Source organism: Osmerus mordax, chromosome 21, assembly GCF_038355195.1.
Source record: "Osmerus mordax isolate fOsmMor3 chromosome 21, fOsmMor3.pri, whole genome shotgun sequence".
Taxonomy (NCBI): domain Eukaryota; kingdom Metazoa; phylum Chordata; class Actinopteri; order Osmeriformes; family Osmeridae; genus Osmerus; species Osmerus mordax.
In genome coordinates, this window is record NC_090070.1 from 6,626,419 (window position 1) to 6,698,093 (window position 71,675).

At 45.4% G+C, this 71,675-nt stretch overlaps 3 protein-coding genes across 3 annotated transcripts; all 3 read right to left on the reverse strand.

The window, feature by feature from the left end:
- Positions 1 to 440: 440 nt before the first annotated feature.
- Positions 441 to 11,221, reverse strand: rgl3a (ral guanine nucleotide dissociation stimulator-like 3a). Its single transcript, XM_067259242.1, has 18 exons — positions 10,897 to 11,221; positions 9,511 to 9,669; positions 9,219 to 9,367; positions 8,057 to 8,101; positions 7,548 to 7,717; positions 6,894 to 7,039; positions 6,320 to 6,628; positions 6,006 to 6,109; positions 5,619 to 5,703; positions 4,691 to 4,759; positions 4,080 to 4,166; positions 3,901 to 3,933; positions 3,612 to 3,733; positions 3,203 to 3,298; positions 2,780 to 2,918; positions 2,094 to 2,390; positions 1,652 to 1,766; positions 441 to 1,376 (listed from the first exon to the last, which is right to left on the reverse strand). The coding sequence occupies exons 1-18, from the start codon at positions 10,918 to 10,920 to the stop codon at positions 1,213 to 1,215; spliced, it is 2,313 nt and encodes a 770-aa protein (XP_067115343.1). The 5' UTR covers positions 10,921 to 11,221; the 3' UTR covers positions 441 to 1,212.
- A 6,856-nt stretch (positions 11,222 to 18,077) lies between these two features.
- On the reverse strand, positions 18,078 to 24,743 carry odad3 (outer dynein arm docking complex subunit 3). Its single transcript, XM_067259290.1, has 13 exons — positions 24,665 to 24,743; positions 24,152 to 24,273; positions 23,932 to 24,009; positions 23,558 to 23,740; positions 23,119 to 23,220; positions 22,785 to 22,910; positions 22,286 to 22,408; positions 21,472 to 21,618; positions 21,004 to 21,164; positions 20,117 to 20,283; positions 19,461 to 19,600; positions 18,378 to 18,462; positions 18,078 to 18,248 (listed from the first exon to the last, which is right to left on the reverse strand). Exons 1-13 carry the CDS (start codon positions 24,741 to 24,743, stop codon positions 18,118 to 18,120), a joined length of 1,644 nt encoding a protein of 547 aa, XP_067115391.1. The 3' UTR covers positions 18,078 to 18,117.
- Positions 24,744 to 25,302: 559 nt separating this feature from the next.
- Positions 25,303 to 29,627, reverse strand: LOC136965228 (sulfotransferase 6B1-like). Its single transcript, XM_067259291.1, has 7 exons — positions 29,263 to 29,627; positions 29,022 to 29,134; positions 28,727 to 28,816; positions 28,471 to 28,597; positions 28,186 to 28,280; positions 26,858 to 27,014; positions 25,303 to 26,225 (listed from the first exon to the last, which is right to left on the reverse strand). Exons 1-7 carry the CDS (start codon positions 29,453 to 29,455, stop codon positions 26,098 to 26,100), a joined length of 903 nt encoding a protein of 300 aa, XP_067115392.1. The 5' UTR covers positions 29,456 to 29,627; the 3' UTR covers positions 25,303 to 26,097.
- Positions 29,628 to 71,675: the final 42,048 nt, after the last annotated feature.

A 71,675-nucleotide genomic window follows, 5' to 3' on the forward strand; every position in this document is an offset into this window, starting at 1 on the left:
GGCCACAGACACGGTATTACAATGGAGACGATCACATTGACACAACTGAAGACCATAAATACGACAACATGCACAGCTAGAAGGCAGAACTGAGGCGAAGCCCTACCAGTAAGTTAACATGCTTTACATAAGCTCTGCGTTAAATAAAAACAAAAAGAAATGAAACTTCTCCTCAAAGCCGAACACTGAAACGTGCTAGCTAGCGAGCTATTTCTTTAGAAACCTGGCTAGTACAATCTAATACACACATTAAATACATTACAGATATCGTTAGAGCTATGGTTATCGTTCCTAGGGGTTCGTTCTAGCCTTCCAGCGGTGGCAGGGACGCAGGGTTGAGTATCCAGGGAATGCTGCTTCTCCTGCAGGGGGAATCCCAAACATCCACTCATGTCTTTACATGTCACCCTGGTCACCCTGGTCACCCCCCCCCCCCACATCCTCTCCGTCAAGGGCCGAGAGCTCATTCAGAGCTGACATTGGCGTAGGTGTACAGCAAAGATGGTGTTATCTTCCAAAGATTGTGATAGGATTGACGGCGTTGCTCGTGTGGTAGTCCTCATGAGGGCCTTAGCTTATTTTTGCTAACATTAGCTGGTGTTAGTGTGTTACGAAAAAGTCATGGGTTCATATGGAATCTGTGGTTCGTTTTTCACTTCCTGGTTGAAGTCTATTGTTTGAAAGCGTTGAGTCGTAGAGTCTCCTTGCCATTGGTGTGATATACAGAGAGTTTTTATATTTTTTTAATCCTGGTGAATCTCACCTCAGCCTGCTAATACTTTAAAAACATCCACACACGATCACCTTCTCATTTCCACTCTCTTAAAATGGATTCTGTTTTCCCCGTCACCGTACTGTGGGTGCAAGCGTGCTAGCTGTCCATCCGAGCTCCTTCATTCCGGATGCTTCCACATATCCATATGTGGACATCGATTTCAGCGCCACCCTTTCCGTCCAGCGAATCAATTCGGGTGCCTCCATGGCACCTGTCCTCAGGTTACGATATCGATCCGATCCCAATGCAGATAGCGTACATCTTACAGAGTGTGTTACATGTAATCGTTAAATCACAAAAGCGGATACGCACGACGGAACAGTCTAAACAGCTACACTCCTGGACAGGTTCGGTAACCTCTCGCGGGGCTGGGTTGGCCGCAAGCTGTGAGTCTAGATGTGGTTCTCCCTCCGGGGGCCACAGGGGGCGACGTTGGGCTACTTGCCGTGGCGTGCCCTGGCCAGAGCCCCGGGGCTGGAGGAGGGGGAGGAGGTGAAGGGGTGACGGCTGTGGCTCCTCCAGCGCTGGCGCAGGACAAAGTCGTAGTTGGCCTGGGTGCACATGGCGTAGAACACGTTGGCCTTGTCTGGAATCTGGAGTTCTGAAGAGAGTGGGGCGGACGACAATATAAACAGTGTGCCAGAAAAACAAAACATGAAGAAAAAAAACGAACTAACAACTAAAAAACAACTAATTTGAAGCACAAAGAAATGCTGTGCGAGATCAAATACAGAGATAAACACAAAACATACATGTCTATCCATATGTATTACACCAACCAGTTAACCCCTTGACTTTTAGGAGAAGCTCGCCTGGTCCCCCCCCCCAGCCCCGGGGGCTGGTTCGTGGACAGGGTGGGCAGGGTTCTGGGCTCACCTTTGTCGGGGGACAGCAGCTGGCTGAGGCTGAAGTCGTGGCAGCTGACGCCCTGCAGGTTGTGCTTCTCCAGGGCCCGCTGGATCACCTGGGGAGTGTGGTCCTGGCTGGTCAGCTGGGGAGCAGGAGAGGAAAGGGGGGGGGGGGGGGGGGGGTGTGAATGACGACACACAGGTCAAAATGGTTTTGCATGAAATCCCCCCAAGTGTCCCGATATCCATTGTAAGTATCTCTTTCAAGTATCCCTGAAAGTATCCCATTATAGTATCCCTGCTATCTTATCTGTAAGCGTGTTTAGACTCGGTCACTAGCAAACGCCCAGCTCCCCTAGACCTGTTCCGACAGATTCAGAGCCGGTCGACATCCTGGAGGTGTGAACCAGCTCGCTACTCTCCCCACAGGCCCCTCGGGCACCTGCCTGCTCCCGTAACAGGTGACCCACCAGGATGCTCTTGTAGACGTTGCAGTCGTTACTGAACTCCACGCTGACCCGGACGATGCAGGAGTCGGCCACCTGCCTGTTGTAGACGGGCAGGGAGGGTTGGGGGGAGGAGGAGGTGGAGGGCTCTGGACTCAGCGCCATGGAGGAGGAGAAGGTGGAGGAGCTGAGGTCAGCCTGCGAGGAGCTGAAGGAGGAGGTGGAGGGCGTCGGGGAGGAGGACGTGGACGAGGAGGAGGAGGACGAGGAGGAGGAGGAGGAGAAGTCCTCGGCCACGTCATGGAGGGAGCCTGACAGGGACTGGAGAGGACAAGGAAGAGAACGACAACAGAGGGTGAGAACACTTCCAATACAAATGAACACTCGTCGATTTATTATTATTCATCGTCTTAGTTCGTTTTTTTATTATGTATTCTTTTATCACTTTAATCCAAAGTGACGTAAGAAGTACAGGGGGAATTTGTACCTGCGACCTCTTGGTCTGCATTCAAGTGCTCTAACCACTGAGCAACACCCTTCCCAGGTGCCATGTTTGCAAAGGGCTGACTGGACTTTTCCCCTATATGTCCCATCGCAAAAATGAAAGCTTTCCTTTCCTTTGTGAATAAATATCTGACATCCCTCCAGCAGGTGGAGCCATTGCAGCGGCGGTGGGGAGTCTGATATGAGCGTGCCTGGAGGAGCCTTACCTGGAGTTTGAGCCTGAGAGGGGAGGGCTGGGGGGTGGAGGAAAGGTCCTCCATCTCTGAGCTGCTGGAGCCCGAGGACGACACACTGATCTGGTCGGCGTGCGTCTTCCTGCTGGAGCTGTCGTTGACGGAGAGCAACCTGCATACACACACACACGCACACAGGAAATAAGTTCTTTTGATGAAACAAGCACCAAAAACCTAGAGTTTGAGCTCTGATATGTGAATAGTGTGAGAGTTCAGCTGTGTGTGAGCTCTGTGTTAGACGTGAGCTCTGTCTAGATGTGATCTGTGTCTAGACGTGAGCTCTGTCTAGACGTGAGCTCTGTCTAGACGTGAGCTCTGTCTAGACGTGATCTGTGTCTAGACGTGAGCTCTGTCTAGACGTGAGCTCTGTGTAGACGCGGCTGGTGGGAGACTCACGAGGTGAGCTTCTTGTTGAGCAGGCGGTGGCTCCAAGAGCAGGGGGAGCTGGGGCAGGGGTCCACCGGGGGCTCCAGGTACCGAGACAGCTCATAACTGACCCGGAGGAGAGGAGAGGTGAGGAATGTGTGAAGGGAAGGGTGAGATGACAACTGAGACGCTTCACTGCCAACAAGCAAATTGAAGTAGTGGAATGTCTCAATATTTTTGGGATTCAGGTAGGTTCTGAGATCGGGGGGGAGAAGGTCCAACACACAGGCTAGTAACAACCATTGACTGTTTTGTGTGTGTGTGTTTGGGCCGGGCTGTCTGGACACTATCTCACCTCTCCTGGTTTGAGACCAGGGTGCATGTGTGGGCTGGACCGTGTAGGTGTGTGTGTGTGTGTATGGGCTGGACTGTGCCTCACCTCTCCTGGTCGGAGAGCAGGGAGTGAGCATGTAGCCAGGAGGAGATGTGTTCACGCTGGGGCAGGCTGTACTGGGAGCAGGAGGCCTGCAGCTGGCGGATCTGGGACAGGATCTCAAACTCCTGGTTTCAGAGCGGGGGGGGGGGAAGAGGAAGAGAAAAAACAAAGAAAACACCACGGTCAGGACTATGGGTGGATTGCCATCACTAGAAGCATTTCTGTGTGGTATGCTTGGTAGCTATGTTTGAGGCTTGGTAGAGGCGTTTGTACACCAGGGGGCAGTGCTTACCCTTCTACGCTTCTCAAAGTGGACGAGGCCTCCCTGTAAAGCATTAACGCGAGAGAGAGAGAAAATATGTGAGTTTCAGTGAATTCATTTCCACCAACGTTATGAAACGTCGTCCAATAAAGATATGTAACGCAACGTCTCAAATGGGCCCTGTTGGAAGGCAGACGCGGCCGGCTCACCTCCACGGTGTCGGTGAGGGCCGTGTCCAGCATGGTGAGCACGGTCAGGTAGGTCCCCAGGTAAGGGACGATGCCACTGCTGCACGTCTGAGGAAAGGATGGGGGGGGGGGGGGGGACACTGGTTCAGGGGGCTGACCGGTACGGTGTTTATACACCACACACACACACACACACACATTCCCACATATCCGAGCGTGCATACAGGAGCAATATTCACCCGAGTATGTAAACCCGGGTGAATGCTCTCGACCACTGAATTCGACATTTGACTACAAAGAGGAAGTTGGACAGAGTGAGAGAGCCCTATATTAGGTAGATGTCGTGTGCGAGTGACAAGCCCCATGTGACTTTTAGGGAAGTAGGCCTGATGACAGGGTCCCTTCAGGAATATCTGTCTCAGCTTCTCCTGGTGGAAACGCTATTTTCGCTGAGACTAGGGGTTTTATTTAAACTTTTTTTTTCCATTCTAGTCTTTCGCTTCAGTCCCCAAATAGAGAAGTGAGAGAAGTCAGCTTTTTTTCTACAATGAAACGGCATGACTGACATGCTTAAGAAACGCCTCAGAATTCAATGAGCCAGTGCAGGAACAAGAATAGACTTGGACTCTCACCACTTGCTTGGACATGGGGCAGATTTTCGGAGTTTTGGAGGTTGTGTCCTCTGTGGCCTGGCTCCCGTCCTGGAGAAGAACAAGATAAACACTATAAACACACCCGTTCATGAAAAGCCATCTGCGGTGCATTAGATTTGCCTCACACAGTTGTTAGTTCCATTGGTGTCACGGGCGGTGGGGTAAGTCACATCAAGCGCACCCTGGTTATTTGTGATTCTGATTGCCAACGGAGGGCAGGTGTGGCTCATGAGAGTCAACACAAGTCATGCCACCCCCGGCCACTTCGGCTGTGATAGCAGAGGGTGTGGTGTCCTGATCACAACATGCCCTGGTTACGTAACCCCTCCTTTCTAAGGTGCAATACCACTTCACGTGTTGTGGGGCACGAGAGGTTCCCCCCCCTGTCACGCAATGGGTGGGATTAGATGACGGATGAGCTATTAAGTCTGGCATACGCCCTAACCACTGATTTGATACACCGTGTATCTCTTTCACCTAAACAGGTTTGTGTGTTTGTAGTGTGTGTGTGTGTGTGTGTGTCGATACTGTGTGGGCACGCGTGTTCAGTGAAAGTGACTTGACTCCGAATGTGCGCTGCCCATCGTGAGGACTTCGATCTGCAGAACGCCAATTAACGTGGCAAACAAACTTGATAAGGAACAGAGCCTGATTAACATGGATACAATATCACTCTCGTTCAACACAATGCTTCTTTCATTTCCCAGACCCACATGAACCCTGATGGGAAAACAAACCCCTATCACCATGTAAACACAAACTATCCTCCGTCTGGTGGGCGAGCAGAGCGGGTGGAACCACGCTAACCAGCCATGTGTCGTTCCCTGTGGGAGCGTGTTTCGGGCGGCGCACGTGAGGGCGACCGAGGTAGAGAGCTGTATGGGCGAGCGGGCTTGGTGGCGCTCACCTCCAGCAGGATCTCCCTGTTGGTCAGCACGCAGTTCTCATCAGGGAAGGTCTCGCACAGCAGATCAAAGGTGGCCATGGACTCCCTGGAGCCAATCAGGATGGGGAAGAACATGAGGACATTCTCCAAAGCAGTTCAAATGACATGTATAACGTATAAAGCCATTCATATTACAAAGAGTATCCAAAACCCTGTTTAAAAGACAAATGACCGTACTACAATAGAGATGTTATAGACTATAGGGTTAAAACAGACTATAGAGTTTCTGGAGACTATATTTTCGACGTTATACACAGTTTCTGGTGTTGAGCTGATGTGTTGACGTCAGCCGCGTGTCTTCGGCTACAGCAAGATGGTTGTTCCTCTAACGAGGCGTGGCCCCCTCACCTGCTGACGGCGGCCCAGGTCTTCTTGAGGCGGTACACGGCGTTGGACTGCAGCGCCGACAGGATGGCCTTCAGGGACGAGAAGTTCTTCAGCTGTCGGCACTCCTGCGATGACGGGGGGGGGGGGGGGGGGGGAAGAGACATGTAGGATGTCAACACCTGGATGTTATCCAAACATAAGCTGGTAATACAGAGATACATATCAATGTGTTTTCAGTGTGTGTGTGTGTGTGTGTGTATGCGTGCGGCACACGGTGTCATGCGCCGTGCGCGACGCACAGGGACACACAGAGAGTTCCGTCTGGCCGTGCTGACCTGCGCGACGCCGATCCATCGCTCGATGACCCGGGCCCTGTGGGCGGGGCTAGTGTGGGGGCGGCGGGGCGAGCCCGGGGAGGGGGAGGGCGGGAAGTGGGAAGAGGACGACGACGAGGGGACGGCGGAGGCGGAGGGCGGCGCGGGGGGGGAGGGGCAGAGCAGCGAGGTGATGACGCGGTTGGTGACGGCGTTGAACTGGGCGATGGTGGCGCGGACGGTGGGCGCCAGGCGGCGGTTCTCCTTCTTGTCCCGCTGGGACCAGACGCAGCCCAGGCACTGGAACGGCACCACCCTCGCAAACAGCTCCTGGAGAGGGGAGAGAGAGAGGAGGGGAGAGAGACATGAGACGTACAGCAGGAGAGGGTTGGGAGAAGGGGGTGGAAATTGAGGGGGAAAAGGGAGGGAGGGAGGGAAATTGAGATGGAGAAAGAGAGAGAACCAGAGGGAGAAAGCGTGAGACGAGAGGGAGAGGTCGATAGAGAGACAGCCTTACTCCAAGCTCCGTACTTCATGCAAAAACTCAGCCAAACTCCGCGAGGGCCCCCGCCTCACATCAACGATTCACACTTACGGCGTCGAATCTCGTCAGCTGCTCGGCCACCTCCTTCTCTGGGACGTCCATCCAGTCCTGTGGCTCCTCCTCCTTGGTGTCCGTCTCTCCGCGTCCCTCCTCCTCCGGCTGTTGACAGTCACCGGTCTCCTGACAGGTGCTGTGATCTGAAAGGAATGCAAACGGTGTCGCATAACAAACCCGTGGCACGCGCACCCTCCAACCTTTGCGTGTTCAAAGGCTTGTTTTCCCCCAGAAGGGGATGATTAACCGACACACACGACCAAGTACAAACACCTCAATTGAGATGATCTGCTCTCTTACGTCACACGTTCAACTGAAGTCTGTTCTAAATGTGTCTCTCTCTGCGCTTCGTTGTGTTAAACTGGCACAAGTACAGAAATAAGGCAGCGCAATATCCCAGGTTTACATTTATGACGTCACATTCATTCGTTGAGCAAACGTTTTAGACCAAAACACACGTTCAAAAAGTGCATATAGTGTGCGCAGCAGAGAATCAAGAACAGTTCCAGTCTCCCATCAGTAATACAGTCCCCAAGAAACGATCGGCATTCAACAAGAAACAGCGCAACAATAACGTCTCCCTCACAGTGCTGTTAGTATGGGGGAGTGGGTGTAGGTGTGTGTGTGTGTGGGGGGGGGCTGGAGGCCTACCCTCAGCCTGGAGCCTCTTGAGCAGGGTCTCTGCGGACAGGGCCAGGCGTCGGAAGCAGAGGCGGTGGCGCAGGTGGACGATGACCAGCCGCAGGGCGTGGTACTGGGGCGGCTCGCGGAAGTCCTCCCCAAACTCCTCCAGCCACAGCCGGATCACTGGCAGCAGCGTGCTGGAGGGGGGACGGGCATGTTATATCAAACGCACCTTTGACTTTTTTTGTATGGGGGGGGGTACATTGCAGCGCAGTGCTAGAAACTGCTGACGAGTTTGGATTTTGGAGTGACTGACCAACCGGGGTTTTGAAAAGAATTCGAAACTTGGGGGGAGGTGGGCGGGACTTGACGGGGGAGGAATGTTGCACCACCCACCAAAGGATGACTGACATTTGGAGATGCGTATCACATGGGGGGCTGTTGTGTTAATACTAGTTAACGCTCCCAAGGCCTTTGTAGTTTCGGGTGCTTTGAATGCCTCATCGGAGAGGCGTTTAGAGAACGCTCCTTCTCACCTCCTGGGGCAGACGCTGTTGTCCAGGTTGGCCATCGCATCATCTCTGCAGAAACACAAAGGGAGGAAAGCTTTCAGTGCCAGTCATATGTCCCTCTCTAAAGGATGATGTCATCTTTGACATGGACTTTGCCACCAGCATGGCGGATATACGAGGGTGTTCATCAAGCGATAAGTCGTCATGCGTGGCCTTCCAGTCGTAAAATAGGCCCGCCATTTGGCAGCCCTCAGTGAAATGACAATGAGCTTCCCTGGGAATATTCGACTGAATTTACAGGATAAGAGTGCACCAATAGTAATGACAAATGTTTTTTTTTTTTGTCCTTTTTGGATACACTTTGAGCGTTCTACTGTCTGTTCTACGACAGAGATATGAAAAAGTAATGAAGCTGTTAGTGAACAGCGCCATGTAGTAAGGAAAGGCAACTGGGGGGGAAAGCTCGCTGGCAGGTGAGGCGCTGCAGGTGAGACGCACACTCCCTTCTACAGTACGGCATCACTCATACAAGTATGGAGAGAATGTGTTTCAAAGGGCTGGAAATATCAGGTGACTGCGTTCCAGTGTCACGCCGCTGGCAGAAAGCAAGAAGGAAAGGGTTGGCTCCATAAATGACGCAAATCAAACACTGCCTTGGAAGGTGTGTGAGTTCATTGTTGAGTGTGATAACATACCGAGGACTAGTATCACTGAGATCTAGGCCACGGGGCTCGAGTCTTGAGGTGTTTTGGAACCGTGGCTCATAAGCCGTTTTCAAGGACAACCTTTCCAGGATCGACAAAACCACATTCATTTGCCAAATAGAACACTCTTATTCTCAACCCACTATCAACCATGAATCTAGTAAACTAATGGAACGTCAAATATCTACGCCTTAATCCGTTTCTCTGTCTACTATCCACCTCCCCTGCCTGTACTCTAGCTAATCTATGCCTGAGTCATAAATGATGACACATAACTATCTAGTTTATCCCTGACTCATAACTCCAATCCCATCTCGTCGACCTAATAAACATGCCACAGGAAGCACACCAACAGCATAAATGTCAGAATGTCTACCAATAACACAGGCCCAATCAGCCCACCCGATCAGTCCCAGGCCTCCCAACAGGAGGAGTCTCTACAGAAGTACCCCATGCTGGGTGTGCGCGTGTGGGGACCTCACCTCTGGAAGAGCAGCTCTATGAGGGTGTTGGGGCAGGTGAAGGTCCGGTAGGTGGACAGGAAGACGCGGGCGTAGTCGCCCTCCTGGTGCTCGGCGTCCAGCAGGTGGCAGACCAGACGCTCCAGGGTGGCAGCCTTGAGCCGGCGCACCTTCGCGTTCCAAACACAGAAGGGAAAGGGAAAACGGGAGGAAAAAATCTAAATGATAATACGATGAATTGCATGTAGATATCAATGTAGGGCTTTTCCACAGGGCGGTATCGCGGACTGTTCTAGAGCAGGCGTGGCCTTGCCTTGACAGTGTGGTACTGGGCGAAGCTGAAGACGGAGGGGTGCACGTCGCCGGGAGAGGCGGAGTCTGTCTGGGCGTCCGGCGAGGTGGGCTCCCTCCGCAGGGTAATGCCGAACACGGCGCCCTCCTCGACCTCCTCGCCCCACTCCTGCACTGGGTCCTATGGAGAGTGGAGGAGAGACTATTAAAGGGGTTGTAGAGCGGGAGAACTGAGAGCTGGGCTTCAGTCTCACCAACACTTCTCTCGATGAACATTTCAAAGAAATCCAGTCATTTCTTTCTTTGGGTAGATCATCGTTGACACATTTTTTATTTGCATCGCAGCATTTTCTATCCATCATGTACTTTTTTCCCCCCACAAACAGTTTTTGACATGGTTTCCCTTCCCCTTTCAAGCATCCATGCTCTGAGCCGTTTCACCAGGGGTAAACACAACACTGTCAATAATCGTTATTCTTCAGATGCTGTGATGCATGAAAATTCGACCTTCATTCTGTTTGACATTCTACAAGATTGCTGACATTACAAGTTTGGTGGCAGCTCTCGAGATTCCTCGCCACATGCTTAATGTGACACGTGACGTGAGACACATGAAACAGATGAATTTCCAAGCTTCAATTTGTAGACGCGTCTTTTACAATACAATATCTCAACCTTGAGGATGTCAATCCAACCATTTAAGTAAAAAGCACAGAAAATACCTGATCACTTAACATTTGGAAGACAAAATTATTATTTGCTTATTATGAGATGAGAAAGCCATAAATATTGCTGCCGATTCACATACGGCATGAAATATGACCATCACGCATAACAACATTTATTACCCAACAGTGGAAACTTATCTATATGCATGGTCTGTCATAAAAACCCACACAGGCACCAGTGTGGTGCTGGCCCGTTATTGTTGCATTATAGCCCCCAGTGAAAGAACAAGCCAGTATTGACCATGTCCTCCATTCTGGTACAGACACGCAAGGCTGTTGATACAGCCCCATGGATCACTGAACTAGCCCATTACCTCGATGTTCTGTCCTGGCAAACGGACACTCGTGGTGTCTGTACACACACAAATATTTTAAGAGCAACAATTTAAATGACGGTGACAGTAAGATACAAGTGAGAACGTAATTACTTTTTTAAAGTTTGAAAAACACAAAAGGATTTTTTTAAAGTCATGAGAGACATCCTAAATGTTATTATTACAAAAGCTACGTTTCGTTTTGTTTATGGTGGTGCCTCAACTATAGGCTATTATATAACATTGTTTTTAAACATTTTGTCCATGTTTCTAAATACAGCCTACGTTAAGAGATGTTTATTCATCTCTGACTTACACATGAATCGAGCAAAACAAATGAGCATAATAACATTTTGAATAGCCTACCATTGTTAGGTTCCATTTCCCCATTATTTTCCAGACGTTTTAGAAGCAGAAATAATCAAATATCTTGTACTTTAGGGAGCCATGTCTTCAACGCATCCAATGTGGAAATGAATAGTCAGTCCAAGGTTGTATTCCACAACAATACGAGGGGCAGTAGACTAATAGTTCCTCAAATGTCAGGGATGTCGAGGCGTTATGCAGACGATGTAAATCACGCACAAATTCGCCCCCATTATTGCTAATGTAGGCTACGAAATCTAATCGCTTTATTCGTCTATATGCAAAAAAAAAAGAAAACCAGCAGCTCTTTCGCGTGACCGGTTTCGGTGCTTGAGAAGAGTCGTTTGTCAGGTGTCACCTGCTGCATGGGCAAGTCAATAGAACAGGTGTGGGCTGGGACTATATCCGCGCGCTCGCAGTTCTTCCGTCTCACATGAGAAGCACTAATAGCAGTAGGCCAAGTTGTGACTCCTCGTCTTGCCACTGCTGTTTTTGTTCTCACCTAGAACACATTTCAGCGCTGTAGGCCTACCAACTGGGCTAATAGGACTGGTATATTTCAATCACTTGGGCCTTTCACACAAGAATTGCTTCATAGTGTTCACACAAACCGTAAAAAGGGTTTGGCTGTACAACCAACTTAAAACCAAATAAACACGTCTATTTCACATACTGTTGGTATTGTAAGGTAATTTGCACCTTTTGTAACTTATTTTTATGATGATAGAAAATGACACCTCATGACAGAGAGTTCATGACACCTACAGTATGAGAAACATGTCCCAGAAGCAAACAATGCGATGCTCAGGTGACAAATACCTTTGTGTATGCGTCTTTTCAGTGCCATGGTTCCTGTTGGGACAGTTCACAGGCTAGCTCATTAGCCATGGAGTCAAAGGCAGGGAGTGAGAAATGCCACAGAAAAGGAGTCGGTTCCCTTTCCGTTTCAAATTGGTCCTCGTAAATTCATTAAATATGGCCTAGAACTGTTAATAATGTGTTATGTATTCAATACAACTGATTATGATCTATTATATGTTCCTCAAAATAATGTATCAGTTATTCTTCAGACACATTATTCTTCAGTTCAGTTCTATCTAGGAGCAGACACAGACTTCAATTCAGATGAGGAATTCCTTGGCCTGTTCCCAACATTAGCACACAGTACAAAGCAACAGGATGGATATTTAGGTTGTGGAACCAAAAGATTAAAACAAGTGTACAAACAAAACTTGTGACTGACAGTCAGGTGGCTGAGCGGTGAGGGAGTCGGACTAGTAATCCGAAGGTTGCCAGTTTGATTCCCGGTCATGCCAACTGACGTTGTGTCCTTGGGCAAGGCACTTCACCCTACTTGCCTCGGGGGAATGTCCCTGTACTTACTGTAAGTCGCTCTGGATAAGAGCGTCTGCTAAATGTAAATGTAATGTAAAATGTAAACAAAAAGAAGTACTGTCCAACACATTTGACAAGAAATGAACCAAAAAAGCCTAAGTTAGCCCAAATTCCCACACTGGCAGTGCCGCCTGCTCTAACCCTAGCCGAGCAGATGGTCTTTGTCTGACCACAGGCTCCCCTTCCAAACCTCTCTCATTAGTCTGGGGATTGACACTGGCTACTGTAGGGGAGAATGAGCAACCTTGTTCCACTAATGAGATGTCCGTCGCCTCTTTCTGGCAATGTATAAACATCCCTCCATCCATCTCCCTCTGTCCATCCATCCATTCGTTTACAAATGAGAAGTGCAAGGGTGGCAGAGGTAAGGGGGGGATTCATAATCACTAATGAGACATACGAATAAAGGACAAGCTGGCGAATGTGTATACCACACACACACACACACACACACACACACACACACACACAAACACAGATTTCAGTACAAAGCAGACAACGTAGACTTGAAAGGAAGTTGTCCCGGAAAGAAGTTAAGGTTTCAAATCAAACAAATTGTTAAACAAGAAAGAAACAGCACTACCTCTGGTGAAAAAAGCTATTATTGCTACTGAACACAATTAGGCTACATAGAGAGACCAGGGCTGCGTTTCCCGATAACGATGGATCTTAGCTTTCTACAAGCAAAATAACAAACCATTGTTATTTCTTACGTGCGTTTCCCGAACATGCTCGTAAGGAGTCATCTACGAGCATTTCTGAGAGCCTCTTTAGCTACGATGCTTTGGGAAACGCACCCCAGTTCCAGTGACACATTAAATCAAGGGAAGATGAGAAGTTCCCTGAAGGAACTGACTTTGTCCTATAGGTATCACTTGTATTTCATATTCAATGGCACTGCAGCCACACGACCAAAAGAGACAATACCCTGAGAAACATCTCAGTTCTGACGCATAACTAGTCAAATATAGGACACCTGTTGTACTGCCTCACTGTTGAAGAGACACACGAATGACCCCACCCTTGTAAACCTGCGTAGTTTGTTGGCCCAATAATATGACTCATCCAGGGCTGCTGCTAACATCAGACCACTAATGCGTAGGGGCCCGCGAAACCAAACGCTGATTGGAGGAAGCGTGTGGGCGCAGAGGGGAATAGCGGGTGGGTTATAGATTGCATTGATTGATTTGGCTTTGAGAGCAAGGTTCATCTTAGGAAAGGTAAGCAGGCCCAAACGGACTCGGTCGAAACGTGTCATGGAGGTGTGTGAGCAGTCTGGCGGCAATAGCTTCACGGGCTTCGCCTTGGCGCACCCACCCTGACACACTCCCCCCCCCCCCCCCCCCCCGTCGGCACCCCTCACCTCGAAGTGTCCCTCGGGGTCCAGCAGCTGGAAGCTCCTCAGCCACACGCCAGGCTCCATGTCCGTCTGCACGTCCACACGGTGGACAGGCCTCAGGCACAGCAGCCTCTTCATCCTGCCCACCCGGGCCCTGAGACCCCGCTCTCCTCCTCCTCCACCACCTCCACCACACAGGGACAGGGTAGAGCGCATCTCACACAAGTCCTCAAGTCTCTCACCTCACCCAAAAGAGGGACAGGGAGAGGCCCTCGCCACTGCTCCTGTATTGTACAACCATTGAGAGAGAGACAAAATCAAAATGAAGAGAATTTGTCAAGAAAATGTCCCTCAGTGTGAGTCTTGTGAGCCAGTTGAAAGAATGAGGTCATTGAGGTGTCGTTGATCATTATAAGGTTATAGGAACCAAATGTATGGACAGTGCATTATTGTGTTACCCTGAGGAATCAATGAGCTCTTGCAAGTCTACTGACGCAAATCATGTCCCGGTTCTAAAAAGGGCACACAGTTCTCTTTCTTATACGTAACATGTCTAAAATACAAAAAGGACTCCACCTTCAAAGAGAAGGGATTCCACATTCCACATTGAATCTGACAAACCATGCTTTCTCAGCAACCAGTACATTTACATTTAGTCATTTAGCAGACGCTCTTATCCAGAGTGACTTACAGTAAGTACAGGGACATTCCCCCCGAGGCAAGTAGCGTGAAGTGCCTTGCCCAAGGACACAACATAATATTGCCTTGTTAAGAATCGAACCGGCAACCTTCTGATTACTAGCCCGATTCCCTAACCACTCAGCCATCTGACTCCCTAGTAGCGACATACATCCAGTAGTAGTAGCGACATACATCCTAAGAAAACATAGCTTGTTATAAGATCAACAACTTTGTTAACAGTAAACCTATAATTCTCTGTTGGCTCCAAACCTTAAACTACTGACAGGATGTCTGTCAAGTGAGTGTCATCTAGAAATACATATTGTAGCACCCTACACATTAGGCTACAATAATAGGTAAAAATACGGCTGAAAATGAATGAAACAATACATAGTTTGATTCTACTCATTCAAATCCTTTCTAGAGGTATTCTTCCCATCAACACCCTTAATTAAAGAGTTGTAGAACAGCAAACATACACAACTTATAATCAAAGACAAGGACTTACCGTACTGGATTGGTTAGCTTGACCTGTATCTCAGGTCAACACATACCCATCCTTCCTTGAAACCATGTTGTGTTAGCTTCTCTGTGAGACATGAAGAATATTCCATAAACATTTAGTTTTGCTCCAAAGTGATAGAGACCTTGGGATTTGTTGTCACTTGTTTTCTGTGGAAGGCGTGTGATGCTGTTCCATTATGGGAACAAGGGGGTGTGGGTGAAATGGACTCCCACCTCTTTTTCTGCCTCCACTCCTCTATTGTGCAAGATTCTTATATGGGCCATTTGTTGCCAGATTTGTCAGATCCAATCATTCCGCTTAACTTGTCTCTTCATTAGAAGAGAGCAACCAATTTCTGCATTTTCAATCATTGGCACTAGAGACTGTTCACTTCACTTCATGCCATTTATATAGTTAGATTTGATAATAACTTATACATTTCCCCTAGCTAGCCCCCATTTGCTAAAAGTCAAGGCCAAGAAAAGGAGTTAGCGCATTGATGTTGTTCTTTGTAAGACGGATGACGTACTGTGTATGTCACCAACATTGACGACGTGTTTTTCCTTACCTATTTCCACATTTCTGGATTATTGTCTGGCCAGCCCTCTTCTACACATTTTTTATATGTGACAAAGTCATAACCTGAGCAGGCAAATGCTTATTCTCTTGACATTTGATTTACACCTAATAAGTTAGTTACGAGAAAGAGTTTTGGAGGAAGTGTGTTTGTATATCGATGTAGGAACGCGAGAGTTGCTCAATTAGGGGCAGGTGCGTCGCGTGCATGCATAATTGAATGCCTGCGCATTCGGAACATACTCTCTTTCTCTCTCTCACTCTCTCTCTCTCTCTCTCTCCCTCTATTTCTCGTTTATTCACGCACCCCTATTGAATGTTGCAGGTTTATATGTGTGAGCATCTAAGGTTGTGGCTTTTTTCCAGGGGGATGAGCAAGTTATTAAAGATGCTTTTCAAAGTAGAGGCATGGAAGCATCGGGGAAGGTATAATTTCTCTCTCTCTCTCTATTTGAGATTGACCTCAGTCGTGTTGAGCAGTCCATTTAACACTGTGTGTAATAGTCGTTTTCTGAGAATATACATAAAAGGTTATGTGAGTAGTGTATACATTTTTTTTAAATGTGTTGTCGACAGAAAAGAATAGAGAGACTGTAGAGAGACGATACCCTTGTAAAATCAGTCAGCACAAAGAAATGAGGTTAAATGGTTTGTGCTGTGCTAGAGAAACAATTATAAAGTAAACACTCCCCCCACTCCAAACACAAGTGCACAAGAGTGCCCTTGCTTTGAGCCACCTGTAGCTGATTGTAGGCCCAAGTGTCGTCGTGTTTTTATTCCTACGTGCGTCACTGCATTGAAAGACTATCTTTAAAACAAACACACTCATTCACCCCCTCTCACTATGCAGACAAAATGCTGCTTGGAATAATTGTTGAGGAATACAAACTTGGAGGTCTTTTACATGACTTGCGATCTTTAAATATAGCCGTTCTTTTGTCCACCTACATTGTGGTTTGTCTGTTTGCTCAGTTTTGAATTTACAATAGGCCGAAACGTCAGGTTGTAATGATTGCCCTGCAGATGACATAACAACCACACACACATAGGCACCAAAACACACACTGAACAGCACAAAGCACATGTCATCTCCTTACTTAGGTTTAGTGTACCTTGACTGTCTCACATAATTTAGCCACACTGTGTGAGAGAGCTGTCATACCAGCATCTTGGACTCAGTAACATGACACAGTATTCATTGTCAGCCAAGAGGATGGACAAGACACTGACAGTCATATTGATCTTAAATGAGTGAATGCTAAAACATCGAGTACTAATAAACAACAGAATGTGCTTTGTTCTTTAATGGGGTACATGGATGAGGTAATTTCTAGAACCTAATTTCTCTTGTAGAAAAACATAAATGGAGATTAAAAAAAACAGCTCCCACACTGTCTTGTTTGGGGAACTTTTGATATCGATACAAAATTAAATAAAAATGATAGTAAAAAAAAAAAACAGACAGCAAGCTTTACAGTGTGGTATGGTAACACATTGGTTAGCATTGTGTATGTAGCTTATTGCCCTCATAAGTGTGTTGCAATTTGACTGTGTCAACTACAGAACTTTCTCTATGTACATGAAAAGTGCATAGAACGATCAAAAAGTCACATGACAAAAAAAGTGTGTCATCTATAAACCCACTAGCAGCACAAAGCCTATCACGTCACAATAAACCATGGCTGTGTGTGTGTAAAAGGACCCGACCATTCAAAGTAGAGTTTCGATCACAGAGACAATAGGATAGACATACCTTCGGGTCGGGAGATCTTCTCCTCCCTCCCTGACATTTTAAAGGCTTGGGTACATGATGTTTTACTGTAATGTACTGTGTTCCAGTATTACACAGGTGATTGAGGGTGGGGTTAACTGTGCTTTCTGACATTTTTCAATGGCAGGTTGCTAAAAGTATCAGATGTCATGTAAATGTCAGATCAAATGTCACCATGGAAAGTATCACAATATGAAACAATAAATGTACAAAAGGGCGAGGGTTTATGTTGCTGGCTGTAGGGGAGAGGGAGAGAGGGACAGAGGGGAGAGAGGGAGAGAGGGGAGAGGGACAGAGGGGAGAGAGGGAGAGAGGGGTGAGATAGAGTCACGGAGGGAGAAAAATGTGTTGAGCCAACAGGACAGGGAAAAAGAACATTTCTGTTGTCAAAACACACTCATTCATGGATTGTGACTTGATAGGAATATGTGACTTCATTTTTTGGGAACAAAAAGGGTGAAGCCATTCTCCTTCACTGACATATGTTTGTACATAAAGAACAATTGTATTTCTAAAAAAGAAAGGTGTGTTTTTATTATAATTACTACTGTCGTTACAAATTGAGTCTAATAACAACGGAATCAAATCACTACTTGTGGAAGCTTGACATAAAACAACTATATTAAGTGAGAAAATCTAGATCTATAGTATATGCCAGCACAAGATTCTGTATCTCATCCCAAGCTCCTAGGAGTATATTCCAAAAATCTTAAATATTTACTTATTTGTCAGTGAGTAAATAATACATTGTCATACGTAAATGAAAAAAATAAAATGGGACCAGTGAGACCACATGCTCAATTTGAACCTTCAGTGAGTCATTGTGTTCCATCTAGCACAGAAGTATACACCTAGACCATGCTGTACTATACTACATGCTATGCTCCTGCACACAGACACACTTCAGCCCCCCAGACTGGCCTCCAGACTGGCCTCCAGACTGGCCTCCCTGGATCAGTGTTTCCCCTTCTTCTTCTTGGTCCGGGTCTTTCTCTTGGTCTTGGAGTCAATGATGAGCTGAGACTGGCGCTTGAGCGCGGCGCGGGTGATGATGTCACCCTCGTCGTCGCCGCTCTCCTCCTCTTCTGGGGGGAGAGGAAGAGGGGAGGAGAGAGAAGAGAGGGTGAAACGCTGTGGAAACGGCCTATGGAAATGTAAACTGCTCTTATGTGTGTGTGTGTGTGTGTGTGAGTGTGTGTCAGATGTCTTCTCACCGTCGTATGGATCCTGTTTCTGGTCCTGGGGCAGCTTGATGCGTGTGTTGTACTGTGGCAGCTTTCCCTCGATGCTGGCATGGAACTGTACACACACACACACACACCATCAAGCAATTGTGTTAAAAGCCAGACAAAGCAGGACATGAACAATGTACAGCGATGGGAATTCAAAGTGACAGCAACACACACACGTGTGTGTGTGTGTGTGTGTTATGGGAGTCAGTTGGCTGAGCGGTGAGGGAGTCGGGCTAGTAATCCGAAGGTTGCCAGTTCGATTCCCGGTCATGCCAACTGACGTTGTGTCCTTGGGCAAGGCACTTCACCCTACTTGCCTCGGGGGAATGTCCCTGTACTTACTGTAAGTCGCTCTGGATAAGAGCGTCTGCTAAATGACTAAATGTAAATGTAAGCCATCGACGACAATATTCATCCCCGACAGGTTTTTCAAAAGCGAACACCTTCCAATTAGATAAAAGCGGTATATGTTTAACCCCCATGAGCAAATGACAGTGACCAATGACATCACAACCGTCCTTCCCTCAGTGCACTTGAACACTGTGTTCTCAAACAGGGCCTTGGAAGTCCAGTCGCAGGCTGATATTTATGCTGGTCAAACACTTCAAAATGGCTGGAATGGTTATGTTTCCATTCCCTACAGATAAGCAGATATGCTATCCTAGCACGAGTGGTTAGGCTTGCCATGTGTTCCATTCTGGGTCATTTATGTGAATATGATATAACCCTATAGGCTACCTGTTTTCATTGAATCTGGTTTTCAATGTCCTGAAAATGGATGCAAGAATGGGATGTGTTTTGTATTTCTTCATGTCTATCAAGTTGCAACCTTATATAGTTTGGATGCAAAGAAGCAGAAAAAAACCAGGAGCAGAACAGGATTCCGGATGATCCCTGGCCACCATTTGGGATTTGTGTGTCACCTTGCCTGTAGCCTCTCTCTCTCTTTCTCTCTTTCTCTCTCTCTCTCTCTCTCTCTCTCTCTCTCTCTCTCTCTCTCTCTCTCTCTCTCTCTCTCTCTCTCCCTCCCTCCCTCCCTCCCTGCCTCCTCTCCCCCCCCCTCACCTCCTCCTCCTCCATCTCCTTCATGACCTGGGCCAGGTCCTTGCCCTGCAGCTCGTCCTGCAGCATCAGCAGCTTCCTCTCCGTCCGGGCCAACAGCTCCACCACCTCCTCCTCACCGCCCGGGGACGGAGGAGGGGCCGCGCTCGCGTCCTGGAGACGGGAGTTCAGCGGGTTTGAGTGTGCGCGTGCGGGGTTGTGATTTGAGCGTGCGAGTGGGTGTTATAAGTGTGTGTGTGTGTAAGGGGGAGGGGAGTGATATGAATTTGAGTGTGTGTGTGTGTGTGTGTGGAGATGGGCGTGCATAGAGAGTGAGCCGTGGAGACATTGAGTGAGGAAAAAAGAAAGAAAGAAACTTTGTTAGCATATGTTGACTGACTGATCGTCCCAATTACTGTTCTGAAAGACAAAGAAAAGGACAGCGCTAGGGATAGAGGGACGGAGAGAGGGGCCATGACAAGGGCTGAGAGAGAGAGAGAGAGAGGGGACGAGAGAGAGGGACAGGGAGAGGGAGAAAAAGGGAGAGGGAGAAAAAGAGAGAGAGAGGGGCCAAGAGAGAAAGAGAGAGAGAGAGACAGGCAGACAAAGAGAGAGAGGGACCGAGAGAGAGAGACCCAGAGAGAAAGAGAGGTCCACGCTGGCGGGGGGGGGGGGGAGGTGGCCTCGTACCAGCTGGACGTGCTGCAGCTTGTCGGCGAGGTGCTCCACGCCGGCGCGCACCGTGCTGAGGGTGCGGGTCAGCCAGTCCAGACGCTCCCTGGCCGCCTCGCACCTCTGCTGCTCCGCCAGGAGGTGGCGCTCGCGCTCCTCCAGCACCTGCTGACGGCTGGACGTGGCAGGACAGAGAAGAAGAGGGTCAGCCAGGGGCCGGCTAAGTGACTAGCGATGCTAACGTTAACAGTGTGTCACTAACAGTCTGCCCTGAGGGATCGCTAATGCTAAAACCCTCCCACCCTGGTCACTCCCTGTTCCAGCTACTCCCCTCTGGCAGAAGGCTGCGGTCCATCAGGACCAAAACCTCACGCCATAAGAACAGTTTCTTTCCATCTGCTACTGGCCTCTTCAACAAGGCCAAGGACTCCCATTGACATTCATTCACTTATTTAACTATTATAAGTCCATCTAATGGCAATTCAGTATGCATAAGCCACTTTATCTCAGTATCCGATTGCACTATGTTGACCATTCACGCTGCTCATTCTATTCTTATTTTTATATATTTTTTTTTTATATTTCAATTGTTGTATTCTTAGATTGTTTAGTTCTTAGAAATAGTTACACTTTTGTACTTTTACTTAATTTAAGATCTGTATATGTTTAGTGTTTTGCACCTCCCTGCCACAGTAAATTCCGTGTTTGTATAACATACATGGCGAATAAACCGAATTCTGATTCTGAAAACATCGCTGGTAAAAGGTTGCTAACTTGCTAAAGTTATGATCAAAAAGATCATACCCATTTCAATTAGTAGTGCTGCTAGCTAGTGCTTAGCTGCTAGCAGTGACTTTTCACCTAGAACTTGACCTGTACACCCCTGACCCCTCACCTGGAGAGTTTGGCCTCCCCAGAGTACTTCATGGTCTGGAAGTGTTCCTGCAGGCGGTCTCTCTCCTCCTTCAGACGCTGCAGAGTTCTCTCATTCTCCTCTTTCAGGTTCTCCAGGTGCTTCTGGGTGTCTCCCTGGGAGGTGAAACGCTCCACTATGTCCTGCATGCACACACACACACACACACACATCACATGTGCAAAGACGTACGCGCAAAATACAAACACACGCCTGAATACCTGAATGGAAAATCATTTGAACTGTCAAATTCTCTCTCTCACACAAACACACACAAATTCACACGTGCAAAGACGTACACACATGATATCGAAAACACGCCTGAATACCTGAAAGGATAATCATTTACCATTCAGGTATTCTAGCTCTCTCTCTTTGTCTCTCTCTGTCTCTCTCTGTCTCCCTCTCTCTGTATGTCTCTCTATCTCTCTCTCTCTGCGTGTACAGTACCCGTGTGTCGGTGACTCCTGTGGCCTCCTTGATGCGTCGGAAGGCCTCCTCGAAGGTGGAGATGGCCCTCTCCTCCTCCCCCACCCCGGTGACACTGCGCTGGGTCTCGCTGCTCAGCTCGTCTGGCTGCATGCCCGGCCGCTGGGCCTGGGCAGGAGGGAACACACACACACAAGGTATTTTGGAGATTCGCGCAGTAAAAGAAGATATGTGGTTCTACGTATTTAAGTTGCCTTTGATTAAACACAAGGATCATCTCCTATTGGTTTCATGGTAGTGATCTTGTTTTACCGATTTTTTACAACTTAATTGAACACTATTTTCCATATTGAACTCACTTTCAGTCAAATGATTTGTAATTGTTAGTTTCCTCAAGGATCACAATGACTCTTGCTTAGAGACTTGTTGCTCTTGTGGTAACTGATTAAAAATTTTGTTCTCGCTGTGATATATTGTTTTATTACTGTTGCTTGCTTTTTTCCACAGGTACACTTGCACTTATAGCTGTTCATGTTGTTTAATTGTAACTTGTTTAACTACATGCTCTTATGGTTCTTCCCTTTGGCACTTACTTTGGTTGTTCACAATGTGTGCTTCATGTTTTGGCTACTCGCGATGTTTTTTGGCTATCTTGTTGTTATGATCAGTGACCTATGCACTTTGTAAAGCTCTCTCTTGGAAGTCGCTTTGGATAAAAGCGTCTGCTAAATGAATAAATGTAAATGTAAATGTAATTGTAGCGCAGCTTTGATGATATCTCGGTGTTTGACACTGTGCTACACCGGAGGGCCAAATGGGCCCAATGGCCACTCACCCGTCTCTCCACTCTCTCGGCCTGGGCCTTGCGCTCCTCCGCCTGCTTCTTGTAGCTGGTGAGGATGCTCTCTCTCTCCTTCCTCTCCCGGTACACCAGCTCCTCCTGGCGCAGCAGCTCAGCCTGGATAGAGAGGGAGGGGGCAGGGAGGGAGGGGGCAGGGGGGGGGGAGGGAGAGGGCAGGGAAGGAGGGGGCAGGGGGGGAGAGAGGTATGGAGGAGTGAAGGAACAGACAGAGAGAGGGAGAGGAAGAAAGAGAAAAAGGGAGAGGGAGGGAGGAATACAGGGAGAAGGAAGGAGTGAGGGAGAGAGAGAAAGAGACAAGAAGGTGAGAAAACACCAGCTATCATGTGGGTGAACAACTATTCCAGAATACTCAGTGTAATCACAAGGATGATGGAAATGAAAGGAGAAGAAAAAAAACGAAAACAAGAGTAATCCAAATACGGCCACGTCCTCCGACCCTGGCCCAGTCAGAGAGGATGTTGTGGAGGGTCACCTTGGCCGTGTCCTTGGACAGGTGGGCGTCGTTGTTCATGACCTGCAGGTCCCGCAGCTCCTGTCTCTGGGTCAGGATCTCAGCCTCCAGCCGGTCCAGCTGGGACTGGAAGGTCAAGCTCTCCTCCTGCACGAAACGCCAACGATAAACACGGTAACTCGCTATCGTCTTAAGAAAGCCAACTTCATAGTCTACACAACGTATGAATCCATACGTGATCGGAAAGTTTGGTAACAAAATGAGGAACAGGAAATATCTTCAAATGTCCACCTCAAACTAGAAATCCCCAGAATCTGTGATTTCAGTTTGAAATGTATCAGTGAGGGTGGCTCACCTGCAGGTGGGCTTTGAGCTTCAAGTAGCCCCTCATGATGTGTTCAGCCTCCTGACACTTGAGCTGGGCTTTCTCCAGACGGTTCTCCAGCACCCGCAGGTTCTGGAAGACGAAGCGCACACGCACACACACACACACACAGAGGGATCCACAGGCGCACACACACACACACACACGTTGACCATTGGTAGGCTTTGATGAGTGAAATACGGGGCTGTGTTGGCATGCGGGAGCCTGGAATCAGGGGCTGTGGGGAGTGAGGGCGGAGCATAACCTTTTGGGGATGCTCCTCGCCGGCCTCCCCTTCACTCTGCAGAAGAGGGCGACACATCAAACCCACATACAGTGTGTGTGGGTGTGTGTGTCTCTGTCTGTCTGTCCAGTACATCTACCTCTATCGGATATATTTGACTAATCTCTCTCTTTGTCTCTCCTCTACCTTGGCCTCCTCCTCTTGTCTCTGCGCGTCGGGTTGCGGCCCTCTGCTGCCCTCTAGCTTTATGCTCTGGTACTGCAGCTGCAGCTCGTCCAGGCGCCGGCGGCAGGTCTGGGTGGTGTGTTTGAGGGCGTTGAGGCGTTTCCTCTTGTCGCAAACCTTCTGGTCCAGCACACTGAGAGCTGTCTGGGATAAGCCACGGGATGAGAGAGATAAGACTAGTTAAGAGAGACAGAGTGTGTGTGTGAGTGAGTGAGAGTGAGAGAGAGAGAGAGAGAGAGAGAGAGAGAGAGAGAGAGAGAGAGAGAGAGAGAGAGAGAGAGAGAGAGAGAGAGAGAGAGAGAGAGAGAGAGAGAGAGAGAGAGAGGATGTTATACCTTCCCCGACATATTCCGGAAGGCAGCTTTTTCCATGCCTCTACTCTGAAAAGCATCTTTAATGACTTGCTCATCTCCCTGAGGAAAAAAGCCACAACCTTAGATGCACACACAGATAAACCTGCAACATTCAGTATGGTGCTTGAACAAACGACAAAAAACGAGCTGCCACTTTCACCCCCCTCACTTTGGTACCGCTCGTGATTCAATGGTCACTCACAGCAAGAGTGTCTGCCAACTTCTTATGAAGTCTCTTGTTTTCCTGCCTCAGCTGCAGAATGGACTCTCTGTTCTTCTTGATAGTGGACTGGGAACTCTCGTAATAAGCGCTTCTGTCTCCCTCTAGTGGACGACATTAACCGGTACATTATTCAAGTTGCTAGAGGGTGGAATCATTTCGTTGAAATTATTTCACAACTTTTTTATTGATTATTATCATCTTTTTCGAGTAACCGGACGTGTAGTTTGTCGGCCGTCTTGTTTGCAAAGGGGTCAACGTAAATAATCGCCATTCAATCTTTGCGTACTGACTGTACTGTAGTACTACTACCCTAAGACAACGTTGTTGAATGCTATTTAACTCGCCTGTCATCAAGTTCAAGCTTAAGGCTCAATTGTTATACAGCCTAACTAACTACAGTAAACATTGAAATCATTCTCTCTGAAACCAAGCCTAGACTACTAGTAGGCTGCTATTAAGTTATTTACTAACACACCACAAGTTGAAACTCACCAAGCAATTGAATTTTCCTTTGTAGCTCCAATATCTGATCATGCAGAGGCGGCTTTATGGCTTCAGCGCTGAACGGCATTTTCCCGGAGTACTTGTTGTACAAAATGTAACACAGCAATAACTATTCAGTAAGAAATTGCACACAATTTACTTCGAAGATTCAGTGAGGTCTTGCTAGAAACGAAAACACGGATGGGCCCCTTTGATGTTGCCTAGCAACCAGTACACTTTCACCAGGTCGAGGCTGGAGAAACAGTCTTCAGGTTACCAAGTTGGTAGTTTACAAGCAGGGCTAAATAGACGCTGGCCACCATCTAGCCATAAAAGGATGAAATACTTTCGAGTCGAGGATTACTAGATTTATGGGAATATGTTTACATAAAACACTTGAATTTTGTGTGTAGATCACTCATGTAAGAGTAGGCCTAGTATAGAGTAGGTCTACTGTATGTTATTGTCCTTTTACTGAAATGATTAATTTGATAAATGAAGATATGATACAAGGCTTACACAACAGTAGCCTAGCCTAATCAACTAACACATTTTAATAGTTTTAATAGCCTATCACATACAAATGTAAAATTTGTCAAAATAATACTGTTAAAGCAATGCATTGTTTTAGTTGCCCTTTTGTAAGGATTAGTTCTTGAAACAACACAGAACGTTCAGAGCATTTTGAAGAGGCTATTCCACCAGAAAATCATTTAATATGAAATTATCAGTCTCCATCCCATCCACAAGATGGGACTTTTTTCTCTCTCCAAAAGCCTGTATAGACACAGATGAGAATGTAAGAACAAACACACAAAATACAATCTGTAAATATAACCCATTGAAAAAAGGAGCATATCAAACTTTGGTCATCACTTAATTTCTTGTGTGATTCATATTCCAGTGACGTGAAGTACACTAGTACTTCAAGTACTTACCAATTACAAGGCAAAATGGTTACAAGATGAAGGTTAGCTCTTACATACTCTACCATAATTATTGTAAAACCAGAGATAGAAAGCAAGAGGTGAGCAAGGAGAATGAGCACAAGGACAAGCCAGAGCTGAGGAGAATGTCTCAGGAGATGAAGAATCCACAGGACAATGCTTTACAATTCCCTTTATACACAAGACCAACCAATCAGACCACTTCTTGACCCTTACTTATTAACATATGACTTGCAATGCTACAGGAAGTTACACAATGGAATGTGAGAGCCATCAAGTAGAGACCCGGTCCAGCAACTCCATATTTTAGCATATGAGAAGTGGGGGCAGGGGGACACCCAGCCTTACAATGATTAAATGTAAGGACAAATAGGAAGTAAAAGTGTAGAACAACATGCATTCTATATAATCACAAAATCTAACAATGACATGAACAACAATTTACTGTAAAAAAATATTACTACGCTAAGTGTGTTATGGAGTTCCCAGGATAATTTACTTGCAGTAAATATCATATTTCAATTTGTCCCCCAGTTTAGTACCAGCCAAGTGCTTCTGAAACTCATCATCCATCTGCTTGCTTTGGGCCTCACTGAAATGGTTTTTCCAGTCTCCAACTTCACCTGATCAAAGGTCAAACAGAAAGATAATTAAAAATATAATAAGATAATTCTACAAAATGCATACTGTACCAAGTCTCATGTGAAGACACAAATCCAAAGTGTATGAACGGATAAAAAATATATTCTGAATCTGAATCATCATTTGACAGTTTCAGAAGAGATGTGAATAATGTTTGTTTTAAACAAGTCTTTTCGAAAGACGTAAATTTGACCCCCACAGAAAATATATTCAAATATGTGAGGTGTTGAGTCATGTTTTGGTTTCCTTTGGCTTGGCATGCCAAAGCGCACCTGAAAACTATGGATTTTGTTGGTAGCTTTTATAAAGACAAATGCGTTTTGATACTGAAATTGCCACTTAATATATAAAAACTGCATCAACATATGACAGTTTTAAATCTCTTCTTTAAAATGTACTGTTGCATATGGCCATAGGTATGTGCAGAGGTAAAAGGTTTTGTGCATTGTCTGTGGTTGTGTTTTGTGTCTTAATGTGTGTGTTTTAATTATTCACTATTGTACAGCACTTTGGCTAACAGCTGTACTTTTTAAACGTGCTTTCTAAATCAAATTGACTTACTGACTGACTGAGAGAGACCAAAACAGTTAAATACGCTGTTAAGAGAAAGTACCTTTGCGGAAAAACACGCTGCCATGTCCACCATGAGTGTTCTTGGCGCTCTCCTTCATGGCTGTAAAGGTGCTCTCGCTTGCAATGGTCTGGACTTGCTCATCGGTCAAAGGAAAGCCAAAGAACTTTGATACCATCTGTACCCCGTCCACGAGATTCTGAATCACAAAAAAAAAATCGCAAAACTTGTTCAGGTTGGCCAGCGTGCCATGTCATCAGCTGATGCAACATAATACGGCATGCATTCACAGGCCTTGACTGTCATGCTTACACGTCGCATAAACCTACTGTACCTGCATATTGTGCAATGGCTGCCACAATCCCCAGTTCCTCCATACTGTGTTTCTGTATCATTTTCCACAGAACCTTCTGCAATGTAATGCTGTGTGTGACTTCACTGACTATGTATGTGTGATTAGGGTTCAGGAGCAGTTTTACCTTCACTCTACTGGCTGCATTATAACCTAGTGTATGAAAGACAGATGTCAGATCTCACACCTAGATATGACTTTGGAACTTCTGTGTGCAGAATCACCTTGGTGTATGGAAAAATATTTTGGGCCAAAGCTAAGAAGCTAATAAAGTTACTGCAAGTTGTAACTACAGGCCAAGAGTAACTTCCATATCCCAAAGGTCCCATATCCGACCGTAGGAGGCGCTACAGGTCACTGCCGAAGGTTTTTTAATTTTTAATAATGGCATTTCCACCAATTTGTCTAAACTTTCAGTAAGTTTGTGACATTGTCCATGTCAATTGTTCCACTGTTCACATTGTTTTGGTGGAACCCGCATTGCTGCTTGCAGCTATATTTGTATTTGAATCTATTGGAAAAAGTATCCGGTTATGGTCTGCATCTCACTGTATTACCAACCGTATGTAGATGAGGGGATCCCTCACTGAATGGCTCCTCCTGAGGTTTCTTACATTTTTCTCTCTGAGTTTTAGGAGGTTTTGCCTTGTCTTCTTTAAGGGGTGGTTATCAGTGCTGATCTGTGGAACACTTTTGACACTGCTTGTTAAAAGCGTAAAATCAAAACACAAAGTTTGATTTGATTTCTGATGATTTTCAGGCTCCCTGCCTTGTTTTTGTATGTACGTGTGTATGTGAGCTCTTGAGGCAGGCAGTTTTCAGACGAAGTCAAACCAATTTCTATTTACATAAATGGTTAAATCAATAAATGACTGTGTTGACTGAAGTACAGTTTAACATTAAAACTGTGCCTTTTACAATGCATTGACATAGCACAACTTATCATAGTATCACACATAGTTAAACTTTGATAGGAGTAATGACCCTAGTCTATGATATGTAAATACATATAACACACCTCTTTCAGTTGCTCGTAAGTCACAATCATCACATTTGGATCATCCATGCGTTTCTCCCAAGCCAGGGCATGGTCAAAGTAAGAGCCCCAAGCCACTAAAAGTAAACCAAAGGAAATGTTGTTTAGAGTTCCCTGATTTTGTCATAACAGTGCACCAAATACTACCTGTAGGCCATTTGTGAAACATTTGCCAATGGCTTTATATTATCAGCTTATATTCACAGGTTCAGCTGTGAAATGTAGCAACAATGGCAATGAGCTGTATTTGGTTATCCTTGTTCTCACCTTCTCCTTTCATGAAGTCTGTGAAAAAGGTGTCCCAGGATTTGGCATTTGGCAGAACAGGGTTGTTGTTCATGAAGTGGTAGTAGGACACAACCGTATCTTTTGGGTTTCGAAACACAACCAGCATCTACAAGTAAAAGTCAAATTTACAGGGTGAGCTGCATCTGTTCCGAGAGAGGGAAATGGCCACTGCATCTTGAGGTCACAGCTGAATGTGCTCATTGGTGCCACTCACTAGTAATTACTTAACACTGACCTTTGTTTTCTTTTCTGTAAAAGATTTGGGTATATTATCTGGGTGCATGTGTGTGCCCAACAACCGAGGGGAGGGCTTCTCTTTAACCATCTGCAAACAAAAAGATCAATATAGCTTAATATTTGTTTTGCGTTACTCTTGCATGTGTCTTCACACACCTTAAATAAACAGGTTTTAAAATATTAAGGCCATACACCACAAAACTACAATAATTTACGAATGCTGTTATTGTGTTGCAATTATGTTATCAGACTTTTTTTTCTCAGTGAAAAAAAACAACCTATGTATAACGTACCTGTTGCATTTCAGGTGAGAAGAATTCCAGCATCTGCGGCACAGCAGGCATTTCTTTTGGCCCAGTGGTTGCAGCCATGATTTTGAAGATCACAATAATCATCCAATTGAACCCTGACAAACCCAAATCACTGACATTAACAGTTATTGTTTATTTTCAGTTTGAGTCACGAAGCCTGTGTGAGTGGACATGATTTCAGGAAGTAAACTTTAATAAATAAAATACACGTTTTTGCGCATACCACATTTAGGATAAGCTACCAACAGAGAGTCCTCTGGTCTGGCCTCCATGTTCTTCATCGCTTTGAGATTTTCTGGAGGACTCATGATGGAAGAGTAGAGGATCCCTTCAAACTTGTAAAGTTTATCTTCGTCCTTCACATTCCTTGCATCCTCCATTTTGGACATGGCAGGCACTCTGATTTGCTTGTCCATTCTATATTTTCACACACTTGACTGTCATGTACTGAATAGGATGCAATACCTACGCTCGAAGCCGTGCTCACGAAGAGGTATCGACCTTTCGAAGCAATGGGTACCGATACGTGTTGAGAGCGTGGCTTCGAATGGCCAAAAAACAAGTGATCACCCGTCGAAGCTTCGTATGTCACGCGAGTATGAAACGAGCAGCTGACAGTGTTGTGCTACAGTCTACGGTGTAGACCAGGGGCGGACTTCGGGAAAAAAGTGGCCCGGGAGTTACTGTCAGACCGGCCCACCCGCATCGCACGTATCGACTAGGACTAGGAGTAGTAGTCAGTGGCCTACTTGGAAAAATACCCATACACTTAACATTATTTTGGATGATTACAAAGAAATAATATCATATATATATTTTTTCTTACTTTGAACTTCCGAAGTCCGTAAGAGCACATTTCAGAAGACACTTTAGAACATTTTCGAAGAAAAGGCACCATGAGTGTGAATACAGATCGCAAGGAGGAGTATAAAACTCAGTCAGTTATTTTTGACTTCTGAAGGTCTTACAGCAAATTATACGTGTTCAAGCTGTGTATTAAGGAAAATAGTTGGAAGTGCTGGCGATGTCAGAGGGAGGGGCCGGTTGGTGATGGAAGAGGGCAGGTATTTTGGACCGGTATCCCCGATGGCCAGTCCGCCCCTGGTGTAGACTACGGTGTATGGGGAGCGGAAAGGGACATGGAGAACCTGCCTAGGGAGACTGTTGTGTGACATCTACTTCTGGATAAGTTTCATACGTCGTCGCAACTACTTGTGGATAAGTACGTCGTCGCCATTCTTTTAAGTAAATCTTAGAGTACATGTATAGAGTTAAAGTTTATGCCAGTTCATCATTTTGGGGGGCAACACAGGTTCCATGACAGGAAAATAGGTCGTTCCACGTTTAATTGGGAGTTGTTCGTGGTTTAACATTTCAGTGAGGCCCATCTTTTACGATCGGAGCTCAAGAGGACAGCATTTATTCCATCCAATTTTGCTGTCAGTAACATGCCCTCACAATTTTAATTTTTACGTATATCTTTTTAAAATATCTTTTTAAAATATACGTTTTATATTATAGTAGAACAAGTGTAAACATTAAAGAACAAATATCGAGAAACTGTCTGTATCTGTATCTCCCACTTAAGTGGGAGATACAGATAGGCCTATTTAATTAGTTTAAACTTTTTTGTATCTATGGAATCCAAAACCAAACCAAACACCGATTTAGACATTTTTTTCGCAATTTATTTTAAAGATCTGGTTCAAGGTAAAGAGGTCCAAAACATGTCAACTTTTAAATCGTTGTGGATTTTCTGCTGATATTTTTCCACCTTATTTTTCCATAAACATTTAAAATTAAGAGAATCAATATACATTTTCAGGTGAAAGAATCAACAAGTGTGATAAAGAAGGATTAAACAAAGTATGAAATTCCTTCAGCCTTGGATAACAGAATTCTGCCATACATTGTTATATCCCTCTGTCTCCATAAACGGAAAATCTTTTGAGTAGATTCTAAATTAGGGCAAAAGCTTTGAGTGTTTCTTCTCAGACTGACAAATATGAACACTAAGATATTTAACATTCCTAACTAAGATTTCATCAAGAGGCAACATTTGAGTTATGTAAAACATTCACCACTTGCACTAGGCTTCAGAAAAGAGACTGGAGTATTGCACCCATTTGATATAGATTCTTAAAAAATACATGTATCATCAGCCAACGGACTTATGATCAATGTATCCTCTCTGCATTTTGAATTCCTTCAATATCAGCACAATTCACCACGAATAATTTGAACAATTCTGCAGCCAATAGAAATAAGAAAGGAGAAAGGGGAAATCCCTGTCTAATACCTCTCTTAACATAAAATCTACTAGTGAGCTACCATGGGCAAGAGATGCCATTTATGTAATTATAAAGTTTTACGATGAAAATTGCTACCAGATCCAAAAGTCTCTAAAACTACTTTATAGAAGTGCAGAAAAAGAATGAAGACATAATTACTGAGCAAATAAGAATAATCTAGCGGATCTAAAATAAGGCAAATATAATTTGAAATATTAGTTTTTTTCTTGAAACCTGACTGTGTGTCAGAGATGAATTTGTCCAGACATAAAACGTTTTGCATACACAGCTGCCAGAATCTTATAATCTATGTTTAGGAGAGATTTAGGTATCTTATCTAAATCATGGATATTTTTATTTGGCTTTGGAATAAAATAGTTAGGCTAACCCTTGTTTCATAGTGGGAGTCAATTCTTCTTGAACAATCCATTCCCTAAGGGCCTCACTAAGGGATTATAATAAAGTCCTTAATGTAATCCCAGAAATCTTTATACAATTCAAAAGGTATACCATCAGGACGGTGACTTGTTTACCAGAGACTTTGTAAACTGATTGAGATATATATATATGTTTTACAGGAAGGAGAGCCATCGATATATCCTAGAGATTGCAATATTGTCCTTCTCCGCCCACATTTGTTTTTGTTGCCAAATTCAAGCCATTTAGCTCTGGAACTTACAAAAGGTTATTTTGCTTTCTCAAGATAACTCACTTCCTCATAGGACATAATAAAGCAAGTTAGTATCTTCAACTGAAAGCTGTCTTCTTAAAAAATCTTAAATATTTTAAAGTAAAGAAGCATATTTATTTTATTTTTCTGAGGATAGGTTTATATTCAAATTAATCTAAAGTGTTTACTGAAATGAATTGAAAATCGCACAAAATTCAGTGCGATTTCTCTGCAATTGCTGCGCTATTGACCCGTCCGAGGTTTTGATCCCCACCACTAGTGCTGGTAGCCTATGTATTTAAAATTTTTGAAACCCCCTTCCACCCAGGATAGCAATATAAGGTTTGTACGTTTACGTAAGCCTAGAGTTAACTTAGGGGTAGTTCCTCTCTGTACTAAAGGAATGTTGAACACAGTATAATTTTATACAGAATGAGGGGTTACATTTTCACCTTTTCTGACAATTGTACATGCATCCTAAAATCCTATTACATTGGTCACCATAGGAGTGGTCACCTGAAGTACAAGTGGTCATCTGAAAGGTCATCTGTGGCTCTCTCTACCTCTCTCTCTTTTTCTCACCCTGTCTCTGTAGCTCTGATTGATGACAATAGTGTCCTATTCTTAAGTGTGAACTTTGTGAGCAGATCACGTTTTGTGAAGATTCCAAAAAAGGTCAAGTGGTTCCGGTTTATTTTCTGTGCTATGTGCCAGTGTGTGCGTGCGTGTGCAATAAAACTTACTGCAACTGGATCAACTGCTCCAAAAATACAAGTTATCAAACAGAGTGGCTCACACACACCATAAATCAATATCTGTGTGTGTATCTGTGTGTGTTAGCTAAACATGTATGAGCAGATGCAAGCAAGACCACTTGGAATGAAGAAGAACGGTAGTGTGTTTCAATCTCGGGGGTGGCTGTGGCTCAGGGGGTAGAGAGGGTTGTCTCTTAATCGCAATGTTGGCAGTTCGATCCCTGACTCCTCCTCGGTCATGTGTCGAAGTACATTTACATTTAGTCATTTAGCAGACGTTCTTATCCAGAGCGACTTACAGTAAGTACAGGGACATTCCCCCGAGGCAAGTAGGGTGAAGTGCCTTGCCCAAGGACACAACGTCATCTTGCACGGCCGGGAATCGAACAAGCAACCTTCTGATTACAATCACGCTTCCCTAACCGCTCAGCCACCTGACTCCCCTTGTTCAAGGAAGTATCCTTGAACAAGACTCTGAACCCCAAGTTGCTTGCGATGGGCAGGCCGGCGCCATGCATGGTAGCTCGCTGCCGTCGGTATGTGCGAGTGTGAGTATGAATGGGTGAATGAGAGGCAAACATTGTAAAGCGCTTTGAGTGCCGCTAAGGTAGAAAAGTGCTATATAAATGCAGTCCATTTACCAATCTAATAATTACAAAAGAAGGCTCTTTTTAAATTGGGGAACAATAACAACTATTCTGAAAAAACTCAAGTAGCATTCTCAAAATAAATAGTTTGGTCATGTGTATGTAAAGGTTTTACATACACACTGCTATTGTTTAAGGTAACTTTTACACTGATGTAAAGTGGTTGTGTACAATTACTCTAACAAATGCTAATCAGCCTCTCTGTGTGGCTGCAGTCCTGACATGGTGATGTCACAACCTTTTACACAAACAGCTTAACGATTACAAAGGAGATATAAACGAAATTCCAGTATTTTTTATTGGAATATACAAAAAAATTGAAGAAGAGGGAAGTAGCTACAGTTGTTGTCGTAGTGACAGGTTCTCTTTCTCTGCCAGCCAGTTGAGTAAGCAGGTGGCGCCCTCTACTGGTGAATATCCTTCACGCAGCCGAAGCAGAAAGCCCTAGAGAGAACTGCAGAGATCCCCCTGAAGAAGGCTTTTATGGACTTCTTCTTCTTCTTCTTCTCCTGTCCTCTGGCAATGGAGGACTCGCCAAGGTCTGGACCTGGACAGGAAACACCATCACACAACAGGGTATGACATCACACGGAACTTCAGCACTGTGACCTCTCACTTATAAATAGTTTGTGTGTGTGCGTATCTGTATGCAGTGTGTGTTTGTGAGTGTGTGTGTGCAAGTATGTGTGTGTGAAATGGTGGGAGAGCCAACTAAAGTGGGAAAGCCTAAATGAGCAAATGTGCAGTCAGGATCTTACGTTCAGCGCTAAGGGGAGACACTTTGTTTGTCTTCAATATTCTGCTTGTCTTTTTTCCCTTGGCAGCCACATCCTTATGGAAAGTCTTCTCTTTCTTCTGGGTTTGGAAGTGAGAGCAAAGACACACAGATTCATTGAGATTGTCACATGTCGTCCCTTCTTATCGCTGACTCAGTACAGGTCAGTTCTACCTAGTGCCAGTGTGTGGTGTTGTTTTCAGCTTACCAGTGTGAACCATCTCTGGAAGATGGGGGTGTCAGTCTTTCCAAGTGGCCCCAAATGATGTCCCTCTGGGCTAGGGCCCCGAGGAATGGAGCCCCTGGAGGTGGAGGAGCTGGTGGAGGGTTGGGAGGACGAAGAAGAGGAGAAAACAGAGGTGGAAGAAGAGGAGGAGTAGCAGGACCGGGAAGTGGAGGAGGACAAGAGGCAGGAGGTGAGTCTGCTGGCCTTTTCCAAGCCAGCAGACTCAGCAGTCTCAAGTCTTTCATCCAAGCTTGTGTTGCTTATGAAGGGGCTGGAACTTCCACCAGCCTTTTCTAAGCCAGCAGAGTCCATCTCAAGTCCTTCATCCAAGCTTGTGTTGCTTAAGAAGGGGCTGGAATTTCCACTGGCCTTTTCTAATCCAGCAGTGTCCATCTCAAGTCCTTCATCCAAGCTTGTGTTGCTTATGAAGGGGCTGGAACTTCCACTGGCCTTTTCTAAGCCAGCAGAGTCCATCTCAAGTCCTTCATCCAAACTCGTGTTTGTGATGAAGGTGGTGGAATTTCTACCGGCCTTTTCCAAGCCAGCAGAGTCCTCTGCGCTCTCCTTCTCCTCACAACCTGTTTCCAAATCATGACTCTCACCCGACACGGCAGAAGGCCGCCAAACCTCGGCATGACGGCAGATTACCGTGGCGACGTTCTCGGCCATGCAGACGATGCCTGCCCCTCCCTGGAGGGCGGAGTGGACCTGGGCCCTGTTTCTATCGGAACAGAGCATCAGCTCAGCGTAGGTCGCCTCAAACATGGCGTCCAGGGCATCGGCGCCACCGAAGAACGGGTTCTGGGGTTCATGCTCCAGGACGAGGCCAATCCTAGCCTGGTTCCAGAGAAACCGGCTCACGTCTTGGAGGAGGTCAGCCTCTATCTCCGAGTTGGTGGGGGTGAAGCAGGAACGAAGGGGCCCCTGGAGGGCCAGGCGTCCCACCAACCTGTGCAGCAGGTCATGCAGGGTCTGGTGGTGCAGGGCGCTGGGCCGGGGGGGTATCAGGACCTTCTCCTGGATCAGAACTTCCGCAGGCTGTAGGGAGGGTGTCTCAGAGTGGCTCGGAGGTAGGGAGGGATGATCCTGGACCTCCTCAGGGAGGCCTGGAGCTCCATCATCTTCATCCTCCTCTTCTTCCTTGATCAATGCACCCTTGGCAATTGTCTGGCAATCTGACCCTTCTTCCTCTTCGTGGAAATCAGTGTAGTCAGCATTTTCGTTGTCATCCATCTCAGGCTGGCCTACTTCCTGGTTGATGAGACCTGACTCTGGGTCGAAACTTCCTGTTGTCACTTCCTGGTTTATGTCTTCAGAGGAGGAGCTGGCTAGGTTACCGACCTTGGCCATGGCCTCAGCATCAAGGCCTGGCACAAGAAAACACACTTTTAACTACACTATTACAGCTATTAACTATACTTTTCTCATAACATATTTTGGCTATTAACTACAATATTATTATTATAGTTATTTAGTTGACCTACACTGTCATTCAGCAGAACTCAATACTTACAAATATGTCTTACAATAGCATGTCTAAAAATAGTATAGTTACCAGTTTTTTTATCTAAAAGGTAAAAAAATGTATCTACCTTTGCTAACAACGAACATGTTTTCTTGTGGGTCGTTGCAGGTCTTGTAGAGGTCACTTCCCGCCTGGGTAGTCAACACCTCACAAATGGCCTCCAGCGCCCACCTCTGGTCCTGGCTGCAGGAGGGCTTTAACCTGCTCTGCGATCTCCTACTACCCACAACCCCATGCCTGGGGCCCGGCGTCATCCCACGGGACCAGTCCAGGGAGGGACAGTCACTGCTGTCACTGCTGCTGTCACTGCTGCTGTCACTGCTGTCCGAGGACGCATCGCTGCAGGAGTCAGCCCTGTGGTCGTCCGTGAGGTCTTCTTCGCCCAGCAGGTTCCCCATCAGGCTCTTGAAGGCCGTCTGGAAGAAGTTGTAAAGCAGAGGGGTGAAGAGCTCCTGGTCCAGGCGCTCCTTGTCCTCCAGGTTCTGGAAGTTGGGCTCGGAGCGGCAATGGGGTGTTGAGGGGAGTCGTCCCATCCTTGTGTCCAGAAGAAGCTGATAAATGCATCCAATCAGCTGCTCGGAGAAGTGGTGGATCCTCACCTGGAACATCCTGGTGCACATGGTGTGGGATGCCAGCAGGCGGCCCAGGTCGTACTCCGCCTGGTCGAACGATTTGACGTCGCATTTGTCGTCCTGATTGTCGGGGGAGGATCTGGAGGCCGAGTGGGCCATCCGCACGATGGCGTCCAGCATGTTTTCAGCGGTGAGGCTGAGGTCTTGGCAGCTGGCAGCACTGCTAGCCTCGCTCCAGGCGCTAGTGCTCCTGGAGGAGGGAGGGGCGGTCTCCTCCTTCTTCTGAGCATCCTCCTCCTCCTGCTCTTCCTTGCTAGCAGAGCTGCACTCCACTGGTCGCTCCTGCTGCGTGTCAAGAGGGAGGCATTCCTGATTCCTGCTGCTCCTCCCACTGCTGATGCTGGCCCCCGGGCTCCTCCTCAGGGCATCCAGCTCCATGGCAACGTCTCCTAGCAGGCTCTGGCTAACACACTTCACCACCATGGTGAAGGTCTTACTTCCAGGCTGCAGGAAGTCTGCCACCTCCACTTGCCCAGTCAGCTGCTGGGCTGCGTGAAAGTTCTTCAGGACGTTGTGGATTACATTGCAGGCTGTGGCCACGCTCTGGAGCAGGGAGGCCTCGTAGGCCTCTTGGGGCTGGTCCAGGGAAGAGCCTCCTTCTGTGGGCTCCATCTCCTGGAGGAAGCCCCCCACCATCCTCACCAGGTCCAGCTTCTCCTCCGTGGGGACCACGCCCGGGCTCTTGAACAGGGCGTGGCAGGCCAGGATTCCAGAGAGGCTCTCCTTCAGGGAGCAGAGGGTCGGTGACGTCACGCGGCTGGGCGGAGCCATCGCCTTCTCCATCTCTTCCGCCTCCGCCACGCTACCAATGAGGAAGGAGGCCATCTCCATCCTCTCCCTCGTGTCGGCAGACAACGGGGGCCGCGGGGACACCAGCTCGCTGATGGCGTCGGTGTGGCTGCTGGCGAGGACCTGAATCTTCTCCTTGGCGTCCTGCCAGACGTTGCATATCAGGTCCTCGGAGATGCTGGTCACACGGCAGTCCGACAGCAAGCAGCAGGGGCGGTGGAGTGCAAACTTCTCCAGCACCTCTCCCATGACAGACTCGTAGAGCTCATCCGCACAGACTGACAGCTTGTCCTCTGCATCGTGCTCTTGTTTATCCCTCACCGCCTGCACCTTCAGCAGGATCTCTGCCACAGTGAGGGATGCCGTGGCGAGGACGTCCTCCTCGGACATCGGAGGCCTGCCACCCAGCATCCTGCTCTGGGACCTGGATCCCTGCCCTCCTAGCAGCAGATGGTGCAACCTCTCTGAGATTATTCTCAGAACGCCCTGGGGGACGTAGGGCTGGGCGGAGTCCGGAGAAGAGGCCTGGTCCTGGGGAGAATCAGCAGGGTTGAAACATACCATCCCAGTCAGAGAGCCAGTGACGACAGGCCTGGCTGTGGACAGCAGCCCTGCGGAAGAGGACCTGTCACTCTGGGAGTCACAGCTGCTGTAGGAGATGGTGGCGGACAGCGGGCGGCCATCTTGGTCTTTGCGGATGTGGAGGACCTGGTAAAGGGCCATGGCGGGCAGGACCACCTCGTTGGTCACCTTGAGAACCCACTCCATGACCTCCTCCGAGCGCTCCTGCAGCTCAGCTACGCTCTTGTTCTGAGAGGGAGGGAGGGAGAGGGAAAGGGGGAGGGGGAGGGGGAGGGGGAGGGGGAGGGGGAGGGGGAGGGGGAGGGGGAGAGGGAGGGGGAGAGGGAGAGATGTGATATGGCAATACATATACATGTGGTGATTGTCAGACTGAGTAAAAGGAAATTAACGTAAACATTTTATTTACCTTTCTCAACAGGACCCTGTTGATGATTTTCCAATGACTGTAACAAGAACAAGAACTGACGTTTGACATCACTTCACAGTACAATGACAACTGACGACGCATCGTAACATTATGCTGAACAGGACACTAGTCTAAAGGGGACGTTTGGAAGAGCACTCACGGGTGTGACATCATGGCCTCCAACACAGAACGCTCGTCCGATGACAGAAGACTGGGCGTGGTCTCCCAGGTCATGGGGTCATTCAAGGTTGGAGGTGGAGAAGAACCTGGAGACTGCGCCTCAGGTCGGCATGGAGACGGAGGTGGAGACGGAGGTGGAGACGCAGGTGGAGACGCAGGTGGAGATGCAGGTGGAGAGGAGTACGCACTCTCCCTTCCATCTGGTGTGGCTCTGCAGCCCAGGGGCCCGGGTGTTTCAGAGGCCGATGCTCTGATTGGTTCCAGTGGGTGAGAGGAACTTTTGATTGCTGGAAGAACACCTACAGGAAGAGGAGAGTGACAATGTGATTGGTGGATCCCTTCTCTTAACAGAAAGTGATCATTTCATCAGGAATAGTCAACATTTGATACATTAATGAACAAAGACTCACAGTAGCTGGTCTGGGGGATGGGAAGCATCTTTGCACATGCACCACCAGTCACCTGCAGGCAAGAAAAATACTTAGCAAGTCACAGTAACAGAGCCAGTATCAGAGATACAGGAAAGGTGGAGGAAGATAGAGAGGAGAAGAGGAGCCTGGCTGGAGTCTGTAGCACCCAGGGAGGTGGATTAGGGCCTTCTACTCACCACCCTGCCTAGTCCTGCCAGCTCGTCATCCAGGGCTGAAGGATAAGCCGCTCCAGCGTCCTCCACAACCCTCCAGGACTCTGCCAAAGGCCCTTTGTTGCCCCCTGTATCCTTCTCTGCTCCTGCAGCCTTCCTGGCAGCCTTGCTCTTGTGGCTGGGCTCCGGGCATCGAGGAGGCTTTGGCACCAAGTTCTGACATGATTATATTGTTATTATTGCTCTTTGACATTAACATACTGTATTTGAGATTATGTTGATAGTAGCTGGTAAAATACAGACTCCCTTTGCTCTACCCACTGAAACACTGTTAGACTTATGCACTTCTGAACCTTTATTATCTACTGTATGTTTGTATGTCACTTTTGATCAATGTGGACAACATGAACAAAGTGTCAAATGTGTTGAGTCTCTCCAGGTATGTGTTCCTACTAGGCTGCAAGGTGAACCACGGAAAGTCTTTTAGAAAATTATTCCCGCTCCACAGTCTGGCATCTACACAATCTTCGTAGAAAGATTCGTGCTAAGCTACCAAAAAAAAGTTTGTCGCTGAAATTCCAGTCGATTATCGTTGCGTCTATGTTTTATGCAGAACTAGTTTCTTCAGAGCGTATAATAGGATTTTGGTGGCCCGGTTCGACAAGTGATCGTTATACACCAATAAGGTAGCTTCTTTTTGTCAACATGGATGGATATGTTTGGCAAATAGAGGATGGGACCTTGCACGTAACAGAAATTCGGCCCCTGACAGTGTTTTGCATGTGATACACTGTGGCTGCAAAAGTGCGTGTGAGACAAGCAGATGTTCATGTTTTTCTGCAGGACTGTGTTGCACAGACTTATGTCGTTGTTGTAATTGTGCCAACACAAAAGAAACTGAGGAACTGGAAGATAACTGTCCTGACACTGACAGTGAGGACTGAGTGTCCTTAATCTGTTATTCCTTATTATACCTGGAGGGGGTTCTGAACTTCTGAGAACAGCAGGGCAGGAAGCTTCAGTTCAGCTCCCAGCTCTGGCCAACAGGGCGCGAGGCGGTAGGTAGCCAGACGAGCAGGCTAGACACACACAGACACACACAGACACACACACGCCACGTAAATACACAGACGTATGAAAACACACACGCGCACACAAACATAAGGAGGAGTGAGAAGGGGCTAGCGTGGAAATACAGCGAGTGTCTTGAACAGAAATTATTTTATTTTTCGAAAAAGAAATGTTACTTTTACATATGAAATGGATATACATATGATGACTATGAAAAAGGTCTACAGTATTAATCACGTTAGGTAGGCTATGTGTGAAACACAACTGTCAAACGCAAAAGTACCTTACTGATACAATAACTAAGTATTTTTGTCGATGTTTATCGACAGTGTAAATTGTTTTATTTACTTTAGGTTTACCAGACTTACCTTCTGTTTAGGCCGCCGAAGTTTTTTATGTTTCGGGATGTCATCCATGTTCTTTAAAGATGACAATCTAGGAAATACTCAAATAAATATACATTTCTACAATAAATATACATTTCCACTACACTTTCCAACGAGGAAAAAGTAGATGCGGTTCGCTCCTTGCTTGCATCAATGACTGATTTGATTTAGTAACGTTCTTATAATTTTGTAAAGCGCGTCACAATCCATGTCTGCCCGATGACGTCATAATGTCTATACACCATGGAGAGACCATGTGCTGTCTCTCCCGAAACAATGCATTTTAGACATAAATGTGACATTTCTATTTGAACAATAAACCCAGTTGTCTTGCCATCTATGTTTCATGCCGCAATGGCTCCACCTAGAGTCTGTATGAATAAATGAACCTGTGAGAGTATGTCCAGGGCCCAATAGACAGAAATTAACAACCATTCCTAGTCATTTTAAGTACTGGTTAAGTTATTATCAGCATTAGGCCTACTGTGTATATAGACAGACTTCAGCCCCCACCCCACACATAACAGATATGCCAAAGATACGTACAATACCATAGTCATACTCAAATACTGATTAAAAATACTGCTTGAAACCAACAACAAGCAACTGAATAGAGTTGTAACAGTAATACTGATTGACATTCAATAGTTTGAGACTTGCTCGACAGATTGGTTTGTTATACAGGAAATGTGCAAGGATATTTACTTTGCGTTTTACCTTGTCTTACTACTGCATCTGAGGATTATCTGGAACTATAAAGTCCACTCCATACGATTAACGATACTGAACACTGCATTCATTTGAAACAATTTTTTTTAAATGACAGAACTAAGTATTTTCGTCGATGTTTCTCAACAGTTTAAATTGTTTCATTTACTTAAAGTTTACCAGACTTACCTTCTGTTTAGGCCGCCAAAGTTTTTAATGCTTTGGGATTTCATCCATGTTTCTTTAAAGATGACAAACGAGGAAGGAAATAGGAAATACTCAAATAAAATGTACAATTCCAGGACACTTACCAACGAGGAAAAAGTAGAATCAAAAGATTTTCGCTACTTGTCTACAGAGCATCAATGACTGATTTGATTGTGTAACGAGTTCTTATAATTTGGTAAAGCACGTCACAATCCCTGTCTGCCCCATGACGTCATGATATGTCTATACACCATGGAGACCATACGTCGTCTCTCCCGAAACAATGCGTTTTAGACAAAAAGGTGACATTTCTATTTGATCAATAAATTAAGTTTTCTTACCATCTATGTTTCATGAGGCACATAGATGGCTGTATGAATAATGCTCTTAAAACTAGCAGCGTTATTGTACTTGAAGCACTTAAAAGAATATCAAAAGCATGTTTTGTGTATTATTGCTAATTCATATTAAGTATTTTGTGCAGAAACTTTCATCTCAAGTAGTGGGGTTGGAAAAAACACGTTTCTCAACAGGGGGTGTAGACCATAAATGTATAACATATGTTATTCATTTGAAAGAATATTGTGTGTGGTACTATAACCATGTCATCAATACAAAGTGGATAAACCAGCTACATTTTCCCAATATAGGGAGCTTCGCAGTCGAAGGTTTTCAGCCTGACAACCTCCTTAGCCCTCCAATCACTGTCCTGTAAAACCTATAGCGACAAAGCAGCACCACAACTAGGAGCGTGTCACGGACCACGGTAGTGTTTGTAGTCCTTCTTGTAATGATAACCTTCTACAGGCTGTCAGGCTGTCTGGTCACAGTGCAGGGCTCTGCTTCTCTGGCCTCAAACATGAAGTTAAACTCCTCCCTGAGAAAACTGGTAACAGCTGAGTAACAATGACATGCAGGACATTGGCATGAAGCTGCTCTCTGCTGACACCACCCTAATTGGGATCATCTCTGGCGGGGATGAGTCTGATTACAGGTTATCTGCACACCTTTCACATCACATTCGCTGAGCCCCTCTGTCCAGGGTTTGGGGTTAACCTTGATTTCTCAGTGTCCCTGTGCCAGGTAAAATAGCCTCCTTAAATCCATCACAGACCCTCTACTGGACCCCCTGCAGTTTGCCTACAGAGCCAACAGGTCTGTGGACGACGCAGTTAACATGGCCCTCTATTTCACCCTACAGCACCTGGACTCCCCAGCATCCTACGCCAGGATCCTGTTTGTGGACTTCAGCTCTGCCTTCAACACCATCATCCCTGCCCTGCTTCAGGACAAGCTCTCCCAGCTGAACGTGCCTGATTCCACCTGCAGGTGGATCACAGACTTCCTGCCCAATGAGTGTGTTAAGCTGGGAACACAAGTCTCTGACTCCCGGTCCATCAGCACCGGATCTCCTCAGGGCTGCGTCCTTTCCCCTCTGCTCTTCTCCCTGTACACCAACAGCTGCACCTCCAGTCATCCGTCTGTCAAACTTCTGAAGTTTGCGGACGACACCACCCTCATTGAGCTCATCTCTGATGGGGACGAGTCTGATTACAGGTGGGAAGCTGACAACCTGGTGACCTGGTGTAGCCAGAACAACTTTGAGCTCAATGCTCTTAACACAGTGGAGATGGTTGTGGACATCAGGAAAAATACAGCCCCACTCACCCCCATCACCCTGTGTGACTCCCCAGTCAACACTGTGGAGTCCTTCCGCTTCCTGGGCACCATCCTATCCCAGGACCTCAAGTGGGAACTGAACATCAACTCCCTCACCAAAAAAGCACAACAGAGGATGTACTTCCGACGGCAGCTGAAGAAATTCAACATGCCAAAGACACTGCCAAGGACAAGAGCAGACTGCAGCGTATCATCCGCACTGCTGAGAAGGTGATCAGCTGCAATCTGCCTACCCTCAAGGACCTGCACACCTCAAGGACCCTGAGGCGAGCGAGGAAGATTGTGTCCGACCCCTCCCACCCTGGACACTCCCTGTTCCAGCTACCCAAAACCTCACGCCATAAGAACAGTTTCTTTCCATCCGCTGTTGGCCTCTTCAACAAGGCCAAGGGCTCACACTGACTTTAATGACTTTAATCACAACCTGCACAATGATACCTTGCCACATTGCAATTTGCCCTATTTGTATCTTTTGTAGTATTTGTATCTGTATTTTTAAATTATGGCTACTTTATATTTTATTCTAAACCCCTTCGTATTAGCTAGACTCTGCTTAGTGGAGTCAGGTGGCTGAGCGGTTAGGGAATGGGCTAGTAATCCAAAGGTTGCTGGTTCGATTCTCGGCTGTGACAAATGACTGTGTGTTCTTGGGCAAGGCATTTCACCCTACTTGCCTCGGGTGAATGTCCCTGTACTTACTGTAAGTCGCTCTGGATAAGAGCGTCTGCTAAATGTAAATGTAGTATCAGCGAGACTTTGTTCCTTTTGAATAGTTAGATCACATATGTAAGTTTTAAGATTCCTATATGTTTAATGTATGCACCATCCTGCCAAAGTACATTTCTTGTCTATGCAAACTTTCATGGCGATTAAAACCCCTTTCTGATTCTGATTCTGTGTCCAGGAAGAACACCTGACTTCAGGGAAGTCACACTCCTGTTCGAACACACCTGGGGGCTTGATTGTGTGTTTCATTTGGATCATGACTGCACACACACCAACACACACACACACACACTCACATTCTCTCAGACAAAAGCCAATCACAAGCAGGTGTAGCCGCTATTATAATTGCTTTCTCATAATGTTTTTAAATATTGTTGTTGAATGTTTAATTGTTAACAAAACAACAACTGTCTCTATGGTCAACTGAATGTAATTTACAACTAGAGTCTCGTTACTGACAAAATTAGAACAATTTAAATGTTGTATCCAGTATGATACAAGACATTCTGCATCTAATTATGTACATAGAAATTATTACTCTTGAAATTATATTAATGTCTTCATCATAAACATATCACACTTCATTAACGTCTTGTAGCTTACGAAACACTTTATTTACAAGAACCTTCACTGTGAAAAGCAACAACACATTACATGTTGTAATATAACATTACAAACACAACTTGAGCATTACAAAATAATGCATTTTAGGTCAAGCGGACAAAATATTTTCAGTCTCAACTCTACCTTAGTTTATGGTTTAAACTGTAAAACCTGCTTTGGTAAATTGTAAGTACAATACAGGGCAGTACATGGTGAGTGCTTAACAACATGAATCAAGACAACCTAATCAGGAAAATAAAATAACTTTATAGAACATTTTAGCATCTTAGCATGACAGCTTTTTTTTCAAACGTAATACTGGTGGCATTGGTACAATAGGCCTAAAGCAACAGACTATTGTTAATCCATAGTAACCCGACAGATAAAACTGTCATTCTCAAGATAGCAACTCAGACATCTAATAGAGAAAAAAGAATTAACAGTTAAAGTTCTCTAAAATCAAATGTCAAAAGTACAATCATGGTTGAATAGAAACCCGACAATGAAATCCATTTTTGTCCTGTCATTTTCACCTACTGTTTAGCAAACAATTGCCACTTATCAATTATACCGTGTTACTTCAGTAGCCAGTATGAACAGGTGTCAAAAAGACAACTATTCTTGTTAAAAAAAGTAATCTCTCATTGCTTTGCTTGTGTCAAAATTATACGGAGCCCAGCTACTTTATAGCATACTTAAGGCACATTCCATACACATCACAGACATGGTTAATAATGGCTGTTGGAACTCATCTCCCTTTGTTCTCTTCACTCACATGCACACGCACGTCATCTGACAGTCAATCAACAAAACCATCACACACACACACTTACCCACACACAGTGTGGCAATCAATAACAGTCATATGGACACATACACACACACGGTCCTTCAGGTTAGTCCATTGTCTTGGTCCCCTCGTTGGACTTGTTCAGGATGGTGAGCAGGTTCTCGGACATGAAGTAGGGCCTCTCTGCAGTTCCATCATTACGCTCCAAATCCTCCACTGTCACACGGGGAGAAAGTAGAAGACACTCATCATCACCCCCCCAAAACACCAATGCATCATAAAACTACAATATTTAGGAATACGAAATGAATAAAACATGAAAGAACAGTAGCCGATCTATCTGAGGTTTCAAATTATTGACATGAAAGGTGAAATTATTTCACCTTGTTTGGTAAGGTCCCCATATTTCTTATTACATGCCAGCTTATCTCCTTTTTGTTTAACAGTACACATACAAAAAATAACTTACCTTATTGTCTCTCTCCCGACACCAGATTATAGAAGGTTCTTACATGTACACAATAACTACTATTTCATCAATACAAGAAACTTTAATCAACAGCTGTATCCAACAGAAGCAAAATGAATAGGCATGTTTCATCAATGAAAGACTCATCGAGCTACAACATTCACTTAGTGACACAGGAACTCATTTCACACGTATATAATGTACTTGGAAGCAAAACATGGAATTTACTTTACAGGATCTTTAAAGAACCTTGTTAGACATAAGTCATCTAGTTGCCTGAAATCATTTCCAATGAGATAGTCAGCAAAAAAATGAATCAGCGTTCTTCTAGACGTCCAAAAGCTTCCTTATGTAGGAGATATACACCAACATGTTACCGAGGCAATGCTCTACAACCACTTCAGTCCCGCCGGGACCATCCACTCTATCCACGTCTGCAGACAGGGTTTTATTTCATAACCCACCATTAAAGCCTCATCTATTGTACTCAAAGTAAACATTCTTCTCCAACCAGTTAACTGTACCTGACTCTAACTCAGGCGCTCTCTCGTCAGGGTTTGGAGCCACAGGCACTGAATGATGTGAGGACAGATAAACATGTAGTTTAATGTTGATTGATGATGATTAGAATTCTCAGGAACCTCTGGCCTAGTTTTTGTTGAGCAAGGTAGAAATGAAAGAGGGATCAGAACAGTTATTGTATATTAACATACAATATATGTTCTAATCATATCTGATACTATGATCATATTGGAGGAATGTTGACTTGCTTACTAGAAGACATAGAGCCCTTCAGCAGTCAACGGTAACATCTACAAGTATATACTAGAATGACTAATAATTTTCAACATTGGTAGAATGTTCTGCCATGTTCTACCTTACACTTCCTGTGTAATGCCACAGCCCCAACCATAACCACAGCCACAGCCACCAGGAGTCCAGGAACCAGGATATCCCAAGGGTGATTGCGAAAGTTGGTGTTAGTAGGAAGACCTGAAGAAACACATACACACAACCAAGGAGTTTTACTAGTGTTTCCTGGTTCTGTGGTCAAAAGTGAATAGTAGATGGTTATCTTTAAGTCTTCTCAAAAGGTGTTTTTCTAACCGACAGTAAACAGACCGGCAGACATGACAGTATAGTATAGTTTGTTCAGAGTCTCCATGTTGTGTAATTTGTCATCTGCTTCTCTTGACATGGAGAGAAACAGCACACTGAATCATCTCCTCTCTGGGTTTTCTTTATCGGACGGAATTCTATAGAAACACAGCCCAGGCTTGTCTACTCTTCGATTAATGAATCCAATAGCACAACAACTATCTGGCATTTTGGCAACACAAAAGCAACAGACTCAGAGTAAATGTAGGCTATAACTTTCTTATGGTTGGCGGGCAGCGGAAAGTCTTTTGTGCCCTCGGGCGTGCCCCTTGGAACGTGATGTCATGTGAAATCTATGAATATTCATACTCGCTATAAATATTCATATTAATAGATAGCGGCATATCAATAGTGTTTGGTGCCTGCTGAAGATTACCCCCTCCCCTCCCTCCATATTTTGAGACTTTAAACTCTGAATCATTCTGGTAGCTCATGTTGACCAGTAGACTGTGCTACAAAATGATTTGTTATAAATAAAGTGCTTGAAGTCATCCTGCGGCGTTGCCTTAACAATGGAAAGATCATTTACTCTGGTATCAAACAATAACCCCACACACGTGTGGGACAAGTATTCAGGTAATAAAGAACCTATACTCAATGCCGTAGCTACTGTATAATTCAGACCGGTGTAAAACAATTAAACCAAGCTAACCATAAACAGATAGAGTAAAGGTTTGATAAGCCACTTTGTCTCCTCTGATGGTTCGTAACTGATACACTCCGGTGTCATGGAGTGAGATGTCTCTCACGGTGAGAGATCCGGTCTGTCCAGATACACCTGTGTACAGAGTGATAGTCTCTCCCTTTTGCCACCTCACTGTCAGTTGACTCTGGGCTACACCAGCCAACATTCTTAGAGACAGAAATTTAGAGTTTTAATTAAAGATTATCAGACACACTTTCTGTTTCAGAATTATCAACGATAAACAATTTTGTAAATCCAAGAGTAGATCACCCAGATAGTAGTGTCCATGTTGATGGATAAGTGAATTGGATACTGTGCCGGTGTGTGTGTGTGTGGCACACAGAGAGCAAGGATAGGGAGGGAGGGGCACACTTCCTTCTACAATGTGAAACATTCAGTGATATCAGAAATGGTTACTGGAACAAATTCCACTCTGTAATCTCAGACTTCAACGGTCTTAGTGACCTTCAAAGGTAAAAAAACTCCTTGGAGAAGGAGACAGGGCATAACTTGCTGCCCAGTATGTATCAGTATGCCACAACCTGAGACAGTGAGTGACCTAGACACACAAACAAAATATACTGTGTGTGTGACTGACGTGTATGTGTGTATATATATATATATTGCACGTGTGCATTTGGGTGTGTTTGTGTGAGAGAGAGAATTTGACAGTTCAAATGATTTCCCATTCAGGTATTCAGGCATGTGTGTGTGAGAGAGAGATCCCAATAATTACCGTGGGATATGTGTCAACAGCAGACTGGGTAAAATCCTCTGTAGTATTATTAATAACAGACTCCTGCACTTTCTCAGCGAAAACAATATACTGAGCAAATGTCAAATTGGCTTTCTACCAAATTTCCGTACATCGGATCATATATTCACTCTAGAAACAATTGTCGACCAACAAATTAACCAAAACAAGAATACAATCTTCTCTTACTTTGTTGATTTCCAAAAAGCATTTGACTCAATCTGGCATGAAGGCCTTTTATATAAACTGATAGAGAGCGGAGTCGAGGGTAAAACATATGACCTCATAAAATCAACGTATACAAGTAACAAGTGTGCAGTCAAAATTGGCTACCAGTGAGCTTTTTATGAATGAGCGATTTTCCACTAAATAAATGTCAAGCTTATTTACGTTTTTGGGGGCATTTTTCAGTTAGCAGATGGTACTGTCTGAATCGCGATTCCATCTTCTACTGCCGGTAACGTTGTTGAATAATCTTCAAAGGGGGTTCTTTATTAATGAATGAATGCAATGAGTAGGCTAAATGCCTGAAAATATCATGAGAAGGGAAAAACTTAAAATGACGTTTAAGTCATAGAGATTAGGTCAATTTTTACACCGGTCTGCCAAATTTATTCGTTTTGATTCAACGATGAGGCTGCCTCTTGCAGGGGAAATGAGAAGACATCTATTTCATTCTACACTTCACTCGTATTTTCAGTTGTAATGAGCAGCAAAAAAAAATGTCATTCAAAAACGGACCCCTGTGCAACCGACGCAAGCAAGCACACCCTACAATTTCCCCAGAAATTGTACCCTCTCTAGTTATTAGTACTATGATGATTTTTGAGTTGGCAATTTGTTGGTGCCCCCTCAGGACTTGGTGCCCTACGCACAGCGCGTAGTGCGCGTTATGGGAGCGGCGGTACTGAGGACAGCTGACCGTCCTCGCAGTGTCAGACCACATCAGACATCTGTATTGGTCATCATGAGGTACACGTGTAACACCTACACAGGATCAGTACATCTGAATATCCCACCTGCGATACAGGTAGGTCCACAGGATGGCAACAGCATGTGCCTGAGTTAATTAATTAATCTTTCATCAATCAGAATAAATGAGAGACTGAAGGTATGTCTCTGTTGAAGCCTAATCCAGCAGGAGAGACCAGCCTCACCTATACCCAGCTGTGTGTCCATGAAGAGTGATAGGTCTATGGATCAACCTATTGCCTTCAAAGACATTACGACTGACCAAAGGTAAAAATGTGATCTATTAATAACAATACAGTCTCTAATGACACAATTTAGAAAAACATGCTATTCCTTATTGAGAAGTGTCTTGAGGGACCTCCTGGTAAAGCCTAGCCTGTGAGTGTGTTGGGTAGTTGGAACTCCACTCTCCACCTGAACGACCGATTCTACAAGTAGGGACGTTTTGTAAAATGCCTTTATGTAAAAAGGAGAGAACAATGCAGAACTAATGACTGTTTGAGTTCCAGAGAATGGTCCTACCCTCTCCCTTACACACACACACACACACACACACACACACACACACACACACACACACACACACACACACACACACACACACACACACACACACACACACACACACACACACACACACACACACACACAGTGAAAGTCAGTCTCAAGTCCCTGCAGGAACCCAGGCCCAAGAAAGTTTAACTGGTTGAGGCCAGAAGGTCTCAAGCAGGGTGGTATCAAACATGCAACCTTGTGTGAGGTCGACCCTGATGTCATTGTGGTTGAAATCCACCAAACCTGTTTACCTGGCAATGATTGCGTTTTTTTGCTGTAGCTCACCTGTTGTTGAAGTATTCTATTAAAGAAACAGTGCCATCTAGTGGCATTGGATGTTGTGTATTTTCTGTCACTCACAGTGTGTGCATGAGTGGGGACAGTTGAGTACATTAGCCTTCGAGTCTCATCTCAGCCTTTGTGCATGTGGTTCATCTCATTGGGTATTGTAATGAGGGAGTCGGGTGGCTGAGCGGTTAGGGAATCGGGCTAGTAATCAGAAAGTCGCCAGTTCGATTCCCGGCCGTGTCAAATGACATTGTGTCCTTGGGCAAGGCACTTCACCCTACTTGCCTCGGGGGAATGTCCCTGTACTTACTGTAAGTCGCTCTGGATAAGAGCGTCTGCTAAATGACTAAATGTAAATGTAATGTAAATGTAATCTTTTGTCCACAGAGCACAGACTAAGAGTCAGACCAGAGTTGTCCTGTAGACTTGTCCTCCATATTAATGGTATGTGGTTTATGTCAAATGTTTCTCTCAATAAGAAACAATATGATCTCCTTTTATATTGAAATATATTGTTATTGGGTAGAAAATGTGTATATTATTTTATGTGTATGTATATTCCATGTTCATCTGATATATTCCCTCTCTGTTTCAGTTGCTTGAAGAGAACATCAGCATTTTTGGTGAAGAATGAGCTGAAGAGGTTCATAAAGATTCTGAGTTCAGATTTCCCAGAAGCCTTAGAGAGTCAGAGGGAGAACCAGGAAGTGGTGGATCCTGAACATCAGAAGCAGGAGAGCAGTGGCAGAGAGGGAGCTCCGAAGAGCACACTGCACGTCCTGAGGAACATGAACAGAAGGAACTCGCTGACACTGAGAAAAGTAAGATCAAGGCAAAATTCTCACCAGAAGTCCCACCCCCTAAACACTTTCTCGCAAGAAGTCCCACCCCCCAAATGCTTTCTCACAACAAGTCCTTCTCCCAAAACATTTTCTCGCGAGAAAAACCCCACAAATTCAGTCTTCATATTCTGCAACGTGTTTGATCATACAATCAAGAGGTACATGTTATTTTCAGAAATAATTCTCACACTCACTCAAAATTAAACTGGACACTGTATACTATGTGTCTGTACAGGTAATGAAGCACTATTGTCTCTTGCCTGTGCTGTTACAGATATTTTTAATATCTGGGTGAAATTTACCAGGAACACTATCTATACAAAAAAGTTTCATTATCAAAACTATAATTTAGTAACTATTTTCAGACATTAGCGATTTTCTATCATTTTTTTTAAACATTATTGAAAAAGTAAAGGGTGTGGAAGTAGGCCAGACATTATTAGAATAATCTGGTGCGTATTTGAGATTTCTTTAAACAAGTTTGAAAAAGATATTGAGATTAGCGAGGATTTCATGCTATTTTCAGAGATTAGTGATTAATTGGAATTTTATTCAAAACGTTATTGGAAAAGTAAAGGGTGTGGAAGTAGGCCAGACATTATTAGAATAATCTGGTGTATATTTGAGATTTTTTGACACAAGTTTGAAAAAGATATTGAAATTAGCTAGGATTTCATGCTATTTTCATAGATTAGCGATTGATTGGAATTTTATTCAAAACTTCATAATTTTTCAAGATGCGTTTAAATCTATGTAATCTTTATAAATAATAAGTAGGCCCTATGCATTTTTATATAAAATATACAGACCCCTGTGCAACCGACGCAAGCAAGCACACCCTACAATTACCCCAGAAATTGTACCCTCTCTAGTTATTATACAAATTTGACAGATGGGCATGTGCTATGTCCTTTTACTTTTTAAGATCTGAAGGTGGTTCATTATTATTAGTTTATGTTTTCAACCTTTCACTTGAACCAGAACATTTACATATTGGTTGAACTTGGTTTCTTTAACTGTTTTTATACACATTGTATAGGTTAGTAAAGTGCAAATCTGCTTCAGTGTTGCATGCAGGCCCATGGAATTATTTATAGATATTTATTATTACAATTTGTTAAACTGGGTTGACTGCAATACCACATGTAGTGGGCTGCACTGTTAATTTATTGCATATACACCATATATTAACTAAAATGAAAATGCTTTTTGAAGTAGGCCTACGCAAGGCTACATCAGTGACAACTTTTGTCCCAACCATCCCTGAAAGACTAGGCTTTAGTCACTTGCCAAATCTCAGGATTCTGAAGATACCTTTCTCAGCTATATTGTCACAGGATATACTAGGCTTAGTTATTTTACCTATGAATTGTAGTTACAGTTTGAGCTCCTTGAAAATAGATTTCAATGTTGAAATGCTGAGGGTAGCCTTGCTCGCCTATGCTCCGGCAGAGCTAAATGGAATTGTAACCTAGTATCTTCCAGCGTTTTGATTAAGGACATCATTCACGCTCACAAGTATGCGCCTCCAGACCACTGTCAATTCTATTTATAATTCATTCAGTCTTCAAAGAACTCTTCATAAATTATGTGATGTGTAAAATTGTTTACCTCTTCCCCGAGATATCTATAGAGATGCTCTGCACGACACACCTGTTGGTGTCAATACCATGAGTCAGAGCGTCATCTATTGGCGATGGATACGAATACCAGCTTTTCATGTGCTATATTGCATGTCATCATATCGGCCAAAACATGCGTCGGATGGATAGTTATTTGCGGAATACTTTCGTGTTCAAGGAGTCTGTTGAACACACCGTATTATTGGTGTGTTCCTGTGGCAACACTGCCTCACCTTTCAGAAGATGGCAGTGTTTCACAACTGTTTAAAGATAATCAAATACTAGACTACTTTGTAATTGGGTGTGCTTGACTTCGGCAAGAGCACAACCTTTGTTCTCTCACATATATATTTCATTTTTATTCTTTATTTTCCCACCCCTAAGGATCCCTCAATAATTGGACTAGGTATAGACAACGCCGTTGTCAAAAGGTTCGTCTTGGTAGCGATTGCGTTGCTTGTATTTTGATTTACAATTAAATGTATTTATTGTGTATTGAAGAGGTATGTCCTTAACCACTGATCAGTTAACAATAATTAAAGATAATGATTATTTTATTACTTTTTTACTGTTTGGAATATAATAAACAATGTCTGATCTATACCTAAGCTCATTAGAACATAACCCTTGGTTATGTATATATATACATATATATATATATATATATATATATATATATATATATATACACCCATCTATGAATTATGTTGCTTGTATCATTGATAAACTGACATTTTGCTGTTTGCTTATGCCTGCATATCCATAAGTTAGTTCTTTGCAAGGTGTGACTAGGAAATGACTGTCACAGACAGTGGTCACAATATTACCAAAGTCCCATACAACTTCTAGGAGCCCTATATCTAAAGACCTAAACAAAAGCTATATAGCATGCAGCGTCCTCTTTCTGTGCTTGCAAAGGCTATGTTGATTATCACCCCCTGACGTTTCATGTGAGAGTAAAAACCCCCATATTGTCATACTATTTAACTGCCCTGATTCCTTTATTCTTTGTCCAGTCTTCTGAGATGCTCAACTTGAGTGCATCAGACACCTGCACTTTATAGATCTATAATAAATACATGATTATGTCTTGAACTTGTACTTGGTGATTCACTTCATTGACTTGGTACTTTCACAGCAATTGGGTACCATCTACTATGTCTTCAGTATTAACCCTCTAAGTTTGTCTGCAGTTGTGAATGTAATGGTATAGAATCATGTGTTAAAGCTTAATATGATGAACAATATCAATAAGCTAGTGACAAACGTTTGTATCATGTTATAACAGTCAGCTGGTTTCTGTTAGTGTAGCGTCCGTCCACACAAAAAATTGAAACCTTCACTGATGGTCTGAAGATGTTTAATTTGCTGTCTTGCACTTCTACACAGTATCTGCAGTCAGAAGTCAACATTATAAATTAAAACTCCATTAGCAATAGGCTACATTCATTGGTAACTCATTAGCACCACCAAGTTAGCAAACACATCAAATAAACTAAATACAATTAAACTACACTGTTGCCACATGTTGGGAAATAACCAAATACAAGCAATATTACAAATGTAATGAATGCAAACTTTACAAGCATGAAACACACTATTGTGGTCACCTAGACTATTCTAGGTCGTGGTTCAGTGAAAGCACGGTTTCTTCAGTAGGCTATAATTGTTCAATCCTACTTGAGAATGGATACAGTTCACAGCTGTATGAGTCAATAGGACATAACCATTACCTGAATGACTTGTAGTGATCGGGAGGTTATGCCTGTTCTGATGATGGCATAAACCATTGTAGATTGTCGGCTCTATGTGCATTGTTTGGGTCTCCTCTCCCTGTCTTCTGTTTCGGTGTCTTTGGTTCTGTTGCAGGACGGCAGGCAGGTAGAGGAGCTGTGATTGCTGCAGGGGCACACCTGTGATGTGTGCCTTGGTCCTTAATAAACTGTGCCCTAACAAGCTGGGTCTCTCCATTACTAGCAGGAACATCATCACTAATGCCATATCATGACCACACACTCCTGAAGACAATCAGACCATCAGCCAATCACGTCAATCATTCACCTTCGACCTCTCATTTAACCCAGTCAGAAACAACACCCAGTCTTCCGCCTGAGGCCTGTTCCTTAAAGCGAGGTTACCGAATATGCCAGGCTTATGTCAGTTAGTCAGACTCATTTCTAGTTTATTCTGTTCCATAAAGCCAGCTCACCGTAGTTCAAATTCAGTAACGATGGCAACTTATGCTGGCTAAAACAAATAGCCAAATGCATTAACTAAACAATGATGAACAATGATTTCAGAATGATACAAACCTACATAGCCTAGGCTATGTCAAAAGTAGTTTGTGATTTAAAATGTTCAGGCATCAGACATAGGCCTATATATCAATCAAAATTCTTAGCTAGTTAGTTCATCTGGTTAAAGTATTGCTAGAATGGATTTTCTGCATATATTACAGTAGTGTTACTGTAGTGTACTGTAGTGTTACTAGTAGTAAATTCAATATCATTTACATTTACATTTAGTCATTTAGCAGACGCTCTTATCCAGAGCGACTTACAGTAAGTACAGGGACATTCGCCCCGAGGCAAGTAGGGTGAAGTGCCTTGCCCAAGGACACAACGTCATTTGCACGGCCGGGAATCGAACTGGCAACCTTCAGATTACAAGCCCGATTCCCTAACCGCTCAACCACCTGACTGAATATCATACTATCTACACTATGAACACAACAAGCTGAACATTAAACATTTTATTAATGACTCATCTTGGAAACTTGATGGATTGTATATGTGTGTGGGGGTGAGTATGTGTGTGTGTGTGTGTGCTTACATACAATGTGTTTGTGTATATACAGTATGTTTGTGTACATACAGGGGTCCAGAGCAACAAAAAATTGCACTTGGAACACCAAAACTGTGAGTCGCATACTGCATTATGACATCATCACCCAGACCATGATTGCCTTGTGATGTCAGTGGCTCGGAAGGGCTATATAAACAGGTGCGCGCAGCCGCGCAGCACAGTAGAAGATTGACACCGGAGAGTGAAGATTATCTACTACACTTCAACCAAAGAGAAGAACATAAGTTCTTTGACTACTACACTTGAAGAAAGACAACCAGGACCAATAGTAAGACGCAGCTAGGTGAGTGAGAGGAGCTCTCTGACGGGGAGTCGTATAGGGGTCTGCAGGCTGAAGCCCCTTCCTCCCACCTGCCTTGGCTGAAGACTTGCAGTTTGGTGAAACTTAAACATGGGTCAGGTCCAAAGTCACCCAGTGGTCTCTCAGGAGAAGAGACCCAAAAAAGTGAAGGGGAAAAAGAAGAAAGGATTCTTTCATTTCTTATCCCTGCTGACCTGTGTGGGAATGGAAGAGAGAAGGAATGAAGCCTCCTCAATTCCCTCAAACGATGACACAGATTCTGGTAAGTGTTTGAAGGAGCCTTTGGACAACTAAGTTGTTGGATAACAAACCCAATTCATGATACAGTGCTAACTGCATGCCCTTTTTCTGTTTAAACTTTCAGAAAGTTCATTGTCACCTGATGGAAGTGTTAGGCACCATCTGACAAAGAGCCTCCAGGAACTGGATTGGAGCCCCATCGAAAAGGACAAAGACTGTACAGTTAAGCAACAAAACCTACTAGATCACATCCTATTACTGGTTTTGATGCCCATTTGATTTATGTAACGCTCTTATAGGCCTAAGCATTTGTACTTAAAATGCCAAAATATTTGATCTTGTGTGTGTGTAGTTTGACACAAGGGGGAAGTACATATCTGGTGGGGGAAATGTTTACATATGTTTGCTAGTTTCATATTAGACTGTCATTAAAAACCTCCACTACTGTCCTCTTCCTCCTCAGGTCACGGAGGAGGAAGAGGAGCTGCTGCTGCCTCTGTTCAGCCCTCTGTCTGGACCTCTGCTGCTGTACATGCCGGTGTGGCGTCCTGTAAGTTCTCCTCTGTCTCGGAGCTAAGAGTTTGAGAGGGCGCATAAAGTTTTCACTGAGAACATGGGCAAATAACAATAGCTTAGTAATGTCTTTTGAAAACATTGCCAATGTAAGCCTACTCTGAAAATTACGATTTATTCATAACAATCCCTAAGATTCTCTACATTTTCTCTCTGCCGTGAAGGCTCCGTCATCCATGCCTGCTGTTGTTCAGCTGACTCGTGCTGGGAAGCTGTTAATGACAGAGTTAACATCTCTGGACACTCTGGTAACCATCACCTTCTCTCATTCCACCTTCTATGTTCTTAGTCCAAATTCTGCAGTCTTCAGGTTGAGAAACCACTGTCTTAAATGCACAGTATTAGTCACCATTGGACAAAGATGGTGAAGTTAAAGTCTCCTGTTGTTCACTGTCACAGACCTTCTTCACGGCCCCAGTTTGGCTGCATCACATTCCTAAGATCTACCTCACCCAGGCTGGGAAGATGGCATTGGAGGAACTAGCACTCAGAGGACAGGTAACATCATTCAGAACAAATTCAAAGAGTCAACATTATGGAAGACTCACACTGCTTACACCATTTATACATGTATCTATGAGCCAAAACAATTAAATACATATCAAAGGGTCACAGGGGTGCAGGTCAGTCAAGCACCTAATGTTCACAAGCCGACATAAAGGCCAGCTTCAGGGTCTTCAGCATTTCCACTCAGACTGTATGTACTAGTAACTAAACTAGCTAACTTATTGTTTTAGTTTAGAGATACATGTATAAATGGTGTAAGCAGTGTGAGTGGCCATGTGGTCAAGTGATGGGCTCTGTTTAGTTACTAGGTAGACAAATGGATTTAAATGGGTTTCTGTGTGTCATGTGTTTCAGATGACCAGCGGACCCTTGCTGCCCTGGGAGTTCAGCCCCCTCTACTGTGGCCCTGTGGTCATTTGGACTGGGGTAAGAGCCATCTTACCTTTACCTTTACACAAACACACACACACACAAACACACAAATACTCACACTTACACAGTCATTATCTCAGTTTTTCTGCAAATTTGTTGCAACGTTCTGGAATGTTGAGATGATGATGTCATGATGAGTGGTTCAGTCCTGGGTTATTTGGTCCCTATGGAAACATAGTGGGATATGGATGGAGTGGCTAGTTCCATTCAGGGGAGGTAGTTCTCTTGACCCCCTCTCTCTTGTTATGAATGTGACAGCCTGGCTGCTTAATGTGTGTATTCCTCTCCCCCTGTGAGACTGGAGGAATAGACACCTCAAGAAGTCATCATTTGAGTGTGTCAATTCAACTACACGAACAAAAGTATTTATGTCAGAGATACTATGTTTCTCAGTGTAAGACGACGGACACAAGCTCTGAGTTACAGTATGGTAAGGGTCTGTGGGTCCTACAGCAGTTTCAGAACATTCCACTTCACCCTCTTCTTCTCTGCTCATGTTTCTGTAGAGGAGCTTGTGTTCTGCTCTGGTGAGCTCTGAGAGGAACCATGCCTCCTCCTTCTCATGGACCAGAGGATCTGGATCTAAGGTACAATGAGTCAGCCTTCGCAAACACACCTGCGCACCTACCCAAACAAACAGGCCTATTGTTGTTATTTGTAACAGCTCCTCCCTCCTTCCCACTCCCTCAGAAGGTGCACGTACAGATGTGCAGAGTGTGCATGGTGAGGGGGGCTGACGCCAGACTGTGGTGGGCCATGTCTGAGGAGAGATCCAGGCTCGGCCCAAATGTAAGTGCAATCACAATCACACACGCACAAGCCACACACCGGGTGCGTGTCTGACCCAGGTCCCTCTTCCTCTGTTTGCTGTTGCAGGGATTCCCCCACATGGCTGCCATGGTGATGGCGGTGACCGGAGTTCAGGTAAGATTTCCTGAAGTGCGACAGATGCCAACAGTGTGACTTTCCTGTTCAGGCTTGTATCTGAAGCCTGTACTCCAGATCAGTTATGCAGCACTCTGTCACTCATCCCCTTCCTTGTATCTCCTTTCCCCTACAGCTCATTGGAGGACAGGTGAGACAGTATCAGTCTCACGTATGTTCTAAGACTGACTTCTACTCCCCGGTTCTGGCTGACGAAGGGGTGAGAACTGCAACACTAAGATAGATAGATAGAACCTCCCCACCACACTTGATCCCAGCAAGCTGAATCATCCCTTTAGGACTCAATGTTAAAGGTGTGTGTGTCTCCTTTCTGTCCACTAGCAAACTGATGTTTCCATCATGGAGGTCAGCATGGTCGTGGGTCCAGATGGGATTCTGCGCACCACAGCCAGAACCTCCTGGGGGTCCAGAAACACCTGCGAGGAGGAGTCTTTCTCCCAGGATCAGGACTCATTTGAGGAGGAGGATGAGGGCTGGACCAAGGACCAGGGCCAGGACTGGGACCTCTCTGAGGAGGAGAAGAATGAGGGCTGGACCAAGGACCAGGGCCAGGACTGGGACCCCTCTGAGGAGGAGAAGGATGAGGGCTGGACCAAGGACCAGGGCCAGGACTGGGACCCCTCTGAGAAGGATGAGGGCTGGACCAAGGACCAGGGCCAGGACTGGGACCCCTCTGAGGAGAGGGATGAGGGCTGGACCAAGGACCAGGGCCAGGACTGGGACCCCTCTGAGAAGGATGAGGGCTGGACCAAGGACCAGGGCCAGGACTGGGACCCCTCTGAGAAGGATGAGGGCTGGACCAAGGACCAGGGCCAGGACTGGGACCCCTCTGAGAAGGATGAGGGCTGGACCAAGGACCAGGGCCAGGACTGGGACCCCTCTGAGAAGGATGAGGGCTGGACCAAGGACCAAGGCCAGGACTGGGACCCCTCTGAGGAGGAGAAGGATGAGGGCTGGACCAAGGACGAGGGCCAGGACTGGGACACCTCTGAGACAGATGAGACTGTATGTCAGTTAGTGATGAGGTCTGTTTAGTTACTAGGTAGACAAATGGGTTTAAATGGGTTTCTGTGTGTCATGTGTTTCAGATGACCAGCGGACCCTTGCTGCCCTGGGAGTTCAGCCCCCTCTACTGTGGCCCTGTGGTCATTTGGACTGGGGTAAGAGCCATCTTACCTTTACACAAACACACACAAACACACAAATACTCACACTTACACAGTCATTATCTCAGTTGTTTTTCTGCGAATTTGCTGCAACGTTCTGGAATGTTGAGATGATGATGTCATGATGAGTGGTTCAGTCCTGGGTTATTTGGTCCCTATGGAAACATAGTGGGACATGGATGGAGTGGCTAGTTCCATTCAGGGGAGGTAGTTCTCTTGAACCCCTCTCTCCTGTTATGAATGTGACAGCCTGGCTGCCTAATGTGTGTATTCCTCTCCCCCTGTGAGACTAGAGGAATAGACACCTCAGGAAGTCATCATTTGAGTGTGTCAATTCAACTACACAAACAAAAGTATTTATGTCAGAGATACTATGTTTCTCAGTGTAAGACGACGGACACAAGCTCTGAGTTACAGTATGGTAAGGGTCTGTGGGTCCTACAGTAGTTTCAGAACATTCCACCTCACCCTCTTCTTCTCTGCTCATGTTTCTGTAGAGGAGCTTGTGTTCTGCTCTGGTGAGCTCTGAGAGGAACCATGCCTCCTCCTTCTCATGGACCAGAGGATCTGGATCTAAGGTACAATGAGGCAGCCTTCGCAAACACACCTGCGCACCTACCCAGACAAACAGGCCTATTGTTGTTATTTGTAACAGCTCCTCCTCCCTCCTTCCCACTCCCTCAGAAGGTGCACGTACAGATGTGCAGAGTGTGCATGGTGAGGGGGGCTGACGCCAGACTATGGTGGGCCATGTCTGAGGAGAGATCCAGGCTCGGCCCAAATGTAAGTGCAAACACAATCACACACGCACAAGCCACACACCGGGTGCGTGTCTGACCCAGGTCCCTCTTCCTCTGTTTGCTGTTGCAGGGATTCCCCCACATGGCTGCCATGGTGATGGCGGTGACCGGAGTTCAGGTAAGATTTCCTGAAGTGCGACAGATGCCAACAGTGTGACTTTCCTGTTCAGGCTTGTATCTGAAGCCTGTACTCCAGATCAGTTATGCAGCACTCTGTCACTCATCCCCTTCCTTGTATCTCCTTTCCCCTACAGCTCATTGGAGGACAGGTGAGACAGTATCAGTCTCACGTATGTTCTAAGACTGACTTCTACTCCCCGGTTCTGGCTGACGAAGGGGTGAGAACTGCAACACTAGGAAAGATAGATAGAACCTCCCCACCACACTCGATCCCAGCAAGCTGAATCATCCCTTTAGGACTCAATGTTAAAGGTGTGTGTGTCTCCTTTCTGTCCACTAGCAAACTGATGTTTCCATCATGGAGGTCAGCATGGTCGTGGGTCCAGATGGGATTCTGCGCACCACAGCCAGAACCTCCTGGGGGTCCAGAAACACCTGCGAGGAGGAGTCTTTTTCCCAGGATCAGGACTCATTTGAGGAGGAGGATGAGGGCTGGACCAAGGACCAGGGCCAGGACTGGGACCCCTCTGAGGAGGATGAGGGCTGGACCAAGGACCAGGGCCAGGACTGGGACCCCTCTGAGGAGGATGAGGGCTGGACCAAGGACCAGGGCCAGGACTGGGACCCCTCTGAGGATGATGAGGGCTGGACCAAGGACCAGAGCCAGGACTGGGACCCCTCTGAGGAGGAGAAGGATGAGGGCTGGACCAAGGACCAGGGTCAGGACTGGGACCCCTCTGAGAAGGATGAGGGCTGGACCAAGGAGGAGGACCAGGACTGGGACCCTTCTGAAGAGGAGAAGGATGAGGGCTGGACCAAGGACCAGGGCCAGGACTGGGACCCCTCTGAGAAGGATGAGGGCTGGACGAAGGACCAGGGTCAGGACTCCTCTGAGGAGGAGAAGGATGAGGGCTGGACCAAGGGCCAGGACTGGGACCCCTCTGAGGAGGAGAAGGATGAGGGCTGGACCAAGGACCAGGGACAGGACTGGGACTCCTGTGAGGAGGAGATGGATGAGGGCTGGACCAAGGACCAGGGACAGGACTGGGACTCCTCTGAGGAGGATGAGGGCTGGACCAAGGACCAGGACTGGGATCATGAGACCGATTTCCCTGCGAAATGGGAAAATGAAATGGAATTCCTCAAGTTAGTACAATTCCTTAACAGGCATATATTAATTGTTACATTTGACAACACGCCATACACATGGTTCTTCTAGATAGATTATATAAATACTACTGTATGCACAGGAATGCATTTTATCAAGGTTTCCCTCATTGCTCTGTAGTTCGCTTGTCCAGGTTAACTTGACTGATGTATCTCCATAGGTACTACTTGAGAGACAGAACCGTTGACCAACTGTCCTACAAGGTGGCAGCTCTCAGGCAGGCCTTCACTGTGAGTAGTCTACTATCTAGCTAGCTCCTGTGTGTTGATGTTCTATAAAATGCTAGGTAGTTAACTCCTGTGTGCTGTTAGTAATGATAATTTTAGCTAGTTATCCTGATCATCCATGTTTGTCCCCAGACACTGTTTACTGACAGCAGAGAGTTCATGTTGGCAGCAACTCACTGGCTTTTAGAAAGGCTGGCAACCGAAGCACAAAAGGTATCTGACATATTATCCCTCCCCACCAACAGTGACTTTGGGTGACCTTGATATATGTCACCCTGGTAGGGTGTCACCACTTGAACAGTATACACACATGCTAACTTGGAGATAAATCTAACACACCTTCGAAAACATGGGGTCTGTGTGTTACTGTGTCTGTGTTCTCCAGGATAAAGAGCAGCTGTTTCAGAAATACACCAGGCTGAGGGAGTACGCCTCAGACCACGCCCACCTAGACTCCATCATGCAGGAGCTGGCAGCGGAGTCGGTGAGGAGAGGGGGACGAGGGGGGGAAGGGGAGGCAAGGGAGGGGAGAGGAGGTAAAGGAGATGATGGATGGTGGGGGAGAGGAGGGCAAGAAAGGAGGAAGAGAGGAGGAAATATGTTTCCCCTTCTGACCTCAGCCCCCCTTATGGTCATTTCATGCTCATAAAAATGTGCCAAGCTCACAACATCTTTTTTCAAGCACAAATTGGCCTCGAAGTCCAGGCAATATGGACAGTTTAATGACCTGGACACCTCACATCTCCTCTCATCTCATCTAACTTCATCAGAATCAGAGATGTGAGAGTCTAAGAGCTAGCTAATAACTTGTGGGAACTATTTTCAGATTCATCACTTGAGCATCATAGATGTGGTTATTGAGCTGGTTATGCTGCGCCTGATCGTGTTTGGCTATCGCCAGTCGTGTTTCAAAGTAAGTGCCCCGCCTCCCCAGTCCTGCATCACAGGGGTGCAGTGACCTCACCGTGTCTAGATAGCCATGGAAGTCATTTCCATCTACTCCACGATGCGGGCCAAAGTTTACAAGTGGTTGACTAGTCAGTCAGTCACAGTTTTGGTGTTTGACCCAGCCCCCCTCCTTCTCTTGCTCTCTTCCTCCCCCCCTCCCCCCTCATCCCCCCCTCCCCCCTCTCCCTCCCCCTCCTCCCCATCCCCATCCCCAGGGTCCAGATTGCTTCATGCTCCAGCTATATGCCCTGGTGGAAGCCTTCCTCCCCCAGGACACAGAGGGAGCCCCAGGGAAAACATACCTCAAGAAACTGAAGGTGTTCTCTCTCTCCTTCTCTCTCTCTTTATCTCTCTCTCTCCCCCTCTCTCTCTCCCGCCTCCCCTCTCTCTCTCTCTCTCTCTCTCTCTCACACACTTTCTCTCTCGTTCAAGATTCCCACAGTGTTTGTATGGCACCTTGACCTTTGTGCACTCCTCTTCTCTACAGAACATTTTCTTGGACTTCCTGGACAAAATCTTGGGTTTCCCAGAAGCCCTCTACTCCTGCCAGAACGACTTGGTCCCCAAACTAATGCACCATCTTGGGGCCATGTTTTCCAAACTGCTCAGGGTGGATGAGGACTTGACTGAAGACCAGGACCAGGACTCCTCTAAGGAGGAGGAGGACATGACTGTGGACCATGACTGGGACAAGGACTGGGACTGGGACCAGGGTCAAGATGGATGCCCAAACCCAGACCTGGACGAGGAGGAGGAGGACTCTGATGATCCTGCTGGTCATCATCACCGTGACGCAGGAACGCGGGATGGTTATGATGACCGTGAAGGACTTGAGATGGAGTCTGCTGGCTTGGAAAAGGCCAGTGCGACCCAATCCTCTTCTTCATCCTTCTACTCCTCGTCCAGCTCCTCCACCTCCAGGGACTCCATGGCTCGGGCCCCCAGCCCAGTGGGAGAACATCTGGGGCCGCTCGGAAAGACCGACCCCCCCATCCTCCGAAGATGGTTCACACTGGTAAGCTGAAAACAACACCACACACTGGCACTAGGTAGAACTGACCTGAGCTGAGTCAGCGATAAGAAGGGACGACATGTGACAATCTCAATGATTCTGTGTGTCTTTGCTCTCACTTCCAAACACAGAAGAAAAAGAGGACGTCCATCAAGGATGAACAGACTGCGGCTGCCAAGGGCAGAAAGAGAAGCAGGATATTTAAGTCCAACAAAGTGTCTCCCCTCAGCTCTGAATGTAAGATCCTGACTGCACATTGGCTCCTTTAGGCTTTCCCACTTTAGTTGTTCCTCCCACCATTTCACACACATGGACGTGCACACACACACAGACACACAGACACGCACACACAATTTTTTAAGTGAGAGGTCACAGTGCTGAAGTTCTGTGTAATGTCATATCCTGTTGTGTGATGGTGTTTCCTGTCCAGGTCCAGACCTTGGAAAGTCCTCCATTGCCAGAGGAGAGGAGAAGAAGAAGAAAAAGACAAAGTCCATCAAAGCTTTTCTCCGGGGGATCTCGGTAGCTCTCTCCAGGGCTCTCTGATTTGGCTGCATGGAGGACATTCACCAGTAGAGGGGGCCACCTGCTCACTCAACTGGCTGCAGCGACAGAGAGAGAGAACCTGTCCCACCATTTCACACACACGGACGCGCACACACACACACACACACTATTTTTAAGTGAGAGGTCACAGTGCTGAAGTTCCGTGTGTCCACGCCCTCCTAGACTCCATCATGCAGGAGCTGGCAGCAGAGTCAGTGAGGAGAGGGGGACGAGAGGGGGAAGGGGAAGAAAGGGAGGGGAGAGGAGGTAAAGGAGATGATGGTTGGTGGGGGAAAGGAGGGCAGGAAAGGAGGAAGAGAGGAGGAAATATTTTTTCCCTTCTGACCTCAGCCCCCCTTATGGTCAGTTCATGCTCATAAAAATGTGCCAAGCTCACAACATCTTTATTGAGCAAGGCAGTCTCAATGTTTACATTTGGGCATGGGGTCTGTGACATTACACAGTCTAGAAGGTGTGAGACACTTGTCTGTGGCAGCAAACTTGTCTGACTGACATTGTTTGTCAAGCACAAATTGGCCTCGAAGCCCAGGCAATATGGACAGTTTAATGACCTGGACACCTCACATCTCCTCTCATCTCATCTAACTTCATCAGAATCAGAGATGTGAGAGTCTAAGAGCTAGCTAATAACTTGTGGGAACTATTTTCAGATTCCTCACTTGAGCATCATAGATGTGGTTATTGAGCTGGTTCTGCTGCGCCTGATCGTGTTTGGCTATCGCCAGTCGTGTTTCAAAGTAAGTGCCCTGCCTCCCCAGTCCTGCATCACAGGGGTGCAGTGACCTCACCATGTGTAGATAGCCACGGAGGTCATTTTCATCTACTCCACGATGCGAGCCAAATTTTACAAGTGGTTGACTGATCAGTCAGTCACAGTTTTGGTGTTTGACCCAGCCCCCCTCCTTCTCTTGCTCTCTCCCTCCCCCCTCCCCCCCTCTCCCTCCCCCACCCCGTCCTCCCCATCCCCAGGGTCTAGATTGCTTCATGCTCCAGCTATATGCCCTGGTGGAAGCCTTCCTCCCCCAGGACACAGAGGGAGCCCCAGGGAAAACATTCCTGAAGAAACTGAAGGTGTTCTTTCTCTCCTTATCTCTCTCTCCACCCTCCCCCCCTCTCTCTCTCCCCCCCCCCCTCTCTCTCTCTCTCTCACACACACTTTCTCTCTCATTCAAGATTCCCACAGTGTTTGTATGGCGCCTCGACCTTTGTGCACTCCTCTTCTCTACAGAACATTTTCTTGGACTTCCTGGACAAAATCTTGGGTTTCCCAGAAGCCCTCTACTCCTGCCAGAACGACTTGGTGCCCAAACTAATGCACCATCTTGGGGCCATGTTTTCCAAACTGCTCAGGGTGGGTGAGGACTTGACTGAGGGCCAGGACTCCTCTAAGGAGGAGGAGGACATGACTGTGGACCATGACTGGGACAAGGACTGGGACTGGGACCAGGGTCAAGATGGATGCCCAAACCCAGACCTGGACGAGGAGGAGGAGGACTCTGATGATCCTGCTGGTCATCATCACCATGACGTAGGAACGCGGGATGGTTATGATGACCATGAAGGACTTGAGATGGAGTCTGCTGGCTTGGAAAAGGCCGGTGGAATTTACAGCTCCTTCATCACAAACACAAGCTTGGATGAAGGACTTGAGATGGAGTTTGCTGGCTTGGAAAAGGCCGGTGGGACCCAATCCTCTTCTTCATCCTTCTACTCCTCCTCCAGCTCCTCCATTTCACACACATGAATGTGCACACACACACACTTTTTTTTTACTGACATTTACCAACTGACCCAAGTTGAACACTGGATGTTGGTGTTTCAACACCCATTGACACTTCCCTGCTGTACGAGAATGCTAAGTTCTGCACCTCTCTTTCACCAACCATCTCTGGAGTTTCTGACATTGCTTGTAAAAAGGGCTATACAAATACATTTTTATTTGATTTGGGGGTATATGCTCTATTTTGTAGTTCAGAATTCCAATAAAAACTACTGCTATTTAGTTTATATCTCCTTTGTAATTGTTGAGCTGTTTCTGTACAAGGTTGTGACATCACCATGTCAGGACTGCAGCCACATAGAGAGGCTGATTAACATGTGTTAAAGTAATTGTACACAGACACTTTACATCAGTGTAAAGGTTACCTTAAACACTAGCTTTTCTACAGATTTTACACACACATGACCTATGTATTTTGAGAATGCTACTTGAGTTATTTCAGAATAGTTAGGTGTGCTTAGCTTTGGGAGCACAACTTATTGTAATCTCACATATATATTATTAGTTGTGCTTGCCTTTGGCAATGTTTTTAAACTCAAGCGTGTGTGGTGCGTCGCTGTACACAATCGTTGCACGGTTTAGGACCAACACAATGTAGGTGCCAAACATGTAGCTAGTTATGTTTCCAGGCTGTGATAGCAACACTGTATTTTTGTACGCCCTTCGACTGGTTAGCTCCTGCGATTCCCACACAGCAGTAGTCTAGTATTTAGCTAGCTCATAGTAGGCCTACAATTTACCGGGGCCAGGTCTTAAAGAATATATTGTGCTTATTAAAGTTATGCATTGTGCTTATTAAAGTTATGAACTTAGAAGTGTGCCCAGGCTTAAACATTGGGTCTCACACTGAGTGTGGGAAGCAGGCTGTTCTTTGTGTCTCTATCTTTTCATTTTCAGAAACAACCTTGAAACCGGGTGGAGACGGCACCCGAGCAGGTGGGACGCGTAGGCAAGAACAACTCCCTGATGCACGAGAGAACAAGCTCAACCCTTTTTTGATACTTGTGTTTCAATTGCACTGTATAAATATATGCTGGGGAGGGACAGATAGCCAGTTGGACTTCGTGAACCAGCCCAAACTCTGTTGCGGGTAGGGAAACTTAGACAACTCCAGAGCTCTGTACTTGTTGATTTCCAACTGCTGCATTAAAGCTGATATTATGGGACCTCTGCGACTCCAGACCACTCTTTCTAGAACACAGATTTGTGTCATTGAATACTATCATTACATATTGAAATAGACACATAGATATATGAATCCTTCAGTCTGAATGTAGGAGAAAAACAGAGCACAGCTGACCTTTCGCAGTGCTCTAGACTGCGACCAAATTGTCGCATTTTGCGTTCTAATCTTACTGACAATGAACACTTACAGTAAACTTGTTTTGAATTAGCCATTTTCCCCTAAATACTTGTCAAGAATAATTATTTACGTTTTGGAGGGCATATTTTCCGTTAGCAGATGATACTGTTTAAGTTGCGACTCCATCTGAGATACAGCGTTGTTAGAATCAGCTTGGTTCAAAGGGGGTTCTTTATTAAGGAATGAATGCAATGAGCAGGCTACATGCATGAAAATATCACTACAAGCGGAAAACTTCAGGGACGGGTAAGTTATTAAACAGGATTGCCCAATTTCTTCGTTTTGATGGAACTTTTCAACTATGTGAGGCTGCTAATTGTAAATAATAAGTATGCATTTTTATATATAAAAATGCATGTCGGTTTTTTTTACTGACATTTTACAACTGATATCAGTTGTAAAATGTCAGTAAAAAAAAACCGACCCATCTGCAACCGACACAAGCACACTCCACAATTTCCCCAGAACTTGTACCTTCTCTAGTTATAATTATACTAGATAACTTTTCCAGAGGTATCTCTGCTATAATTAATGCAAACCGCTAACTTGATATTAGGCTACTCTGTGTAGAATGATGGTATTTTGGTGAAATGGTAGCTAATGTGCTAGAAGTAGTTGGAGAGCTCACTGTCTGCTGTCTCTACTGTAAATGTTTACTCCTGTGTTACAGCTCAGGGGAATATTTCATTTATATGCATTTGTATGTTTCACTCATTGAACAAATACATTCTAATTCTACACTGTTTTGTTCGGCTTGACGTAGCGTCCATTATCTGGGTCGTAGGTTGCTTACTTGAGAGAGGCGGCGCCTTCCAGCGAGGGGGCCGAGCTTCAGCTCCTTCAGGCGACACGCCCCCCCAGTCTCGAACTGAGAAGACTGCTAATTGTCTTACGATGTCAAAGCCTAATTTAACATACTTGTCGGTGTTTTTTTTCTTTCGAATTTGGATGGTAAAGAATATATTGTGCTTAGTAAAGTTATGTATTGTGCTTAACACATGGGGTCCAGGGCCGGATTAACCATTAGGGCAACTGTGCACTTGCCCAGGGGCACATGACATCTAAGGGGCCCTGGACAATGTCAACTAAAATGTTATCACTTTATAAACGCAGTCCTAACTTTCTTTAATGTGAGTACTTTATTACAACTCGTTCGATCAAAATGTTATGTTAAATCACGTCAAAAACAGTGTTTGTGTAGTCTAGTAGCCAGTGCCGCCGCTCCCATAACGCTCACTACGCGCTGTGCGTAGGGCACCAACTCCTGAGGGCGCACCAAAAAATAGCCAACTGAAAAATCATCATAGTTATAATATTTATAATACCGATATTATTTTAGTATAGAAATATTAGACACGTATATTACAAAACAGGCAGAACAAGAGATGTAGCCTATTTAAATGCTCACAAAAATTTACGATGGTGAACCCCCCCCCCCCCCCCCCAAAAACAACAAAACAAATAGGCTACACACTCAACTTCCCAAGCTCACTGTGGGTGCCCTTCCCTCAGTGGGCTGACGAACTTTGACAGTAGGCTAGGTCAACTTTTCTATAATGGGCTTAAAACGATAACAGGAGTCAGGGGAAGGAAAAAAGAAAGACAGAGACCGCGAGATGGTGCCCGTGCATCACTTTCAGGTAAGTCCATGTTTAATCATTGTTAAATACGGGAAATGTGCTGCTAATTTAATGGTTAGCCTATGCATACACCTCAAACTTGCTGACTTTATTGCTAATGTTAGCACACTCAAATGTTTTAACTTAGTTAGGTGCAAACTAGATTGAGATTTTACTGTTAAACATTATTTATGCATTTTACAAGTAACTGACGCCAGCTAGCTGTTACTTTCTTACCTACTGTCTGACAAGATTTTACCAATTGAAAAACGACTTGTAAAATGTTTATTTTACATAAAGCTCAAAAAACTATTTTGCGCTCAAATAAAGGCCCAAAAAGGGCCTTAAGCCTTGTTGCCCAGGGCACAGGAAATTGTTAATCCGGCCCTGGTTCCATCTCATACATCGCACAAAGTCACCACAAACAATCAACTGGCGGTGTGTTACGCAGTGTTCAAGCGAAAAGGTTCACAGGTCCTCTCTCCTCGGTCTTAAGCTCTTTAGTATTATACTTTTTTTTTTTATTCATACATTCAACTTTTTAAAATTTAGATCCGTATATGTGCACCTTCCTGCCACAGTAAATTCCGTGTTTGTGTAAACTTAAATGGCACTAAAAACATTTCTTTTTAGCAGATCTTATGAGTTTTAATTGTCTATTGTATTTTATATTGATGTTTTACCTTGTTTTATAATCTTAACTGTAGCACCTTAACATCTGTTTTCGGATGAAAGGTGCGTTAGAAATACAATTTATTATTATTATTATTATTAAAAACAGATTCTGATTGTAATGAGCGGAATGAGTCGTGGTGCAGAGAGCGTTATGAGAGCGCACACTTGCTGTGGAAGCCTGTGAGGTGAGCGCTCTGTCTCTCCCTGGTAGTACAGAAGACACCTCCCTGATCTGTTTCTCTCTAACGAAAACCGTTTTTGACATCACAGACACAATTCAGTCAAGACACTTGCTTATTGATTTGACAATTTATTGATGACATGGACATGGAAATAGCTTTGACTTTGGCGGAGTAGAGGGGAGGCACTCCCTGTCTCTAGACAATATGAGGCAGGAAGCAAAACACAGGAACACGAGATAGGCAGTAGACGAGGTGACATCACAACCAGCTATAACCAATCCGAAGGGCTACTGTCAATCCACTAGCCTTCCAGCTCACAACCATTTCGAGTCGCCGCCCGGAAAGTGCGAGACGCATTGTCACACACTGCGAATATTTACTTCGTTGATCCAGGGTCCGAAGAGAATTGACCCATAGTCGTGAACGCATCCTGGATAGTGCTATGCACTGCTGATGGGGCTTCATCATTTTGGAAAACACGATCTCTCCAAGGTGTAAGCCTGTCGTTTATCGCGGCAGGTGAACTCAAACGTCTTAACACGAAAGCAATTCCGCTGGCGTCTGATTGGAAAGTCAGACTTATGCATCCAAGCGTCAAAGTCCAGTTGACGGATATGCCTATGGACTGCTCGCTCTGTAGTTCGTCAGACAACTCGGGTTCCATCACAGGAGAATGGGTAGTTCCACGTTTCAATTGGAAGCTTGTGCGGGGTTTAAAACTTCAGTGAAGCGCGTCTTCTCTCACCTTCTCAACGCGCGACACCATTAATAGGACAACATTTCGGTTTAGCTATATGTTCGGGACACAACGTGTCCACTAACCATCCCGAGAATGTTTTAGCGGACGATTGCTGGGTGTATCAACAACACGGGTTCCATGACAGGAAAATAGCTTATGTCGTTCGACGTCTGAACTGGAGGCTATTGCGGGGTTTTACACTCCTTAGTGGTGCCTTTTCTCGATATGGCATACGCTAAGATCGGAGCTCGGGAGCTCAGTAGGACACCGATTTATTAACATTTACGACTCTGCCCATTTATGTAGGCTAACCATTCCGTCCTAACCATTCCGAACATTGGTTTAGCGAACAATTGCAATGTATAGGAAAAACATATTTAATAAGTAAAAAATTTACAGGTTCATGATAGACTCCTCTACCCAACCCATTGTGAAATAGCGATGTTAGAGCGTGGATAACCTATGCTAACCGTAACAGGCTTATAGTTTGTGAGAGATCATGTTTTCCGAAATGATCGGTTTAACTCAACATGGAGGTGCGCACGAAGAAAATGGAAAGGCTCGGCTCACATGTAGCTAATTTCGATCTCATATACATCGCATAAAGTCACCTCAAACAATCAACTGAATAATATGTGTATGTACGAGTTATTGGTACAGGAGAGATGGCCACGCAAGCACAATTTCTCTTTAGAAGACTTTCAATTGTTCATTTCAATAGGCAGTATATAGGCTGTGTGTTACGCAGTGTTCCTAAGCGAAAGTTCAGAGGTCCTCTCTCCTCGGGGGTTGGACACTGAATGAGTAAGATGTCATTTAGTATCAAAAAA

Coding starts and splice junctions, on each gene's coding strand:
- rgl3a (XM_067259242.1), bottom strand. CDS start 10,920: ATGGGGAAATGGAACCTAACAATG. Junction 6,110..6,319: donor GATGGATCGGCGTCGCGCAG/GTCAGCACGGCC, acceptor CCGTCATCGCAG/GAGTGCCGACAGCTGAAGAA. Junction 2,919..3,202: donor CTCAACAAGAAGCTCACCTC/GTGAGTCTCCCA, acceptor GTGTGTATGCAG/GTTGCTCTCCGTCAACGACA.
- odad3 (XM_067259290.1), bottom strand. CDS start 24,743: ATGCCGTTCAGCGCTGAAGCCATAAAGCCGCCTCTGCATGATCAGATA. Junction 23,741..23,931: donor TCCGGAATATGTCGGGGAAG/GTATAACATCCT, acceptor GGCTTATCCCAG/ACAGCTCTCAGTGTGCTGGA. Junction 19,601..20,116: donor CGTCCAGCTGGTACGAGGCC/ACCTCCCCCCCC, acceptor AGGACGCGAGCG/CGGCCCCTCCTCCGTCCCCG.
- LOC136965228 (XM_067259291.1), bottom strand. CDS start 29,455: ATGGACAAGCAAATCAGAGTGCCTGCCATGTCCAAAATGGAGGATGCA. Junction 28,281..28,470: donor AGACTTCATGAAAGGAGAAG/GTGAGAACAAGG, acceptor GTTTACTTTTAG/TGGCTTGGGGCTCTTACTTT. Junction 27,015..28,185: donor CTTACGAGCAACTGAAAGAG/GTGTGTTATATG, acceptor TTTGTGATTCAG/AATCTCGTGGACGGGGTACA.